Below are 61,507 nucleotides of genomic sequence, written 5' to 3'. Positions count from 1 at the left end.
ACAGCAATTTTGTGGACTGCCCGCACCGCTGGTTATATCAATGCTGGCACAAATTTTAATAAGCGCTTTATTGTATTATAACAACAACAATAAGAACAAGGACAATAAACACACAGCCTGGGAATCATACGGCGAAGTTCGCTGGCAAGCCGAACCGGACACTTGTTGATCCTGCCGTTGCTCCTGTTCGCGCTCTCACACTTGAGCCGCCTGTCCGTTAGCCAGCAAAAGTGTTAATTGTTTAAGGTAAAATTTGTGTAGCATCATTTTTGGGGCGTGCACTTTCAACTTTTGCTTGTCGGTGCGAAAAGTTTTCAGCTTGGAAACCCGCCACCCCCACAGCCGCAACCCGCTCGTTATAATTATACTATTAGATTTTTGGCAGATTTTTGGCGCGTTGAGGTGGCAAATTGTGTGCCGCATCAGCAAAACTGGCAAATTCAAGCGAAAGCTTGTACCTTTTTTTTTATTATACTCTGAATTTAATGAAATCACTAAGAAGGGTATATCGGTTTTGTAAATATTTATGTTACGGCTGATAACATAAATTGTATATATTCGTGATCATCATCATTAACCGACTCTGTCTGCATGGTATCTGGTTGTCTATCTACCTGTCCGTCTGACCGTATGTACGATCACGTCGATCTTAGAGGCTTTGATAACTAGATATTAAAAGAGTGAACGTAGGTTCTTAGATCGAATTTTACATAGCCTCGGTCTTTGGCCATAACGAATAATACAGATGCCATGTTGTTGCCCTAAATATTTTATAATAATTAGATAAGATTATAAGCATTATAGTCATTGAAGAATGCCTTTCCCATAGAGTGGGTATAGCAGTATAAGAACATTAGGTTGTGGCGACCATTTTATCTTAGAACCTTTTTTTTACATATACATAAGCTGAAAATAAGCCCACAACGAATGGGGGACACTTCTTTTGAGCGGACAAAAATTAACCGAAGGTCGGTATCCTCTCAAAAGAGTTTTCACCATATAATGATTGCAACGGCTACTTGGCGCTTTGGACAGAGTATACCCAATTCGGTTTCAATTTAGCCAACATTATTTTGCCGAACATAGCATTTGACATATTTGGCGGACGGGCACTAGTTCAAGTGGTTCTATGATTCTCGTGGTCTCCTAAGCGAGGCACTGGCATTTTGGCCGCATGCTTGGCACACGCTTCATTAGCTTTTATTGCGAGAGCACTTTAATTATTGTGGCTGGGCAACGCATTTACCTGGCCCACATGGTGCTCATAAATCATTCATGCGATGTCTTAAAGCAACAACAACAACCACAACAGTAGCCACAACGCAGAGCTTAATTAAATTGCATTAAGTCGGCTTTAGGGTTTTGGGGCAGCGGCAATTGTTTGTTAATAAAAGTGCCATAATTTATGCAGACGCTGATTTTAATTCATTGCTGTGGCTTTAACATTTTGCAAGCCCACTTTTCATTACACACATGGCTAGCGAGAAGAGACGAGATGATGGTGCTGTAGTCACTGGGAGGCAGGCGCTGTCTGTCATGGTGTGGCAATTATTGACAACGACTTGTTGGCGCCACGCAATTTCCGTTGATGCGTGGCAATGCAATTATGAAAATTATGCGCCTGTATCCTGTGTGACGTTCAGCCACGACCTGCCCGTCCTCTTTTGCCTGTGCAAATCAGTCAGGCGCACAGATAATGTCACCCATAGGGGCTTAGCACACACAAAAAAAAAAATGCATAGCTTGATAATGGAGAAAACCATGCCAGTCTTCAGATGTCAACGGCTGATGATGTGGCTTTTGTGCGTCAAGTTGTAGTTGACTTGAGCCTGCAAGTAGAGTGAGAGAGAGAAAGTGCTATGTGTGTGTGTGAGTGCGCCAGCATTACTTGTCAAGAGAGCTTCAATTTCAATGGCGTTTAAGTGTGTCGTCGTCGTCTGTCGGCTTCGTCTGTCGTCTGTCGTCTGTCGTGTGTCGTCTGCGGTTGTTGCAGTTGACACATAAGTGGCCTTTAATGATATCAAACTTCATGCGTTGCTTTCATTGCTATTACAGTTAGCTACTCTCCTTCCTGCTCTCTCTCAGTCTGCTTAGTTTGCATGTACAACTTTTCCATACAACTGTCATTCGGGTACTTTCATTTGCAGTCTTCATAAACAGATAAAAAGTCCGTAGAAGTTGACGAGACCAAAGGGATTGAAATACATGTAGGCAGCCTAGCATCATAATATTCATCTAAATAGGTTCAAGTAGCACTTACGGTTGATCAAGTGCCTGTGATATAAGTTGGGGTAGCAAAATTATGGTTAATTCAAGTCAAGAGTAAAAGTTTGTTGGTGCAGACCAAAGCCGCATTGAATCATATTCTGTTTTAAACATATTCCCCCAAACATTACATTATCGAATCACAATTTTTTAGCCCAGCTGTTTGCCTCAAATTATTTCAACGTATTTCAGCGGCCACAATCTGAAAGTTTCAGTAAATTATTGTGTTAAAACTTTCCATGCATAATCATAACGCAAGCAGTGAAAAGGTATAACACCTTGAAATACCCTGTTAAGAAAAAAATTAAGCATCAGTTCATTATATAATTAAAGTAATCTAAATGCTTCATATTCTAATTTATTGGCATAAATATGGCGTGTGTTTCTGTACCCATAATTGGACCAAGAAGAGCTAGTTTTTTAATTTAAGGCTAAGAATTATTGTTATTCCCATTGTCGTAGACGTTATGCGGCTTGTGGCCAGTGGAAAACATCTGCTGGCGGCTCGGCCGGCGACCCTTGTGAATTTGAAAAGTGCTTAGCCATGACAAAACCTTTTTTCCACTTACAGGCCACTCGGCTAGAACCGCCGAGGGACGCCGAAAGTGGCGCTGGCGGAAGGACGCAGCAGTTCGCACCCAAGCCGCATTATTTCCAAGCGCCTGGGCAGCAGCTACTTTCAATGGCAGTTTTATGCGTCCAACTCGAATGTTCTTTGCGCGCCTTTTCAATAATGAAAAAATGTACGAGCTTTGAATTTTCAAATGATACAGACGTGGGTGACGTGCGGCAGCGCGGGGATGCTTTTGGCGAGTCGGCAGACAACTACAGTCGCAAAGGAAATAAGGCAAAGCAAAGTTTGGAAAGTGGACGTCGAAGTGGAAAAGGCAAATTAAATTATTTCTCATGGAAATGCGGCAACGGCGACGACAACCAACGACTTTGGCCAAATTGAAAAGCGTTAACGGAAATAAAACTAAAATGCGCTGCGCGTGGAAAATTACAATTAAATTGACTTTACCGGCGATGCGATAAAAGTAAATTAGCATAACTTAAAGACTTGGCAATCCAATTGTCGTAAATGTATATGTATATTTAATATATACAGCTGTATATTCCATCTCTAATCCACTTTTACCTGCCGGGTTATCCTTATAGCCAGCTCAACTGTCTTTTGTTATTAATGCCACTTGGCAGCTTTGCTCGTCCACTTCAGCTCAAGTGGTCGCTGCACCTGCACCGAGCTACTGCAGATGCCCCCGTCCAGTGGCCTGCTACCCTTGCCTGATATCATGCGCTACTTGTCGCTGCAGTGCGTCTTATATTTTTGTGAGCATAATAAAGTGCAGCAGTCAACCAGGCTGGCAGACAAGCAGCTCTCGTCGAGGGTTTCGGGCCAGCAACAAAGCGTAAAATGTGAATAGACTCCATGACTGTAGCTGGACTATGAAAAAGTTCAAGTCGGGGGCGTGTCGGGCATGCAAAAAACAAAAAAACCAAAAACAAAAGCACCAAGCGTGTCCTGACTGGATAATTGAAAGCAACTTTGCGACTTTGCCCGCATGAAATTGGCTACATTCTTTTTTTTTTTCTTCTTTACTTATTTTTTACTTTTGTTCTTGCTGCTCCTTCTGTTGCTGTTGTTGTTGCCATTGTCTGTGGTGCAAGTAGTTGCTCCACACGGAAATTGAAATGTCAAGTGTGCTGCGATGTGTGAGCAAACGGAGCAAGAAAATTCAGGTATGGATCAACATTCGTGCCGAACTGACGCCGCTATTAATGCGCTTAATTGTCAAAAAAAAAATAATAATAATAATAAAATTAACAATTATTCGCGAGAGAAAACCTTTAACCGTTTCCCCTTATGCCCATAATGTGCCCGTAGTGCCATCAGGCAATGATCCAGCCTACTCGTCGCACTTCCTGACGGCTCTCGGTTAACTGCTGTTTGCTTAATGGAAAATACGTGCTTCTCCATAATTGGATTTTTTGATTTCGTTCGCGTTGCGGCTGTTAAAATCGGCGGAGTGTCAATGGATGATGTAAAATGTTTTCCAATGGCTCCACAAATTGCTTTCAATGTCAGTTACCAAAAAGTCACCTGGATAGATCAAATAAAAAAAAAACAAAACTTTTCTGATAATTAAAATCGGTTTTTGCAATTAAAATATTTGGCGATAGTTTATTTTTGCTACTAAATAAATACTAACGATTTTATTTAAAACAAAAAATAGACAGGGAGAGAGAGAGCCCCAAAAAGCTGAAACTGACAAATCCTTGACTTACATTCGTTTGCTTGAATCGTATACCAAAATAAATGGAACATATATAGAACATATAATCAGCAACAAGATATACAAGTTTATTTGAAAGTCTTCGTTCTTTAATATAAAAAGAAGAAACACTAAAACAAAGGATACAATTTCAAGTGTATAAAATATATTTGATGCTGCGATGCGCTCTTTCTTTTCGCACTTATTTCTATTAAATGTCGTTAGAACGCATGTTGGTTGAGTTTATTGCAATTTACTGACTCGGCACGTGACAAACGAGCCGCACGTTTCTCCCATTGTACGCGACAAAGACACTGACACACACAGATCACACATACGCAGCGGTGGCCCCTAAAACAGTCGGACATTTATCGTGGCGTTATTTATAGCACAACAGTAGCTCGATGTAGGAACTTGTTCCCCTCAGCTTAATAACAATACATTCATTTCGTCAACCAGCTTTGAATTTCATGAAACTGAGCTCACTCACATGTAAGCAGCTTCGAATTAATCAGGCCATAGACAAAACAGTACAAATAAATCATGATGATTATTATAATATGACTCAAGATGTTGGCATTGTCTTACATTTATTACAGATTGACAGTATGTTTAAACTATGTACCTATATGCATTTGGCTTGTTTGACAGCATCTCGATTTGTTTTGTCTTGTTTGCAACAGTCCAGAATATTAATTTGCACGCATGAACAGATGCACAAATTCACATATAAATATATATGTATATATATGTATTCATTATTTACACTTATATATATATATATAGACTAAAATCATAGCATATGCATTGTTGGGCATCCTTATTGTAAGGTAAATATGGCAGCTTGTTTGCCTTTCTACCTCTGTTTTCATTTGTTTTCATGGACATTGTTGCTGCTTCGTCCTGGCTGTCCATCTACTGCTTCAACATGTAACTTGGAGATTATGCACAAATATTGTATTATAGATTGCAGTAAATGTAAGCATCTTTCATACTATTAATTCCTTCAACCCAAAAACTTTTGCAAGCCTTGCGAAATCAATGATAAGTGTGCATGCAATAGTCAAAAGCCAGCAGCATAGAAAACACGCTAGGTAGCTTCTATTAAAGTAATATAAATAAATATAAACAAATTTGTAACTTTGCTCTTCGTAATTTTCAATATTTCCATTATGCTGAAAACCATCACATGTATTCATATATGTGTTCCGCATGGCAACTGGTTTTTTCTTATTATTATTTCTTATTTTGAATTATTTTATTTAAATTTGTAGATGGAAGTTAGAAGTTTAAACTAAAAAATAATGATATAAAAACATGTTCATGTTAAGCAACGTTTCGAATTTGAACATCAATTCTAACGTCTTATTAATTATGGTAATAAGGCAATTAGCTCGAAATAAAGGGAAAATTTCACGAGCATTTTCAATTGTAATAGGTAACCGCATTAAAGGTCGTGACTTTCATAAAACACAGAAATCACCCAAATGGCTTATTGCTTAACCGAATGGGAATTGGGAATTCAGTTAAATTAGTGCAATGCTAGGCCAAGGATGTCGTTCTGGCTGGCCAGGTTTGCTGGCAATATGCCTGTTGAATGGAGCATTCTTGCCCACATTTGTGTTAGCCAGAAATCAGGAATATTACAATTTTGGATTTGTTCACAATCTAACGAAACATTTGCATTTGCGCCACAAGCTTGAGTGCTTTATCACTTTTGCCGCAAATCGCAAGCCGATGAACCCATTACCAGGTCAGTTTTTTGCCCGCTCACTGGACCGTATACTGGTAGAGGATCTGAACATACCGCATGTCACCTGGGGTCTGCAAAACAACGTTACCCTGAGCGGCATATTGACCGTCCAGAGTCTGGTCTTTGTTACCATCTACAACTTGCCGCCAGAGCAAGAACCCATGCTGGATGTGGTCGACCAAACGTTGGATGGTCGTCATGAGCTACGCGTTCTCTTCATCCTCAAAACACGAGAAATGTCGGCACCTTTAATAGAGCAGATATATGCATTATTTGTTTGGTGCTGGCAGCGGAACTTTATCAATGTTGCCTTGACCTATCAGCGAATCACATTTATCAATGGAAGCTATAATGTGCATGATGAGCTCTTCAGCTATACGCCCTTCCCCAAACTGAGGGTACTTAATGTGACCGGCCTTGGCGTTACCTTTAACTGGGAAGCCCTTGATGTCAGCAATGTAAAAGGCTATGAGTTTCGGGTGCCCGTCTTTCAGGATGTGGTTCAAGCTTATGTGGTGAGTGGGCCAAGATAAATATATTTAAACATTCTGTCACGGCTTACATTCTTACTTTTATATGGTTACCCCTCAGCTGCCCAATGGACAACTGTACGGAACTCTCGGTTTGATGCTTAGCAACTACATAATTCATATTAATGGGCGATTGCGTGTGGAGGAAACACCTCATGTTAACGAGGGCAACTACCACTCTTACACGCTGATGTTGGCGTCACGTGGCGTTATCGATATTGGTGTGCATGGATATTCGCAGATGACACTCAGTTCGGAGCAGGCAGAGGGCGGTTTACTAACCTCAAACACGAAAACCTGCCTCATGGTGCCCTGGCAGAAGGAGCAGCCTCTTAACAGACTCATACGCTTCAGTTTCCGTTACAATGGAATACTATTTCTGACGTTGGTTGTGTCATTGACGCTTGGCTGGCACCTGTACGCCCGCGTTGCCAGTAAGGGCTTTTATTTAGCATTGGTCATTTTCCATTTACAGCCCGTGAACGAATGTGTTTTCAGGCGTTTTACTAACGCGTACAAAATCATGCATATGGCTTTTTTATTCAGTGCTTTCATACTATGGAATGTGAGGATGGGATATCTATCGGCGGCTCTAAGCGTCAAGCTCCCACCGCCTCAGATAAATAATCTTGAAGATTTCCTGCGATCACCATTGCGGATCATGGTCACTGAAAGTGAAGTTGCAATGTACTTCACACGCGAATTACTGCCGGCAGCTTTGCAGCCGCGTTTGCTAGTGGTCAACGCGTCCACTTTGTTGGAGCACCGGAGTAGCCTTAATACCAGCTACGCCTACTGCATCACTTCTCGACGTTGGGAGCTTGTTCGGTTTCAGCAGGCGAGACTGCGTCATCCGCTATTTCGCCGCCTCGATGCAAATCTCTGCACATCGACTTATTTTAGAAAGATTCCCCTGCAACGGAACTCGCCATTTAGTGAAAATTTGGCGCAGTTTTATATTGCATCCCTTTACACTGGCTTCTACTGGAAATGGGAGCAATTGAGTATTATGGAGGCAGTGAATCTGGGTTTACTTAAGATCTATCAAGATGTGGAGCTGTCATATGCAAGCTTGAATCTGAAAAGTATTGAAGTGCTTCTAAAGATGTATGTACTGTGTGTTGGAGTCTGTCTCGTGTGCCTTATATGTGAAATTATCTGGCATCATCGAGTGAATAAGAGAAATAATATAAATGATAATTATAATAATAAATAATAATTATAATTGTTTATGCTCACAAGCACAAATAAATAAACGCCTATTTAGAGCAAAATAAAATATTGATTATTTGAAAAACGGTATTTTAAGATTTTAACAATGAAAAATAAATACCAGGTGTTTTTTTTACTTTTCTTGAAATACATTCATATCAATTATGAATGTTAACACACATCATGATGACAATAAGAGTCTTTCATCATGATGGGGAAAGTTAATTAATCGATGACCAGTTATCGATAACATGATGAGCGATTCCGTTTCCGGCTCATCATCTATGTGAATAGAGAGAGGACTATAGTCCTAGCAAGATGGCATCTCATACAAAATTGAATACTTTTTTTCGACTTCCGGAGTATTGTTGTGGTACAACCACACACAGATACAAGCATTCATCTGTGTGGGCAAGAGGCATTTTCAACGTTTGCTAGATGACAAATAACTGTTTAGGTTGCTTCAGTGCACTGCACAGTTTTATACACAGACACAAAAGCACTCACACACACGCACACACACGTTTGCCGCGCAGGGTCCTAACAGGGCAACAATGTGTCTTCGTTTCCGTCATGGCTGCCATTTCCGGCTAACGAATTCTGGGGAGCTGCTCACGTGCCCCTTTGTAAAAAGAAACAAGCGAGTATCCTACAGCATGGAGGGATGACTAGAAGATGCCCTGCAGCTATAATTATCTAATATTTATCTAATATTTGTTATATCTAGTTAGCATATTTGTATTTGAGAGTTAGATAAACGAGACATATTAGATTGACTATTAAGGAAACTCTCCTTGACTATGGTTCCTAATGAAGAATAGATATCCCTGTGAAGTTTAAATTTCGCAAATATCAGTCTCTGCTTGTTACCATAGCGCATCTATGTGATGCCCTTTCGTTTAAACAGTTTAATAGGTGTAGGGTATAAAACGAAAATCCAGCAAATACCGCTATGAATGTGTAACTATCTGAATGTGTGTGAGTTTGCTTTTGTCGGTGTGAGTGTGTGAGTGTGTGTGTGTGTGTGTCAGTAAATTGATTGAAATGGCCAGCAGCGAGTGCTCCCAGCATACACTGGGCCCAGCGGAAAAGCAACAATTTTGCTGGCGCTTCGTTTCATTTAGCCCAAAGCTCTCTAGCTCATTTTCAGCCGCTTTTTGTATTTTTTCTTGGTATCACAGTTTATTGCTTGCTTCTTTGTGCTGATTGTCTGTTTGCTTTGTTGGAATTTTCTTACAAAAAAAAAAAAAAAAAAGAAGAAAGCATACATATATTTTGTCCTGCTTTGACTTCCGTTTTGGGCTTAACCGCTGCCCAATTTTCATTATTGCCCTGGCCTCTCGTTGCCGTTGTTGTTACTCAGTTTCCGTCTGGCCAGTAAATGGCATCATTATCATCTCGACAGCTGCCGGACAAAGGCTAAGCCATCAGCTAACCCGCTGGGAGGATTGAACTACGTTCCGTTCGGTATTCAGAATTACTTACATACGACCTACGATTTGACTGCTTAATTTGTTTGATATTTATGAGCTTTGATTGTTTTTGTTGTTGTTGCTGTTGTAGTCTCGGCTTTGTTACAAAAGATTTGGCAAATTAATTGAGTTTGTTTTGTCAAATTTATGTTAACTGCAATACCCAGCAGAAGACTTAATTAGCAAAGGGCCGCCTCAATGGTAGCTGCGACAACGGTCTGAACTGCTCGACTGTATTTTATGGATAAGCAACAAAATAAACAAAAATTATGTTAAAACTTTGCCGACTCCGCCCTCAACATGCAGAGATGGCAGCGGAAAACTCAATTGGAAAGTTTGTTGTTCATTTCCGTTCGCTGGGCGGACTGCAACCGGAAGCGGGAGGTGTCGACCGGCAGGGAAATGCATTTGAATCTAATATGGCGTTCACTGTTCCGTTTTCAGCTCGGCCCTGGACAAAGTTCGTGTTCGAGGCACGCCCGCTGACATTCTCAACTATTGGCCCCAACGCAGCTGCTCGCGTAACTAGGCTACAACTGTGACTGCGACTGCGACTGCGACTTTGACTGCGACTAGAACTGCGACTGCAACTGTATACAATTATAGTTGCAGCAGCAGTTGTTGGTGCTGTGCTGCATAAATTAACTTTGTGTCTTTTTATTCGCATTTAATTCACTTTTTATGCTGTTGCTGGCCGGGCAACGTAGTCGTCGTTGTCTGGGTTGTTGGTTGTTGGCGCATCGTCGACGTCATTTAGCGCCTTGTCGACGCTTTGTTAATTCAAAAAGTTTTAATAATTTTACTTTTCAACAGGCACGGAGCAACAGTGCCTGGCAAGCGGGCATGCAACAAGTGTGCATAGTGCGTCTGTGGATAGGATTTCCCTCTATCATATTTTCCCCATTTCACTGTTTCTAAGTATTTTGCATAGCATTGGCCATTGCATACTTTAAGAGCGAGAAACAGAGCGCTGTGGAGTAACTTTTAAATAATCACTTATGCAGCTTTCAAATTCTATAGCAGCAACTCATGAACATAATTCCTTGTGCTTGAACTTTGTGCTTAAGCGTACTCACAATTAATTACTTAATAAACTGTGTGGGAAACCTAGAAAATTAAAAAATACTATTGTAGCTAAATTTTAGATAGATACCATTGATTGGGTACTAAGTAGTAAGCGGGTCTTGTCAAATTGGAGTTAATGAAATTGCTTGACAAATACTCAAGCTGACAGGCTGATCCATAAATGCCAGGAGCTGACCACAACAACGCCCTCTAGTTGGCCACGTCCCCGGCCACGGCAGCCACTCAAGTTAATTCAATGCGAAGTCTCTCAAGCATGCATACCTACTTACAAACACCTACACACTATGGTGTGGTATAGTGTGGCAGCCTCATAAAAGTGGCAACAGACACGGCACTTGAAAAACTCACACGGTCGAGCTGCAACTGGAGCAGGGGCAGAACAGGCAACAACAGCAGCAGCAGCTGCCCGACAGGACCTGCCACTTGTGTGCTATATGTCGCGCATTGCTGTTGTTGTTGATGATTTTCTTGTTGCTCTTGCCATTTTTTATTTAGCTCATAGTTAGTTGAAGCTAGAGCAACAACAACAACTTGTTTGTAACAGCTGCCCGACCGAGTTCATTGCCGCTACTCGTTATGAGCCCTTTTTATTACCATTATTTGGTTATGTGAATAAAACCATATATATACATGCAAATATATAGGCCTGAATTTTGAAACGGATCAAAACTTGTTCATCAAATGGTCATTGATGAGTTGTTGCTGCCAGCTCTGTTGGTAATTAGTCGCGCAAACACAAAACTCAACTTCATAATTCAAATTTGGCAAACGAACGCACATTCAAACCGGCCTAATGCAAATTTATAGCGTTGTGGTTCAGTGGTTCAATGGTTCAGTGGTTGAGTGCTAGGACTAGCCGACTGGCTGACGACGAGAACAGTTTGGCAGCGTGAAGTTCGTTACCATTGAAAATTGCACAATTTACAACGTCAGCAACGACTAGAGCAACAATTCAGCACATAAAGCACATCATGAGGCAATATATTAGAGTCCAAGTGCACATTTTCCGTCAGCAAACGAGCATTGCAGTACGGTAGGCGTGGCCTTGTGACAGTGCCTTAACAACTCTCCGCCCAGAGGCAATGGGGCGAATGAGTAACAGTAGCTGTAGCTCGGGCCAACGGCTTTTCTAATTATGTGCCACAAAGCGAGCCATGAAAATGTTGCACAATTCTTAAGAGTCCACCAGTCGGGCATACAAACATACTATATGTTAATGCATGGTATATATGTAGCTCATATATCTAATGGCTTATATTGTACACTTTCAAAATATTTGTCAAATTTCTTAATTGCAATGCCAGACTTGATCCAACTTATTGAGGTCAAATAATTAAGTACAAAACTTGCCTTTTAAATGAAATATTAAAATACTTATAAAAAACTAACAGAGTTAATTTTTATTACGCCTTAATCAATGTAAAGTATAGTTAAGATATAGTAAATATGTGATGACATAGATATGAATTGCTAATTTATAAAGAGGCTGACTGTAATAGACGATGTGTTGACCACAACAGTATTTGCTTACTTGCTAGAGAATAGCTTGTAGTATGTTTTTTTCTTAATTATATCTAAAGAAATAGTCTTATTCATAAATATTTAAAAATGTGTATTAGTACAGTTGACTTAGCATTAAAAGCCAGCTATTTATTCACTATCTTTTATTAGATGGGTTAAAAACCGATTTATACCCTTTTTATTACACGCTTCTCAACTTCTTTTTTTTATCACTTTATTTATATCAAAATGTCCCATTTACTACGAAATAAAGCTTTACATTTACAGATATGCATGCAGCTGATGCTAATTTGATTATGCATTGATCAAAACACAAATTCACCTACACATATACACACACATATACACACATGCATTCGTGCTATTGCTGTTTTTGTAAGGCCTTTGCATATTAAGTAGATGTTTTATCGTTTATTGCGCACACAGACAGGCATAAACGTATATTGCTTACATAATTTAACAAACATTTTCATTTGGCGGGCTTGTGTGTCTTGCGAGCATTTACTTGCCCGGCCTGGCCTGGTCAAGTCGTCGGCCCATGGATATATGTACACATGGCTACACACATGCTCCACCAATGAGGCATGTTTAATGATTATTGCATTTCTTATTTTTATTTATATTTATTTATCTTGGAGTTGGCCGTGGGGTGCATAAAAATTTCGCTAACCGCCGTTGGCTGCTTTTCTTCTCATTTTTTCCTATACCCTGAACCAGTTGAAAATGGATATGGGTATAATGTAGCACGCAGAAGTTAGCGTATCCGACCTTGGTCTTCTGAGTTGTTTTCGCAGTTTAAAGCACGACTCAAAAATTATTAGAGCTATGTGCAGCTTGCGGTATAATATAGAAGAGACTAAAATTATAACCCAAAGCTAAGGTATTTATACACATTTGGGTGCTGCATAGAGATCGGACTATAAATACCGATGCTAATCAATGATCACAGTGAAAACGCAGCACATGTGTATAGAAGGAAGCTAGAATGTATAGAAGGTGGCTTAGCACGAGGCTTAGCGTATTTTCTAGTCGTCCACTCTTAACTAGAGCATTCTTTACTTGTTTCTTTTTTGTTTTGGCTACTGTTTTTATGGCCATGAACGTGGCGGAGCCCAGGAGCAGTTATTTTTGGGGCATGTAGTTGTTGTTGTTGGACACAAGGTCCATTTGTTCTTTTGGCATTTAGAAGACAATGGGCATATTTTCACTACTAAGCGGCTTAGCTCGTATCGCGGGAGTTACATACTGTCCTAAGCAGTATCCGTATTTATGGCTGTCTAATGTCTTGTTGCCATTTGTTGTGCACTTAAGCCAACATACGCTTTCATATGTTGGCCGGCTCCGGCTCTGGAATTGATGGGCTCATCAGCTGGGCTCCAGTTTTATGGCACGATGAACTTCGAGAATATAAGCTGCTTGACCCAACTGTACATAGTCAACGCTTGGCAGCTTGAAGTGCATGTCGCCAGCATCAGCAAATGAGCAAAAACTGCACATAAATGGCAAACCTTCCGCTTGAACATCAAAGACAGTGCCGGAAACAGCAAGCACTGGAAACTGGGTCTGTCCAAACATGTCGCCAGCTTGGTGGCACTCAAAATAAATGCCAAGCAAAAAACATGTACACTGACATTGCTTACTCCCTCCAACTTGCTTCATCTATCTCTCACACAGATACACATACACACACACTCTTAATAAAGCCCCTTCTGTTGTGGTTCGTGACCTCCAACGTTTCATCGTTTGTAAGTACACTACAGGTACGCACAAGTATTGTAATTAACCATGCTACACTTAAGTCAGGAGCCTCAAGTATACTTTAAGCTTACCTTAATATTATGTGAACTATATTATTAATCATAATGCTTAACATCCTCTCTTTCTTTAATTTGATATTTATTTATTAATTTTATTATACAGCTGATAGAGTATATGCACTTCGTGGCGTTAATGTTAGCCTCTTGCATGTAATTTTTTTTTTGCTTTAGTTCTTATTTCCCGACAAAATTGGCTTAAACTCTTGCAAGTTCATAAAACAAACAACAAAATTTGAAAAGTTGCAAGTGGCAGCAGCACCAAAAACTTTGCCATTGTCTGCAATGACGTTGCCTGAACTTGAAATTTACGTTAGTTAAATTATCAAGTTTGGCGGGGCGATGACTTGCCCCAAAAGTTTTCAAGCGAAATGCATTTTTTGATTATTATTTTGACCGAACTTCGAATGCGTCCCACTGGACTCCTCCAACCAAGGCCAAAACGTGCTGCACTGTGTGGTTTTAAGAAATCTGCTCAAAGTGGTTTTTGTGTGTTGCCACACGACATAATTTGCCATTAGCTGCTGTGTGTGTTTGTGTGCGTGTGTGTACGTGTGTCTGTGATGACGTCTGGCATGAACGCCGCAAAGTATACTATAATTCACTGAGGCACATTGCCACCTACACAGCCAGCTGCTTCAATACGTTGGAATAAGCTATGTGTGTGTGTGTGTGTTATTTGGCTTAAGTTAACCAACAAAATTGTCCCAGGTTACAAAAACTTGTTAGCCAGTAGATATGCGGGCGATTTAAGCGGGCTAAATGTGAATTACAGGAAACGTTCACAATAAAATATGCACCAGAGTACGCGAACAGCCACAAGTTTCAGCTACATTTTTGAATTGTCAATAGATGCATACATAAATATATGTATATATGTGTAATGTGTTGCTCTTTTTATTAATTTACATATTCCGATTGAATGTATTTATCATTTCATTTATCAACTATAGGCTAGTTTATTATTAATGAATACATAACAAAACAATTTATCAAATAAGTTGAAATTTAAAAATTTTATGCGTTATTGCCAATGTTTTCAGACTAACTTCGATGGAGGTCGGGAACGGCTATCTGGGTAAGCAGTGTCGGCAAATACTTTTCAAGCTGTGCACAATTTTCTTTTGAGCTCTTCGTGGGCGGGACAGAAGGGGGAGGGTAAGTTGGATTCACTCGTTTAAATGTATGGAACACGACAACTGCGAGCAGAGCAAAACGTGTCTAATTTAAAATAAACTATATTAAATATACGTACGCATATACATATCCATATATAAATATAGAGGCTATTTAGTACTGATTGCTTACAATTTAAGTCTATTCCTGATTCAGGTTCTTGATCACGTAATTAACAATGAGTGCAAATATTGCAAAACAGATTATAATCACCAGGTTCGAATAGATCGACTGCCAATTTAAATAGGAATTCCGTGCGCTATTCTTGAGCGCAGCCGCACCACCACTGCCCACATCCGCACTTGCAGCAGTACCTACCGCCAGCCCGTCACTGGGGCTACCATCCGTTGGCAATGGCAGTTGCCCATTGGCACTACTGGCATTTTTGTTACGTTTATCAATGGCAACGGCACTGCCGTTAGCCAAACCATTCGCGCGCGAAGAAGAGCTGGTGCCCGGCTTGGCAGCGTTGGCTGCAGCCTGGGTGCCCTGTAAACGTAACTTAATCTCGTTGACAATGTCCGGAAACAGCTCACAGAAGTTGGCATTGCGCAGGTTAAATGCAAGCGATTTCTGGGCAAACATTTGCTTGTCATAGCTCGAAGACTCTATGGATCCCAGTGTGGGTGTACTCTCTAGCTACAAAGTAAAGAAAACAAAGGTGGACTAAATAGAACGAGTAAATTGTATGCGCAGAAATCTTACCATAAAACTCAGCAGACCTGTGAGTATAGTGCCCACACACCAAGTCGGATTCCATGTGTCAGGATGAAAGTCTACAAAGCAAACGCAATTAAATACTTAGCTATAAATCGAATAAGTTGCCAAAATCCTTTTGAAAACTATAGGGTTGAGGCATTTGTCTATTGCCCATAATGAAGTTAAAAATTACCTGAAATGCTTAAACACAGTCTGGTGTTTGTTTTGAAGCGTCCATTCGGCGTTAGCATATAAATAGATGGTGGCTTAAAAGGAAACTCTCTTGGAAAGAGCAGCGTGCCGTGATAGTATCCGCCATAATATGGTGAGTCCTCGGGCCCTTTGACACAATAGTGCCATTCCAGAATGTTATTTGGCAACGGCTCAGCGGTGATGTACGGCAACGGGTCGCGTTTTAGGCGCATGTAATCCTGTTTCATGCGAGACACGGCCGTGGGCTGTTTGCGGGCGGCCGACCCGGACGCCGTCGACGAGGACATTTTCGTTAAATAATTTTTGACCCGTTTGCTGTTCCTTGAAATGAAACTGATGCAACATAAATAAAAAAAAATATCTTGGCATATATTACACACGCACACTGACTAATATCTTTATAATATCAAATAGTTGTGCTGATAACAATAATGTTAGTTGCCCATAATTGTCAGATTGTATTAATATGTATTGTGTGTTTGTGTTTGTGTGAAACACCCACTGCCAAGAACGGAAGTGCAAAAATTACACGTGGCCTATTGCATTGGGGGTGGGCACTCCTTAAGCTTGGCAGTTGTGTAGATTAGCCCACCACACCAAATGCAATGTTTTATTTCCTGCCCAGCGTGATTTGCGCTCGGTTTGTTAGCTGCTAGGCAAGATTACTTTATGTGCGGAGTGCTTTTTGTTAGTTGTTTGCTTAGCTCACCAATCTCGTGAATTGTGTTTCCTTGTTGTTGCTATCGTAATTGCAATTTACAGCTAGGTCACAGCTGCCCAGCGAAAATGTGTGAAAACAACACAAACACAGCGGATTGATGCAAGTTGCATTCGACTTTTGTCTTTGTTGTCCGAAGCCTTTGATTCGTGTTTCTCCAATGTGCGGTCTTTGCTTTGGCTTAGCCTATTGTTTAATTATGAAATATTTCAATGTAAATTTATTTGAAGTTCGTAAAACTGCAATTTGTATTGTAAAAAATTTCTCTTGACGTCGTTCTAGGTAAATAAAGTTGTAAAGCGAATGAAAATAGTGTTAAGTAACGTTGCTTGGTTGCTTTCCGATAAATCTTTTTCGGTATTCATTTTTTGGTATTTTTTATGAGTGCTGCCAACCTGGCATTGAATTTGAAAATATCCAGTATACATATATATGCAAATTGTTTATAACGTACCTTTGCATACAAAACACTGAGTATTAATTGTGAGTCAAGATCTTAAACTTTAGTCAATGCACAAAATATTACATATGTTGAAATGAACTCGAAAAATCGTAGCCTATCATGGACAATAGAACAAATATTATTGTTGTCGATCAACTGATAAAAGCTAAGCAATATATATACGTACATATGCGTATACAAACTTACAAATGATAACCCGCTATTGCGATTAAGCAATGTAGACTTTATTGTTGGAACATTGAATGGCAAAAGGGTGGGGAGGGTATTACGACGCACCAAAGACTAGATTTTCTTATCAGAACGTTCAGCTTACCGACGGCCAGATGAAAAACAGTTGCTGCTTGAACAACGGAAAGTGCAGTCAGTGGTTGTTTTGCTAGCTATTAAATGGGATCTATAGGAAAAATCGGGTTTCTTGGCGGTGGCAACATGGCCAAAGCCTTGGCAAAGGGTTTTATAGCCGCAGGTAAGCCCGTTTCGATTACATTTATTAACATTATTCAACTCAACAAACTGTTGATCAAGGTCTGACCAAACCCAGCGGCATTATAGCCAGTGTACATCCGGCGGACAAGGTATCACAGCAATCCTTTCAATCTCTGGGCATCGAAACACTAGTCGAGAACGCACCCGTCGTGGAGAAATCTGAAATTGTTTTTGTCTCTGTCAAGCCACAGGTGGTGCCCAAGGTGCTAGCAGAGATTAAGCCGTTAAGCGCAAATAAGCTTTTCCTTTCTGTAGCCATGGGCATCACATTGAAGAGCCTCGAGTCCAGTTTATCAACGCAATCGCGGGTTATACGCGTCATGCCAAATACCCCGGCTTTGGTCTGTTCCGGCTGTTCAGTCTACGTACGCGGCAGCCAGGCGAGCGATGCAGATGCACAAGTCACCCAGCGCCTACTTGAGGCTGTTGGCACGTGCGAAGCCTGTGATGAGTCGCAGCTGGACATAGTCACAGCCCTGAGTGGTAGCGGGCCCGCCTATGTGTTCGTAATGATCGAAGCGCTAGCCGATGGCGCCGTGCATATGGGCATGCCCAGAGATCTAGCCTACCGTTTGGCAGCACAGACAGTGCTAGGTGCCGGTCACATGGTACGTGAATGCGCCACACATCCCGGCCAGCTGAAAGACAACGTAACCAGTCCGGCTGGCTCAACGGCAGCGGCCTTAAGGCATCTCGAGCGATCAGGTACGTACCTAGCCTCGCACTTGTTAAAGACAAAGCGCTTATCACTGGACTTTGCAGGTTTCCGTGCGGCAGTTGCTGGGGCGGTGGAGGCTGCAACGCTGCGCTGCCGGCAGATCTCGGGCGAACAGACGTAGACGCAATAAATAGGTTCTGTTTTTTTTTTGTTTTCATAATAATTAAAGTACTCAACACATTTTGCCTTAAAACTTTTACTATACACGTGAGACTTAGAACTTTTTTCGCTTTTTGGCGCGTGCCAGTTCATTAAGTTCGCCCTGCTGTACGGAGGCTTCCTGGTAGATACGTTTGACCTTTTCATGACGTTCCTTATCACTGCAATGGAAAATTTTAAAATGTTAGCAAAGGTCTTTTATTTAAATTCGCATACACTCACCTTTGCAACTGTTGTTTCAGCTTCAAATCTTGCACAAAGGCCGTGTCTCTACGTATTTCGCGAATAGCGCCCTTTTTCTCGCGCTTGATTTTGTGCAGCAGCTTAGCGCGCTCCTCCTTCTGTTTGGACATTTTGGGTCGTCGCTTATCATCATAGACCACCTCAAACCGAGGCTCCAGCAGACGCAAGGCCTTTGGCTTCTTGTCGGGTGGAGCCAGCGGCTTCATTTTCTTCGCCGCTACACACTCCAGCGTAGACTTTGCCTCGGCAAAGTGCTGCTGCACATGTTTGGGATAGAGCTTAAGCGGGAGAAGTTCCATTAGAGGCAAAAAAGGACTGGCCAAAAAGCAGGCTCCAGTGTGCTCGCCTATCTGCTCCTCAAAGATTTGCTTAACCAGACGCAACGTTATGTCCAGAGCTCGTACTTTAAAGTCCAAGGTTATTGTGTGCGTAACCAGATCCGCAGCCTGAAGCTGCTGTGACTCAAGCGTTTTACTCTCGCTCGTGGCTGGTATTGCCAACAATTTGCTAAAGGGTCCATCGCGTTCAAATGGCGGCACAATCTCTATCTGGTCAACCTGGCGCTTGGGTATGGCCATGTGAACTATGCCCAGCAAAAAGTTAAAAACTGCCGGAAGCAGACGCTTGGAACGCGACCCGAACTCCAGGGCAATGGTGATTATAAACAGACCCATGGCAATGTCCTGGCGTGTTCGTACGCGCGCTCTCGACAATATATGCTGCATGAAAATGTACGTGGGAGTGGCCAATGGATGACGAAAGTCCGAGGTGGAATACAGATTCGAGACAAGCTTAAAGTAGATTAGCGTGTCTAGCGTAGGATACACTTTGTGATTCTTCCGGTACTCAGCATACTTTTCCTTAATCACATCCAGCAATGTATTAGACATGCGGTCCGGATTTAGATGTGTGAGGTCATACAGATGCGGCATAAGCTGCGCAACCAGCTGGAAATGTAAGCGAATGTCCTGCTCGCTGGCATCCTCGAACATATCCTTAATATACTGTAGCAGAAACGCGTAGAGTTTAACCACATTCTCACGATTGACGCCCTCCAGTTTGGGATGATTGCACTTAATGATGCGCTCTACAATGGTGACCTGTTGCGTAGGCGTATACTTGGCCAGAAGCTCGGTGAAGTCCTCATATGTCTTAGGCATTTTGATAGTGTAGGGTATGCTGGTGTCAACCGTTTCAGAAGTTTTCTGCTTTTGAGGTTTGGTTTTATTTTTGGGTTGTGGTGCTTCACCTTGATCAGATTCGCTGTCCGATTCTTTCAGGTCACTTAAGTTATCCACCTCAGAATCGCTATCTTCAGTTTCTTCTTCATCATCATCGTCATTCTCACCATCTTCCTCACTCTCGTTATCTTTTTCATCGCTCTGCCCGGTTGCATCACCCGCTTCCCTTTTGCTATTCAGATGCGTGCCAAGGTTGCCGTCCAAATCGTAGGCTAGAATATCGTCGCCATCATCCTCGTTGCCCGCCGCAAAGTAGCCATCATCCAAATCGTCAGCTGATCGATGTGGGATCTGTACATTTGCTTCCTGCTCTTCACCATCCGCTTTCATGCGCCGCAGTCGTTCATTTTCGAGTTTATCCAGACGTGCAGCCTCCTGTTTGGCCAGCTCCTCGGGATCTATGAGCTTGTCTGTGACACTGCCACGCGGTTCAAATATCATCTCTTTTAGCAACTTGTCATATGCATCGGGAGGAGGCTTTTCGTGCTGCTCATCTTTGGTTGCCTTTGCCACCAGCGGCAACAGCTCCTTGTAGTTTGCATCTAACTTTTCCGTAAGATCATGGACTTCATCCTTGTCCTTCGCTATTTCATTTTTCCGACGTTTCTGCTCACTAATCATTTCTTCTATGGCCGTTTGACGATCTTGCGGCGTGTCGCCGTCACCGCCAAAATGCGCGGTTGAAGTAAACTCAGCTGTAAAATTAAAATAGGTAACCCATTTGCTGACTACTATACTGCAAATACGTACCGTTAAGACCCTCATCGTCGATATCCTCGTCATCTGAACGTTCGTCTCTGTACTGCTCAATCTCCTCAAGCGTTTGACCTCTATGTGTGAGCAACTCGTCGTCATTTAAGTTAAACTTTTCTGCCTTGTTTGAGGCGCGCACTTGAGCCAATTTCTCAGACAGAAATCGTGCATTCATCACAGACTCTGTCAACTGGTCGCCGCTTAGATGTTTGCCAATGCGATGGTCCACAAATTTGTTGGTTTTGTGTTTAACCGCATATTGCCGGCCGAGAGTTTCAGAGCGTTTCTGCAGGGCTTTAGCACGGGAAACACCAGGCAAGCCTCGATCATGCTTGCAAATCCGACCTAGGATCTTAAATTTTTCCTTGTTCACGTGCACGTCAAACGGGTTCAAGCGCTTGGCGGTTTGGGCTATTGCAGTGTCGAAGGGATTACTGCTTTTAACTGATTTCTTAGAATACACTGCATCGGCGTTTGACTTTTTACTCTTTGCACCCATTCTACTAATCTACTTTAAACAATATGAGTGCATGCGGAAAATGAAAACAAATGCAGCACACGTGCGTTATGGCTATCGATATGCTTAATCGATATATTATTAATGTTGATAGGTAAATATAAGCACTAACCAAATATAAGCGAGCTTCTTAGCTGCTTTTTTTTATGTTCTTTAAATTAGCCTAGCAAGTATTGTACAAATAGTTGCTTATTAAACAAAATTCAGTTTGAAGCTAGAGGGTGGCACATCTAAGGTTAATAATATTAAGCCAGATATCGAAAATAAAATATTAGAAGGAGGCGGAACTATAAATGCATGGTGGGCAGCAGGAAAAAACGGCTAGAAAAACTTTATACTAATGCACGATAGTATATCGATAAGAAAATATATCGCATAGTTCATATATGCTATGACTATGTAATCGTCTATGTAATCGATTCATCGCTGAAAATTATACAGCTCTACCAGCAAAAGCATCCCTGTTTGGATATGTACATCTGTGTGTGAGGTTTTCGGCGAAAACCAGCGTTTAAAACTTTGGATATATTTGTAAACGTGCATATAAAATATGAAAATAGTGAAAATACTTGAGTAAAGCAAGTAAAATATCAGATATATATATCTAGAATTAACCTGCAACATATAGTTGCAGCAAATAATTGCCGCTTGCCACGCAATTGTGCTTTGCAATTGTAATTGCATTGGTATTGGTGAGCTGTGTGAGGCCGCCGTGTACGTGCGGCACTTCGGCAGTTGTAAAATATTTCATTTTATGTAAACCGGACATAAGTTTTTGGCAAATCGTCTGAAAAATATAAGTTTTAACAATTATATAATGAGTGCAACGCCACCAGAACTGCTGCAACTGCAGCAGCCCATCGGAGGGGGTAAGGAAAAAGAAGCCAACGGTGGTAATGACAATGACTACCGAAGTCGCGATAAGGAACGTTCGCGTTCCAGAGATCGTGGCAGGGATAAGGAAAAGGATAGAGAGCGCGAGAAAAAACGAAGGTAAGTGTCGGATGCTTACAATTTTTGTAATTACTGATCGAGCATTATCTTTGCAGAGATCGAGAACGTGGCAGCAAGGATCGCGATAGCCGTCGACGTGAGAGCCGTGAACGGGACAGGGACCGTGAACGTGGTCGTGATCGTGATTCCCAATCGCACCGCAGCCGCTCGAACAACCATGATGACTACGACAGACGTAAGAAACGCTCGCGGAGCAAGGATCGCGATCGCAGACGCGAACGGGATCGCGAATCACGCTCAAGACGCAGCGGGTCACGTGGTGGAGGAAACCGCGATGATTACGATCGCAATCGCAGACGACGCTCCAATAGTCGCAGCTATGACCGGCGTCGTAATGAGCGGAGCAATGAATCGCAACGTAATAGCCGAGAGCGGAGCAGTCGGGAGCGCAGCAGTCGTGAGCGCACATATGTGAATCCATTTGACACTTCGAACAGTCGCAACTTATTGCATGACCAGGAGTCTCGAATACCGTCTCTGTTCGAGCGCCACCACCAACAGCCGCAGCTGGAGTCTATTAGAGAGGAACCCAGTTCGCGCTTCGATCTTTCACAGACTATTCAGGATCTTATGAGCAATGTGGGTAACAACAAAAGCTTTGCATCACTATTTAGCAACCAGAATAGCAATGATTCCATGAGCAATGGAATCTCGGAGAACTCAAGTAGGTGTTGCGGAATGATTTTTAAAACATAATTATTGAGTACTTTTTTAAATTCTCAGTGGACAGTGCAGCGGAACGCAAGCGCAAGCGAAAGTCTCGATGGGGCGGAACTGAAAAGGACAAGACATTTATACCGGGCATGCCCACAATTTTGCCCTCAACGTTGGATCCGGCACAGCAAGAAGCCTACTTAGGTAACGTCGCAATATTCATATGATTTGTAGTTAGATAACAACTAAGTTAGTTTGTAAGGTTAGATATAAGCCTAATGACAACTAATGAGAAAAACAAACACAGCCACAAATAGTCGCGGGGAGATCACAGTAAGCGTTACCGTTATCCACCACAGTTAGAAGTCCATTTCAGAGGGCCGGACGTGCGAGCAAACGTAAAACCACAACAAAATTGCATTGAGCACACTATAATAATCTCTCGTTCTCTTTTTGAAGGGATTCCGGCGTGTGACACAAACGACACGAGTTCCAAACGGCTAGATAATAACCTTATCTTATTGCCCAAAGAGAAATACATGAACCAATCCAATCAACCTACAAATCAAATAAATCGATCAATAATCTTATTAATTGTAACGCTCACAAATTTTCAGTTAGCTTAGGCACGCGTCGGCGCTGTCGTCTGTAAAACGGAAACACAAATATCTATCAGGCTCATAGTGAAATAATGTTATCGGTCTCCCCTAGCCAACCACTTATTGATATACAACATATATAAATCTGTTTCTTTCTCTCTCCTACAAAATTAGCATTTAACATTTACTAATGTCGAGGTTGCGCTCGATTTTCTTTCTTCTTCTCTAACGACTTCTAATTACAGTTCAATTTCAAATCGAGGAGATCAGCCGCAAGCTGCGCACTGGCGATTTGGGCATTACGCAGACCCCGGAAGAAAGGTTTGAAACTGTTTATTCTCACACCACACACATTTATCTACCCCCAAAAACGAAAGTGATCTAACCACAGCTATTTTCCGGATATGGATACGGATTTAGGTTTTGGAATTGCAACTCGATCAACGGATGATGCAATTTGTACAGGTTTTACGCAGCATGCTCTGCAATGATAACGTGAAAATTATGATAATTATTTTTTATGTATACATATATTCATTTCATAAAGTTTTCATCAACAGTCTTGCAGAGTGCAACCTTTTGTTGCAACAAATCTTAACAATTACAAAACTTAACCAATATTTAAAGTACACATTTAATTTTCCTGTTGATGATAGCGATTGTGAACGTCTTTAAAATTCTATAAATAACTTAAATAATTTCTGGGTGAAGGCATACGGTCTACGGTTCAAACACAGGTCAAAGGACATTTATACAGTATCCAGTGCTTAAATCGCAAATCCCGGGCAATGGGGGCTCTTTGGAAAGAAATACTAATGCTGCTTTTTAGGCAATCTTCTTAACTGATTTTGTTTTGTTTTTCAACTAATGCTAGCCTTAATTTATAATTTTAAAACTTTCGAAGGGATTTATATTGGTGTCAGACAGCGTTTTAGATTCGACTCCCGAGAAGTGTAAGCGTCTGGCAATCTAATCTAATCAGATTTTACATTATAATAATGCCAATTTCTTCTCTTCCTCAAAGCCGTGAGCGTCCAATACTTAATGCACGTCTTACAGAAATATGAGCCCATTTTACAGAAGCATGCTGCCAAGCAACAACAGACCAGCCACAAAAAAAATGCATATATAAATATGTGTAGACACAAGTGTGCGACAAATCGAATCAAATCCAAGCGAATTAATCAAAATTCTTCTTTTCTCAATTCAGCGAATTTTTCTAATCAAAACTTGCTAATTATGTTGATTAATAAATGATGATTTGCCAATTACAGGATTTATGATATACGATAATCCATATAAAATATATGAAATTCTATAATGTAGTTCAATAAGATCATTAAGTTTAGCCAATTGTATATTGTTAGCCTCGTGAATACGTCCATTTCAAAAAGACCCTCTTTTCGTTTCTTTTGCTCATTCCCAGGTCGCCTTCCCCGGAGCCCATTTACAGTTCTGATGGCAAGCGTTTGAACACGCGCGAGTTTCGCTATCGCAAGCGTTTAGAAGAGCAGCGCCATCAGCTTATAGTCAAGATGCAGGCTGTTAATCCAGAGTTTAAGCCGCCAGCTGATTACAAGTAATTATATAATCAATTATTATTAATTGCTACGCTAAACGGTTTCTCGTTGCAACTTGCAGGCCACCTGTTACACGTGTCAGCGACAAGGTTCTAATTCCGCAAGAGCAGCATCCGGACATAAACTTTGTGGGCCTGCTGATTGGACCTCGCGGCAACACACTAAAAGCCATGGAAAAGGACACCGGCGCTAAGATCATTATACGCGGTAAAGGCTCTGTCAAAGAGGGCAAAGTGGGTCGCAAGGATGGCCAACCTTTGCCGGGCGAAGATGAACCGCTGCATGCGTTTATTACAGCGCCCAATCCGGAGGCTGTACGCAAGGCCGTTGACAAGATTAAGGACGTTATACGGCAAGGCATCGAGGTGCCCGAGGGCCACAATGATCTGCGCCGCATGCAGCTGCGAGAACTAGCCCAGCTGAACGGCACGTTGCGAGAGAACGATATACAGCGCTGCACTTGTGGCTCTACAGATCACAAGTCTTGGCAGTGCCCCGACAAGCCGATCATAACCAACACCATTGTCTGCACATCATGCGGCGGCACTGGTCACTTGACTAAAGATTGTCGTAATAAGCGTCCAGGCTCCGGTGCGCCGGGCATGGCCTGTGAGGATACCCAGGCCAAGATCGATGAGGAGTACATGAGCCTAATGGCGGAGCTGGGCGAGGGACCGCCGCCTTCTGCTGCTAAGGCTGATACGCCTGCCGCGCCACAGCTGCATCGCGCTAGCTACAGCATCTTTGATAAGAAGCCGTCACAGATGCAGGCCATACAATCCCCACCCAACTCGTCACGCGATCATCAGCGCGAAATGAGCGGCGGCTGGGGAGGATCAACGCATGAACATCAAATGAACATGGACCCAAGCATGGGCATGGAGCACGCTATGGGCTTGTCGCCCTATGTGCCAGCACCACCTGTGGCGCAGGCACCACCACCAATGCCGCCACCGTTGATGCCTTGGATGAGTGCCCCGCAGCCACCGCCACCGGCCTCTGAGCCCATGAATCCGCCAATACCGGGCACATTACCGCCGCTAATACCGCCGCCGCCTGGTACTAGTGCACCACCAATGCCACCATGGGCGAGCGGTTATCCTGGCTGGGGTACAGGTTATGTACCGCCACCTCCACCGCCGTGCGCACCGCCACCGCCATCGATAAGCTTGTCGCAACCGCCACCGCCGCCGCCGCCATCTAACTGATCTTTTATGCATGCCCCGCTCATTTATAACTAGTGAACTATCACCCTTCTAATATCTTATAAACTTCACACCTGAAATAACTATTTAATTTGTATTTTATGCTTCATTAAAGGATTGACAAAAGATTAGGTTAGAGCTTTATTAAAGTCTTTTTTGTGATGAATGTTGAGTGTTCAGTGTAGAGATTTACCCATGCTTGCTGAAGTACTGCTTGGACTCCTCCACGTCTGGCTTGATGGTAGCCGGGTTCGTTTTTGGATTCCAATTGGCTGGGCACACTTCGCCATGCTCCTCGACAAACTGGAAAGCTTTGATCAAACGCAATATCTCGTCCACGGAGCGGCCCACTGGCAAGTCGTTGATAGAGTACTGTCGCAAAACACCTTTGGGATCAATGATAAAGGTGCCGCGTAGCGAGATGCCCTCCCTCTCTAGCAGCACACCGTAATCAGCGGATATCTTCTTGGTAAGATCCGAAAGCAATGGATATTGAAGCTTGCCGACGCCACCATTCTTGCGATCCACATTGCACCAAGTCAAATGGCTAAAATGCGAGTCTACAGAGACGCCCACAACTTCGGTGTTGATGTCCTGAAACTCCTTAATGCGTTCACTAAATGCAACAATCTCCGTTGGACAAACAAATGTACTGTAAATAAATTAAGAGTTGAGGAACTGCCTTTGTTTATTGCAGATTACTTGCTTACAAGTCTAACGGATAGAAGAACAGCACCAGATATTTGCCTCTGAAGTCCTCCAGTTTGATCTCCTGGAAGTCATTGCCGACCACCGCCAAGCCTTTAAAATCTGGCGCCGGCTGCTGCACACGCACGGCGCAGAGTGCAGCAGCTAAAAAGGGGAAAATTGTAGGTGTTGAGCTTGTTAATTACATAAAGATGGAATTTTTGCATACTCACTCTGGTGTAGCAGACGCGCTGTTTGTTTATGCTGACCAACAAGGGCTTTGCTCAGCAGCGGCACCTGCAATGCATAATTAGCATGTCACAAATTACGTAATCAAAATGGCATGTTTTTAAAATCAGGCTGCATTTAGAAAGATACTTACATTGCGCAATAGTGTACGTCCGATGAAAGACATGATTTAGTTATTATTTTTTGTAAAAAATTCGACTCGTCCGCAAAATATAACCGTTTAACAGTCCTCAACCGTAGACGAGCAATGAATAAAAACGAACCGGCATATAACAAACTGAAAAATGACAATAAAAAGCAAAACAAACGACAAAAGCTTTTAAGCAGGTTGGCATCCCCGTTAAAGTTATCGGCGCTTAGCCTTATGAAAGCGACTATCGCCAACTCATTTCGCCGCTTTCCGGCGAAAATGTTGGAGCCAAAATTCAAACGGTGTATTTGCAAAGGTTTGCAAATGTACAAAGTACGTATAAAAAAATAATACAAAAGTGCATAAATGAGCAACGCGTTTTTTCTTATCGAGTTCAAAGTGTATGCCGCGTGTCTTAATGCCAAAGATCCGCAGGGAGATAGCTGCTTGAAACTGCATGTTCAAAGTCCTATTCTAGTCGAAAAGATAATGGAAAGTGTAGCAAAATATTTATCACGCACTCCGCACGCCATACAATGGTAATGAGCTATAAAACGTCGGCAGCAGCATAAACCATAAGGCCATTGTATATATCTATATACATCTACACATTCTACTTAATATATATGCATTGATGTTGTTTTGTTTCTTAATCTAGTAATGCCCAAAAGCGGCTCAGGCTCAGCAGCAGCCTCATTCGGCACACACATATGAACACGGCTAACAACAAAGTGAATTGCGGAGCGTAGAAGAATGGCGTTTGTTTGTCTTTGGTTTGTGGTTCTGGCGGTGTCGACGGGCTCGAAAAACAATGCCAACTGCAGCGTCCTCACTCATTCCTGATCTTGATACTTTTGGGTCCACTATGGTAACAATGGCCACCAGCAGCAAGGCGCTTGTTTTGCATATGGTAAATTGTTGGCAAAATATTTTCAGTACTCTTCACTCCTAGGCATTCATAGTCCCTAAGCCATGCCAGATTGATCAGAAACAACACCGAAACTGTCTATATATGTATATTTATTTGTGCGCGTGTGTGTGTGTAATCATTCCTCAGCTACAATTGGAGAGCTCCCAGGCGAATAGTTCTGGCCGCCAAAGCACCCATTGATGGCCCCGCTTCACTGTTTGAACCCTGCCGACTAGTTTTCATCCTTTTTTTTTACACTTTACTTCGCTTTCCATCTGTAATTTAGCTTAAAATACGCACAACGAGCTAACAGCATGAACTGCACACAGTTGGAGCCCTGTTGACCTGAGCATGTGCATCCAATAGCTTTGGCAGGGGCAGGGGCTAAGTGATTTTATTCCACTGTTGATGTTTCACAGTTTCCGCGAAATTTCCAAAACACGCTTGCCAAACTCTGAGCCCTGCACTAATTCTGTCAGTTAAGTCCGGGCTACGTTTACCAATTAAATTGCACGTCGCATTGTCTGTTAGGTTCGCTCGCTGCTCGGCGCGCGCCAAACTATTCTCCTATCGTTTACAATCCTCGGCCCCGCCCGCTGGATTTACGTAGATTTACATAATTAAAACAAACAGCACTTGAAGCTTAATCTCCCATGTGTGTGCGTATGTGTGTACTTTGTTTATCTTACGAATAAGGATCGCGTGCAGAACTCGGGGCTTCTATTGAGGCGTTGTCACCGTTCACACGCACCTCTCGGGCTCAGGTGCCGCTCTGTCTCAGATTCTGCCTGCCTGTGGTCCATTGTAGAACTGATGCCGTCATATTAGCACAAATCTGCTTACCTTTTGTTGCCGGTCGAGTGCCGAGTTTGGCCTAGATTTCGAGTTCCGCGTGCTCTTGATTCGTGACAATTGTCAGAGTACCTTCGTGATCTGAGCTGGAGCTGTTGAGAGTGTCCGCTTAGCACCTACTTCTGCCGCAACGCGTAATCTTGATGCAAATCTGGCTAATGTGATAGGTATCGGACCAGGACATAGCTGTATCTCTGATTTTCTTCTTTTTTTTGCTGCTGTTCTTTTAACACTTTGGGCTGAAACTTGAGCACATCCCAGTTAATTAGGGGAGTGTGCAGCGATCCTCTGTGGATCCTTTACATCCTTGCACAACTATCGCAATGAATACACAAATAGATATATGTACCTTTTCCCTTTGGCGTGAGAATCGGCTTTTGTTACCAATCCCAAAATGGCCCGTCTGCTGTAATTTCTCGCGTCCTGCCAGCCAACAATAAACGTTGAATTGCGCTTTTACTTTTTGATCATTTAATTCTGTTAAGCTTCGTTGCAATTATTGCTTCACAGCAATTTCTGTGTCATTTTCCATGGGCACATGTCCATGTGTGTGGGAGTAAGTTTATGTATGTAAAGCAACTGCAAATACCATTTAAAGGAATTTGCAAATTGCAATTTTATTCCAATGACCATCGGAATATATCAATTTAGTTTCCTTTACTCCACATTTATACCCTCTGTCCATAAAGAACAGGTAAATAGCGTATAAATAGATATTTACAGGAATTAGAGTCTATCAATAAAGTTTGTAGGCTTTGGTAGTGTATATCTACCAAATATATCTACCAATTAGTTTATGGATACCACACCATAATACCCGCAAAATTGTAAAATTATTTTAATTAATTAATTAATTATTTTCTTATTTAAACACATGTGGATGACAAGTTTACGCCCCAAACATTTCATAGCGATCCGACAATAAGCATCGAAGGTCTTCAGAAACGATCTTTGGCTGTCTTCCGTAAGTGGCCGATGACGCTAGAGGAAATACTAATATGAATGACTGCGTTTGTAGAATTAAAAACTGAATTTAAATTATCTTATTATCTTATCATTTGAGATCATTTAGGCTGAGGAAGAAGAAGCAATGCTTTTGGTGTATATCTATAGAAAATGAGTAGAGTATCGGCAATTCAGCCCTGTGGTCAGGGTATCTCCTAGTCGGACATGCCCGACTACATTCTGCTTGCGATTTAGAGTCAAGATTCTATCAGGCACAAGTTAAATATTTACTAAGATATTAAGATTCAGACATATTGGAGCTATATATAAATCCTTTCTTATTGCCTCTGAAAATATATTGTATTTTTTATATATCACAAAAATAAAGTCAAGCTCTGTGCTCCTGGTTGAACATGCTTTACTATAGCACACTTCTTCTTTAAGATAAATTCTGTGAAGTTACCTTTTAAATTTATGCCACTTGTACAAATATTAAATTACGATTTAGATTCGTAGTACCTGATATTATCAGGCACATGTTAAATATTTATCCACATACATATATGCCATACATATTGCAACTGTATTGCCATTTGGCTGTTTGTGAAAATATATTGTATTCTATTTTTACATATTACACAGAGCAGGACCTACATGCATATGTGTTAAATATATACGAGCATTCGAGTATATATGCATATATCTCACGAAGGCAGCAGCGACTTTTGTTGTTGTTGTTGCTGTTGCTGTTGTTGCTGTTGCTGTTGTTGCTGCTGTTGTTGAACATTAAAATGGCGTGAAAATGATTACCATTGATTTATGCTTGCTTTACCAGTTAGCATTGTTGGCTGGAATGGCTTTTGTTGTAATTGTGGCCATCGCACAATTTGCGCAACAATTTGCGTACATTTATAAAAAGCGCTTTCGACCATTAATAATAATTGCTCTGATTTAAATTTTAATGGCAATCGTTGGCAAGCAATTGCAAATGTGTATGTGTGCATGTATGTGGATAGGTGTGTGCGATTGGTACGCAGGCAAATGCATTGGCATTTGTTGTAATGTCTCTTTTGCCTATAACTTATATTTATGTCAATTAAAAATGGCTTACACTCGAATTTCATTTAAATAACAAGCAAATTGTATATTCCGTATACGTGTGTGTGTGTGTGTTTGTTGTTATTGTAATTGTGTAAGTCTCGGAAAACAAGCTGATAATGGCTTACCTACGTATAGCCTGCTCTCATACTGCACGCAACTCCCACTCAACTGCTGGCAATTTTAATTTAATTCAATTCAATTCAAATTGCTTTCAGACATTGCACACTTTTCTGAAAGCAATCGCAACAATTCAATCACTTTGATGTTTTGATGCCCACAAAACAGCGTCGACACCGCCATCAATGCCACCGCCTGCCGCTATGCCACGCCTCCCTATACGCCCAACTCGACAGTTAAGCGCTATAGTCGTCGCTTTTTTTAACATCAATGCGATTGCATTCAGTGCCCCGCACCGTCCTCAACACTCGCAACGGGAGCCAACAGCCAGCAGCCAGGAGCTAGCAGCATGTAATTTCTTTAATGGTTTTCCACACCACGCCCACAACCTGACAAATGCCCCCAAATATGTGGACTAAAAACCAGCACGGAGGCCAAATAAGGTGCAAAATTAATAGATAAAATGAGGCGAGTGGCGACAATGTTTCCATAACGAATTTTACAAAACTACAAATGAGATATTTCTGGCTGTGTTAAATAATAGTAGCTCTCAGTTCGTATATATTAAGTCGGCATATATTACCGACTGAAAAAAAATAAGTTTGTTTTTAGTTATTTATTATAAAAAATATTAAAAAGCTATTTTATTCCAGTCCATCAATAATATTATAATGGTTTCTAGAAACCCCGGCGCATGTTTTCAATGTTGTTTGAAGATCTAATATTCAATTTGAAGATTTAGTTTTCAATTATTTAAGATGATGACATCCTTTATAATCGATTAATAATAATTTAATTATTACACATATGCATGATTGTATATAATCCACACTGAGTTAGAGTTATTTGTGAGATTTCCTATTGCTTAAAAACACCTCCATTTTCTGATTTTGCATTGTTTCACTGAGCAAAGATACATGATAATTTCTCTTATATCATTGCTAGAGTAGTTGCGATTTGGCGTTGGATTCTCGAATTCTCCCTTTTATCTAAGCTGAACCTAAACCGTAACATGTTTACATTTTAATTATATTTAGCTTGAAGGCTTTTTATTGTGCAACTTTCGTAACAACTTCAGCTAACGGTGTGCTTTGTGCTTATATTATTTGTGTGTGTGCGGCCTAAACGCATTAAAACACTTCATTATGCCTAATCCTATGTGATAACAAAAGCCACACACGCACACACACTCATTGCCAGCAGAGCATATGGCAGTGAATACACTTGAACAACTTTATTACCAGACTGAATCCATGGTAAGGGCTGATGAAGCATTGCGAGCCATGTCGGGCGGCTGGCGGCTGGCGGCACTGACAGGGCACGTTTTAATGGAATGGGCGGCATTTGCATTAGGGGAATGGGAACGGGGTTCGCTTAACAAGTTTCATACAAATCACGGCACGTCAGAAACCATAAAGTGTATAAATACCAGACATAAACTATTTACCCTCGCCCAGGCCAGTTAGTTATGCGCTCCGTATCCTTGACATTAGGAGTGCGTGCACGTGACGGAAGGCTTTCAACCACTTTGATTTCGCGTTGTTTGCTGTAAATTTTACGCCTGATTACAACGTGCCCGCCTCTGATTGATAAAAATCTCACGGCTACCTCAAGGGGCGATCTCTGCACTCATATACATACTGTTTTCACTTATTTAATTTTTTTTTTTTTTCATTTGCATTTGCATTTGCTACATTTCCCGTTCCTGCATTTTGGCTAAGTGCACAATTTTCATGTTTGGCCAACAGACCGCACGCCTTCAATTGCACACTTGGCCGGTACGCCGTGGTCTATCAGGATCGGTAGCAATCTTAAGCTAAACTGAGCACATAATTATTGGCCCAGTAGTTGCATAGTTTTGATCGTGATCTTGGCTTAAACCGGCGCCAGGCGACTCAGTCTCAGACTTCGGCAAAAGGTTAGTTTTTTTTTTTTTTCTAATAATAATTTTTGGCTTGTAAGTGAAGGGTAAGCACGGCCTTGCTCTGGCCAGCGCCTTGAACTTTTCTCTAATCTTAAGCTGATCTAATGCGCCCCAGGTAGGTATCAGAGGCATCGCTACCGTTGGCCGTTGGCCGCCGCATGGTTGCTTGCTGTGTGTGTTGGCTACAAATTGGATTACAATTAAATTGCATTTACATACGCCGCTCCGCATGCCGCTTTGTTTGGCAGCGTGGCTGGGCCTCAATTAAAAATCGCCATGTTTTCAGTTTGATAAGACCCGTCCCGATATCCAGCTGTGCACATTTGGCTCGCCAGTTGAGATTCATCAGATAATTGGGATGATGATATGAGATACCAGGCAGATGGAAAGCCTGAAAAATAGTTTCCAACGAAGCTGAATTTTGGAAGATGTATTCCAAGTTTTTAAATTGACACTGTTGCTACAAATATTAAGCTAAAAGAATTTAACTCAAAAAAAAATAAAAAAATGATAAGGATTAGAATATATACAATTTGAGTCTTAGCTAAGTTGAATATTTTCTAGATTCTTATATATGTATATTCTTTTTTTTAATTTTTATTTCCCTACGAGAGAGTTATTTTAGCTCTCTATAAAAATGCATATAAATTTATAATCTTAAATATTTTCATCATTTGATTAAACCTTATCGATACTGTATATAATTCCTAGATTTTTTAAGTAAATGTTTAGTTTGCAATTCCTTAACTCAAATATCTTAAATTGTCTTTGAGTTGCTCTTGCTAATGTTCATAGACAGGGTCAATGTACGTAGTTCCGAATGCGTCTAGAGACCTTGCTGCCAAGGCATTTATTTCATTATAATGCATCATCATTAGCCAAGAGCACTTCAGGTTCTCTTTCTGTGATTTTGTGGCTTTTAACACTCGTATGAAAATAATTGAATTGTTCTTCATTATTTATTTTATTATTTTGCTTGTCTCTTATTATCGCTCAGCTTATGCTGGCATTGCAAAAACTCACTATCATCGGGCCGGCTTCATTGTTTCAATGTGCCTCTCCAACCGGGTGGATATGAAACACTTTTCAGCCATTGCCATTGCCGTTGCCGTTGCCATCGCCATCGCCATTGCCATCAACGTGTCGCGTCATAAAATACGCGAATTGCATTTGCCATTTACGATGTGTATTTCTTTGTTTCGTTTTTGCCAGACCTGCTTTGTTATTGTGCTTCTTGGCCCGGATTTCTGTGGGTGGGCATTGTGAGCGGTGGCGCCGCGAGCAGGACGAGCTGATTCCTTTGGGGATTTTGCGCACAAAGCAGTGCCAAATTGAATGTGGGATTTGACAAAGATATAGACGTTCGCCCCACAGCTGTGCTGGGGGTGTGTGTGGGGATGGGGCGGCGGGTAATTTTATTGCGCTACCTTTTATGATGTGGCGACAAATTGATATTTCCTTCAGCAGGGACTGAGCGCGCCTGGCAAAGGCAATTTAGATACACTCACACACACATAGACGTTAATAGTAAACAGTAACCGCAAATTGGCAGGACGCGCTCACTGGGCGGTCCATATCCCGCCCGCTGCGCTGTTGTTGTTGCCGCTCTCTGGCCGCCTTATAAAATAATTAAGTCTTAGCTACTGTTTGTTGTCTGTCGGCTGTTTGTTTGTTGTCTTTATGCCTGTGCGAATGCGCGCATCCTAGCGGAATTAAGGACTTTAGCACGATTTTTGCAGGGTTGCCTTTGTATGGGCCGCCGTCTCTGATATGCCAAAGGGTCCGCTTGCCGTTGAATTTGAAACTTTTCCTACTTATTTTTGTTTTCATTCAACGTACTTTTCCCTGCGCCCTTTATGCTTAAATCAACTGTAAGTTAATCACATTAATCCGCGATCGTTTTTCAAGTGGATCCTTCAATAGGTAGCCTGAGATCCTTTTGCTGCGACTCATTCAGTTGCAAAATTAGGAAGCACACAAAAGAGCGCACCAATTCGGTCGATGTGGGTTAGGGCAGGACGAGGAGTCGCTCAAATCAAAAATTCAAAAATCACAATGAGACAAAAGACAAGTATGACAAGTCGTATGAGTAATGCCTATTCGCAAATATCGGGCTATATATGGAAAATGTCAGGAGTATTATATTACTTGCGGGTATTTCCCATCCAGTGTCTAGTCTCAGTTTCTTGCTTTAACTTTTAAACAGTTTTTCACCCATTTTCCACACATACAATCGTTTTCAGCTACTTCTCCTTAGTTGCAGATATAATGTCTGTGATCGCAGAAAACGTATTCAAGTCTTAGTATAGAGTTTTAAAAATAAGTTTGAAGCTGATCTGTCAAAACTTAAAACTTCGCCAAAAAAATACTGTATCTCCACAGAAAGGTTCGATGTAGAACTAGATTTTGTATGTGTATTTATGTGTGTATAAGTGTGTCTATATATGTGTGCATATATGGATGTATGTGCATATACATGTGTATATGTTTGTATGTGTGTGTGTGTATGTATGTATAATTGTATCTATGTATGTATAATTGTATCTATGTGTATATGTTTATATAATTGTGTGTATGTATGTATGTATGTATGTATGTATAAATGTATGTATGTATGTATATGAATATGTGTGTATGTTTGTATATATTAATGCAAGTTTGTATGAATGTATGTGTTTGCATAATAATTTATGTCTGTTTGCATTTATATATGCATGTGTGTATACATGCATATATGTATATATTATGAATGCATTTATTTTTTGCATATGTATGCATATATTTTGTATGTTCATATGCAAGAACAAGCTTACATCTAGCCGTGCTGCAAATTAAAAAAAAAACAGAATAGGTTCACTTCAAGTGGAGGAGACGGCAAACTCAACAATGGAGAAGGCGGCAGCTTGGTCAAAGGAGGAGGCAAGGGAAGAGGCGGCAGATTTAGCAATGGAGGAGCCGGCAAATTGAGCAAAGGTGGCGACGGCGGCTTCAATTGTGAACGAGGCGGCTTGAACAATGGAGGAAGCGGCTTTAACTATGGCTTGGGCGGAGGCCATTAAAAAACTGGTATGTAATATAAACAAACTATGCCTTATTATATTTTAGATAAAGGTAAAAACTCCTTGTAAAATGTTATATTTAACTATGTACTTAACAAAAAAACTTAATTAGTGCTCTTCTACGCGATTCTCACTTATTTAAGTAAGATGCCAAGAAAGGTGTGTTTTTAAGCTAATAAACTTTTATTTGCTTTGCTTTTCTGTTCTTTCAGTAATGTGCTTATATAAAAGTTCTTCTACCGCCTAGTAATAGACGACGATAAAATATTTCTGTGTGTGAATTCACAGGTGAGTACATAATTACAAATAAATATTTGTTTCTATGTACAGCTTTTTTGTCCTGACTGACTGACTAGTTGGGGATTAACACTCAGCTAAAACCGTAGATATTAGGGAGCTACGTTACGACAGGGTTTTGGAAAATTCCACCTTGTTTATCCTCCGATTGACCTCCTTGATATTTATTTTCAATGATCTTAATGCAAAAGCTTTTCATTACTTTACATTTTGTAATATAAGTTTATGTAAACAGAAATAATTCGAAATCATAATCTGATCGAATTTCGAATTACTGAACTGTTAATTATATAACGCTGCGCTAGGCACACAGACGTATCGTATTTTATGGGTCCAACTCACTTTTTAAAAAATTTCCACACACTTTATGTTTCAAACTCTCCCATTTTAACAAACAGGATTCAATTCGCTCAACAATCTGTGGCCATTTGGCCATCCCTTCGGTCCGCTTTGCTTGAATTGATTTTCTGATGATGCGACTCTTCGACTCCCGCTGCTGTTGTTGCCCCTCTTCTCTGCCGCTTTTGCTTTGTGGTTATTACAAATTGGTAATTTTATATTGTTGTACCTTTATTGGCGGCCGACTATTGTACTAATATACAATAATTATTTTAAAATGTTCCATTTTATTGCGGTTTGATTTCAAACGTTTACCGACCAAAATTTGCAGTTAACTTCAAACCTATGCAGTTTCACATTGGAATGTCAAAATCGAAGATTGTTAAATAAATTAAAAATATTAAACATTGCTTGAAGAAAAAAATAATCCATATAATTTAAATTTTTGCCTGTGAATATTAATATAAAAGTCATCTTGCCGTCCAATAAATGGGGCCAAAGCTGTGTCTACATTTTCTTTCCACTGTTGCCGAAAAGCCGGTTAACGACTTGCAATATTTATTTGGCATAAAATTTATGCGACAAAAATGGCACTCAATCAGGAAAGATGTCGTTGTGCCGTCCTTAAAAGGGAATCATTGGTAAAACGCGCAAGAAATTCGAATCGAATCGCGGGCCACGCGAAACTGTTGAAATGATAAAATATTAGCGTTCGTAATACAATTTATTTAAATCAAAGTCTAAAGCGTTATTTATGAGCGCCGCGTGAGGGGTTGCCTGTGAGTTGCGTGTGTTCGTAAATGTATGCATATACATATGTATGTATATATACCTTATGCGCTCTTTCTGTTACCTATGCTATGTGTGTGGGAGGGAGGGAGAGTTACGTATATTTTAGTCAGCCATTGTTTGCATTTGAATGAAGACAAAAGCCAAGCCCAGAATGCGCGTCACAAGTTTAGCAGCCTAATATCCAAAATAGACGTAAGCGAAGGATGAAGGGACTACAACTCCATTTGCTTTTAGCCATGCCATTTCCATTCCATGCAGTTTATTGTTTAGCATGGTCTTCGCCTATTATAGAAATGTTAATAGGAAACAAAAGCCGTAGCCATTTGCCTAATGTGTCCGATAACGAAATGGAGCGTCCGATTGGACATGCCACAGAGGAGCCGCAAGAACTTCCGTCCGAAATACTCTTGAATTTATGTTATTATGCCCACTTCTCTTTGTACATATTGAGCAACGTCAATTGCCAAATTAATTGCCGTTAAGTCGAGCAAACTTGGCAAGCCTTCGGCATATGCATGCATGCATGTACGTGTATGTGTCCGTTTAGGCACTGTCAGGATGTGTGCATGGAATGTACTTAGAGACGCATACAAGCGAACGAGCTGATTTCAGGGGGCCGATCAAAAGTGTCTGAACCTGACCGGAGTATCCAGCATAGCCATGCAAATCCTTGCACGCCCCACGCTCTTCCCCTCTGCTAGCAGCCAACCAAGGCCAGTCTCGGCTCTCTGCACTGCGCTGTGGTCGACTTTTAGGCGCCCAACTGCTAGCTAAAGTGGAGTCAATGAAAATTGCAACTCCCACTTTGCTCGTATGTCAATTAAGAGTTGTTTTTCTTGTTTGCCCACACACACACATACTTACATATATACACACATAGAAATACGCAGGCACAGATACATTGAAAAGCTCTGAAGCTCGTCTGCATTGCTTTTGGCTTTGGCTTTGGCTTTGGTTTCACTTGGCGCTTTCGTTCTAACACAGCTTGCGCTGTCTCACTCGCTCGCAGACACACACAAATATACACACAATATATATATATATATATATATATGTATATAATCTTTTATTGCAGTGCAATTTGTTGTAGAATCGTTTTGTCCGACAGTTGAACAGTTTGTTATTTCTTTTAAATGTTCCAAGTAAAAGAGCTTCGGTTGTTGCTTTTGGAATTTTTGTGGCTTGCCTTTGCCCGCTGGTCAGCGGTCAGGGATTGAGCTTAATGTGCTTGGGCAGGCCAGCAGTAAGGGCGTAAGTTAAAATTTGTTGGTTGGCTATTTTAGACTGTTAGTAATAACTATCTTTCGGTTTGCTTAAACAGAGTGTTTTCGTTATCAGCCCCTATTTAGAAGTTGGATATTCATTTTGTTGCCGCTTCCATTGAATTTTGGTTTAGCACCCTTTTGACTTTCCAATGTCAATTTGCCTAATTAATGCTTGGAAATAATGGCAGCCCCAACAAACACTACAATCAAATCGCATCGTCAACACGATTGCAAAATGAAATTGTTTTACAAACACACACGACACACACACACACAAACGTACCCACATGGTACAGGTGGGGTTTGGGTACGCCCAAAAATGTCATTGACAAAACGCCGAGTGACGCCCTCTGCCCAGGCCCAGCCATCCCGTCGCCCTCGAACACAAGTAACGCGATTTCCATTTGTGCATTCAGTTAAAATGAAAGTGGGGCAGCGCCTAAGTGTCAACACCTTTTGAACTAAACGTCGCTGCCGTACTCTCTGGAATCGTTTCGGGCTGGTTCTCCATGGGCTGCTCTCATTGCAAAATCTAACATGAAAACGAATCAAAAACAAGCAAAGCGCAGAGGGAAATTACATAAAAATGTGTTACACTGCAATGCCGGCAGTTGGAATTCTCAGCACCAACACCCCCGCTCGCGCACACACACACACACACACACACACACACACACAGGTCCATGGGTGTGTATGTATGTATTATGTTAATGTCGGAGAGGGGAGCAGGCGCCAAAGTCTGCGGTGGCTGGCAGCACTTTGAGACGCACTTTGGCAAAGCAATCTTCTAAACAGGATAAATGTAATTGCGCATGAATTTCTACGCATTTTTCTGTGCCGCCGTTGCCGTCTCGGTATCAAATGTTTTTAGTTATTTGCCGGCGGTGTCAGCTGAGCGTCAGTGGTGGCCGCCGAATGGTTCCCATTGGTTTGACAGAGACACGCCCACTCTCAGCACGCATATGCTGCCGAATTGAGCATTGCTCTGCACTCTCTCATGCACTGTCTCTATCTTTCTGTTGTTCTGTCTCTCTCGCCGGTTGGCTCTGTGCAATTGCCTCGCATAACGTTTTTTTGTTTTGTTCAAATTGCTTGCAACACTTTTTGAATGCCTGGTGGTCGTCTCAGTCGAAAGCATTTAAAAATTCAATTTGCTGCGCGCTCTCTTTCTCTCTATCTCTCTCGCTTTAGCCTTCTCGCTCTAACCTCCGCTTGCTCGCAATGTCTGCAAAGTTTGCTCAGCTTTTGTTAAAATGGCTGCCTCTGAGTGCGTTGGGGTTGTTCGACTCAGAGGAACGTTGTGGAATGGAACGCGAATGAGCTGTGATTTGATGTATAGTGTCAAAGAGTTGAGCTGACTTTGTGCATAAGAATATAATATATGCCAAATGTAAATCTCACTTTCAGAACGACAAATATTAAAAGAGTTAATCTAAGGAATTTATTAGCTTAAAGCTTCACATGCGATTAAAGGATATTATGTGGGATAATAAGCTGTATCTCATCTTTATTTATTTTTAGATAGCCAATAAATTAAGATTATAGTTGACATATGCACGGGAAAATTTGAAACAATAATGATAGCTTTACTGTGAGGATAACTAACTACATTGATATCATATTATTCACTAAGAGCTATTGTCTCTATATGTGGCCCCAATATCGTTAAGTGTAAGCCTCTTCTAATACGCAGCTCACTTCACCCGAAAGGAACCTTTCAACTGCCATCAATTAAGATGTTTTGCACACTTTGGAGCAATAGCACTGCACACAGAGCAGCACTTGACCCTTGCCGGGTGCCAATTGATTGATTTTATATTGGCATTTCAATGGGAGCCCAACACAAATACAAACTCACATATGCACGCACGAAGGCTAAGCGCGCTCCCACTCTGACGTGTTCCGCTTGCCAAGTGTTTCAGGCTCAGATTCGAGACCTGCTTCTCGGGTTTTTTTTTATAGTTTTATTGTCACAACTTAGTGACGACGACAGACAAAAATAAAACATACACATTGGCGTATGTCGATGCGGTTTCAGCGCAATTGTCGAAATAAACGAACTGAAATTCAACTGCAAATGGAATGGAAATGGGAACAGGCTGGGCAAAAGAGCTGAGCTGCGCTGAGCGAGCCACCCCTGCCAGAAAGAGCGCGCATGATAAAAGAGACTGCAAAAGCAGAGACTCAACTCACACACACTCATGCATACAAACACCCTCCCGTTGTAGAACAGCTATCACTGCATCACCCTCTTGCTGTGCGTCAGTGTGTGTGTATGTGTGGAAAACCATTTAGCGCAAAGACCAAAAGAATTTCACAGCCGAGAACCAACCAACCATCCGAGTTGAGCTCAGTTATGTTTAGCACATTTCATGTTTCAGTTTCAGTCGAGCGCCGCAGCAGGCAGTCGGCGCACACGCTCTCTGACACAACAACCGGGGGTTACAAATCCAAAAGACTTTAACAATAAAATTACTAAACGATCGCTTTTACAAACACACACACACACACACACATACACACACGCACAGCCAGAGAGTGAGTGAGTAAGGGAGAGAGTCAAAGCGAGCACAAGAGAGAGAGAAATAGGCAGGCGGGCTGACAGGCGCGCCGAGGACTTTGCGCCTGTTAACCGAAAACATTTGAATTTAAATGCGAATCGTTGATCAAACGGTGCAGACGTCCCGGTCGCCACCTGAGGAACTTTATTTTCATCGCTAGATGTTCGTCAACAGTTGCATTCAGTGTTTACTGGAAGGCCAGTGAGGCAAGTGCCAAGACGAGTGACAGAAATCGAAATCGTTAACGAAACATTTAAAACATTGTGAATTCATTGAGAATACTTGCAAATAAAGTGAAGCAAAGAGTTTTGTGCGTGTATGAAATGTCTTCGTCCGAGGCTGAAGTTGATATAAGTGTGGTGTCCAGTCCGGAGCCGAGTCCGTTGGGTGCCGCCGGCATGAGCAACGGCCGCGAGAGCCCCATGGCGCGCTCCGTTGATGGAAGCTCGCCACCAGCCACGCCTACGCATCGGTCCACGCCAAATACTGCCGCCGGCACGCCAACATCTACATCAGCTGTGGCCGTACCGCATTATCACCATAGCCCCAATGGAGCTGTGCCACCGGCGGTGTTGCATCATCATCTACAGCATCATCTAAGCTCGCTCAGTGGCCATCCCGTGGCCCTGCATCATGCGCTGCACAGTTTCGGCCATCTGCATCCGGCCCATGCGGCACAGCATCCCGCCCTGTTGCAGCATGCTGTGGCGCCGACACATCTTGGCGATCGTTTAGGCTCGCCGCCCGCTCTGGCTGCCATGGCGCCCAAGTCACCTGAACTGGAGCGCAATGGCAGTGCTAGCGAAGAGCTCGGCCACAGCCTGAACAACAACAACAGCAAAACGGTGAATCACAACAGCACATGTGCCTCAGTGGCAGCAGCCGCGGTGGCGGCAGCAGCTTCCGTTGGGGCCAACAGCAACGATAGCAATGCGAGCAGCAATGGCAACAAAGCCACTACCGGCTCCAACGGCTTCACCAGCTTTTCCATCTCCAGCATACTGAGTCGCAGCGAGCCGGCGAAAAAGAACGGCGCCACAACGTTGATAACGCCCATTCCGCAGTTGCCACAGCACGGCGCAGGCGGACCACAGGATGCGGCCATGCTCTCCAGGTGAGTCTTCTGTTAATATTCTTGCCCACAAACTATAAGCAGGCCGGCAGCTACTTAGGTGCACCTTGCAGAGCTGTTTTTAGATCCGGCTTAAGGTTCAAGAGTCTTGCTCTTTGTTTTGCAACCGAACGTGAAACCAAAAAGTCAAGCGTTCCCTTATTTTTCAATGAGCCTAAGCGGCTACAATTTCAACTGATTTAGTTCAGATTCCTTGCTCCTTCAAATATTGAGCAAATTTTGTGTAATCCTTGAGGTACTCAATGTATAATGGAAAACAATGGCGTCGGGCTCGACATGTTTGAAGGTGACGCAAATCTGTTCGCTGGAAAAACACACGAATCCTGTAGCATCGTCTAACAAGCTGTTTTAGCTGATTGTCAAGATAACAACTTTAATGGAAAGTCTGTAAGAGTGGACGGCAAATGTCATAGGACACCCTTAGTGGGTGCAAGGATGTCTAGCTAGCGATAATGAGGGTATAACTGCATCTTTAGTTATATCTCCAATTTAAAAATTTCAAGTGGTTACTAAAGAGTTTTCTTAAGTGGGCTTTTGTCTGTGCGAAGAGTGAATTAAAGGAATTTAAGGAAATTTTGGATCTGCCCCTATATTTTCTTCAAGCGTGCTTTATATTATTTTTCCAACACTTTCAAGTTTATTTTGATCGCATCATTTGCAGATCAGTTTTTTAAGTGTCCCATTCGTTTAGGGTTATATAATAATATTTATACTTATTATTCTTAGAACTTCGCTATGAAATTTATGGAAAGGAAACTCAAAGCGCAATCCATAGCTGTAAAACAACAACAATTTGCATACGAACGGCCATTATTAATTTGCTTTCGCCAAGTCTTATGGTGACTGGGAGAATATTGATTATACTTTCATTTTAGATTGATAATCCATATGAAATTTCAAATGGATTCCTCAGTCTGACCACTGGTCATATATGCGATATATTAACAAATCGATATCGATTACTTTAACTTGGCCATGTAATTTATGAAATGTATCAAATTTCGCAACATTTGCAAATGTAATTCAATGCTATTTCATAACCGTCTGACAATAGTCCGGCATGCAACATTTATGAATACAATTTTGTTTTGAATGAATGAATGAACCCTCACTGGACTGACTGACCTACATACATGTGTATGTGCTTGTGTGTGTGTTTGTGTGTATTTACATATGTACGGACATGAATAGTCAGTGAGAGCCTCCTACATATTGCAATGCAGCTCATCAATAAGTTCAAAAAACAAGAAAACGGGGTCCTGGTAACCCCACTTAGCCGGCATTTAAATGCGCATAAAAAGGACATGAGCCGAGAGATCGAGTTTCGAATTGCTCGATTAAGGCATGTGTTGAATTAAAAAAATGTTGCACTTTTATTTTATGAGCGGGACTGCTCGACTTACTGTCAGACACATGCAAAGTGGACAGTTCTCCTCATTATTCTCTTCTTATTTTTTTTTTTTTGGTTTTCCTGTGTGTTTTTTAATAATGATCATTTTCATTTCATTTACGCATGCGCTCACCGATCGATCCTGCGATAAGCACGTCGTAGCCGCAGTCCCTTAGCGAGGGTCGCGTGCTGGTTACCCCAATTAAGAGCGAGGATCGCCCTCGCCTTTTGACCAAGTGTTGACTCCTGCTGTTTGGCGCTTACAGCTGACGTGTGGCTGCCTATGTGACGGGCTTATCAGTTGATCATCGAACTCCGAGTTAGTCCGTCGAATGATTAATTCAAGCGCACCCAAAACGCTGAGTGATCGTTTAATACAAATACGCATACGTAAATATGTTGACTGACTTTCACCTGGGCCACGCTTTTACCTTTTTATCCACACACGAGTATTTTGACATTGGTATTGCGTTTTTTAATTAGTGGTCAGCTACTGTTGAAGTTCTGCTGCTGCTGCTGTCTGCTATTCAACTGCGGTTTAATTATAACGCAGCAAAGAACGCAGTTAAGCGCTGTAACTGTAACCTGATATGGTTGTGAGTGCGCCCAACAAAGGACCAACGCGGCTAACGGAAAGGGTGCCGAGTCCAGGAAATGTCTGTGTATGTCTATTGTGCAGCTCTTTTTTTTTTTGTTGTAAGGATAACGCTAAAGGACGTACTGACAATATAATTATATACTACAGTAATTACAATCCAATTTCAGTCCCAACGCAATGCGCCCGGTCCGAACAAATCTTATCTATCACAAAGGGATTATTTTGATGTGGCATTTAGTGGTGAAATGGTCTGCGATTGGTGACATTTATATCTAGATAACGTTGGGCATACATTGTTTCCATTTAATGAAACCATATTTGTAGTGCATCATGCACTGATTCCATATCTAGATTTAAGGCTTGACTTTGGTTTCGCTTTTGGAGGCTGGGCGCGTGTCATTTGTGCGACTTCCTGTGGCGCAATCGAGCAACCAAAAAACTAATTTTGTGCGCGTCACAAATGTCACCATTTTTCAAGTGGACGACTTAGCCTAAGCCGCTCCATGCCAACGAATATTATTGTATATATATAGACCAATATTTTCATGCTAATCCCGTTTAATGACAAAAGCAAGCCAACCGGGTTAGCTACTGCGCCATGAACTCCTGTTTAGTCAACTGTGAGCTGCTGTTCAATATTTTGGTTACTTTGCGGTCGTTTCGAGTGCGTTTCAATGCCCGCACCGTTTCGACACCCGTTCAATATGTCCCATAGTATACCAAATGTAATGTGGTTAGGGAATGCATATTTTCTGATCTCGGGCCTCCATGCAGCCAATTAGCGTGTGCAAATCTTTCATACATGAACGAACTCTAAGCGGTTTAGGCCTGCCAGCCATTTGTGCCCAGGCCGGATTCATTGTTAACATTACATTTAAATTTATTATTTAAATTAATTTTGGTAATTCGTGCGACAATTGTCGCTTTGCATACGATATGATTCTCACTTAAGTGGCTTCTGCGGCCTGGTTGAGGCAGCTGTTGGCTTCATTTCAATAAGCATTATAGTATTGAAATCTGCGGGCACTTCAAGAAGTTAAGCTCATAAAGCAATTGAATAGTTAGTTGCCTTCAGTCGCATTAACTAAGAAAATAATGAACTTATTGTAATACTAGGAGCTCGAGCGCAATTTTAAATTTTTAATATTAAAATGGCTTCAGATTAAGCTTCTCACATATTCGAAAATATATAAAGATTAGCTCTAATAAATTAACAATAGTGTAATGATTATACATAACCTAATTTAATATGTTTGGTAGCTCATAGAAATCCGTTCTGGGTCCTTAACCGCATTTTAATTATTTGATTAATTAATAATTTTTTAATAGAAACAATATAAATTTAGCTTGTGTTTTATCAAAGTATTTCACTTTTAAGACAATAATTGAAGAAAACTTAGAAACTTTTCGAAGTCAACCTTTTTCAACTTCAAGTTTTTAAACTCATTGTATAAAATATGGTTTTTGGCAACCTATCGAAGTCTAGCGAAGCAAAACATCAAAGCTCTTTTAGGCCCAAGCCACTAAGATCAGCTTCCACTGAAAGAGCCAAACGAAGCGTAGAACCCATGTAGAATGCCATGTTGAACAACTCAATTGCATAGCACACTTTTATCCTAGCACAAAAGACCCCCAAGAAGAATTATGACAGCGAAGTGGAAGAAGCCCAAAGCGAGAACCGCAAACAATTCATTAAACGAGAAATAACAGCCATGCATCAAGTTGAGCTGGGAGAGGCATCGGCCTTTGGGGGGGATTTCGGGATGGCTGGACTGCTCCACGTTGACTTCTGACAGCTTCAGGGGCGGCATGCCCACACTGCTGAATTTTAAACATGGTCATCCACTTCCGCCACAAAGTGACACCAATGAAAATGTAGACGGAGCCGCGCGGACTGTGGTAGCCGCCGGCAATGGAAAGTTGTATTTATTTCATTGCCGGGCGGAAAACAAATGCCTCGGACTCGGGCCGAGCCTTTGATTTGGATAATTAGTAAAGCAAATAGCTACAAGCTGTTTGCAATTCATTGCGGCCCCTTCCGTTGACAGCTTTCAGCAACCAAAATTAGCGCAGTAATTGAGGTAATTTCTTTTCTTTTTTTTTGCGTATTTCGTTTTTGCTGTCTGGCTGTAATTTGAGGAGATACTAGGGCGTCATCTTTTGGCCGTAAGCAAAAGCGGCTTTCTCTCAATTGACGTTGTAAACATGAAGCCCATTAGAAGTGATTTGAGCCGCCAGTTTGCCAAGCAGCCAAGTAGCCAGTTAGCCAGTTAGCCAGTTTGGGAAGCCTTTGAAGCGTTTCTTGTAGAAGGAGTGGTTCATAATTTAGAAGCGGGCGCAGGCAAAAGGTAAATTTAATTGAAAATACATTACTTACAAAGCGTAACAGGGAGAAAGAAGACAGCAGGAGAGAGACAGAGATAGGTAGAAAGAGAGTGCGAGAGGACGGGGAAGAAAACGAGTGAGATAGAAAGAGGTTGAGTAAGTGAAAGAGCTTGGCAACTATTGATTTCCACACCTGCACCTTGGCCGCTGTGAAAGAGGTCAGCTAAATGTTAATGTCACACACAACTTGGCCAGCTCATTGTCTGTCTGGGGGTGGCTGGGCGGCTTTTGGGGGCTGGTTGGGGTCGAAAAGAAATCACAGTCTGCTGCTTGCACACGGGTCACTTGCAAAACGGTCAAAGGGTTTAACAAGTATAAAAACAATACGAAAAGCAAAGAAGCAAAATCAGCAACAAAAGCAACAAAAGCATCGGAGCTAGCTAAAGGGGTTGCCCATGGGCTCGATGTGGCCGCCATTGGTATTTTAGACTGGTGGGAATGCACTGGCTCTGGCTGCGGCTTGTCCCGGGCGCATTGTTAAACAGCAAAGTTCATTGAGTGCGTGGGAAGCTTAAGAACACCGAAGAGACTTTTAAACATATCAATAAATCAATCAAATTGCCGAGTCGGACTACTTGAGTGGTGGCTGGCTGTGCAGTGGTTACGAAAAGCTTTTAAGTGCCACAAACAGGCAATAACCCCCCAATCCCCCAATACCTCCTTATCGACCGCTACCCGCGCTGTGCTACCCTCACAAAACAAAAGCTGCTTTCCTCCAATTACCTCTCGCATTAGCTTCTGCCTAAATGATTTGACTTGAAAACTTTGATTTAGCACAATAAACCCCACGGCAGCGCCACCAAAACCACCCCACACACACACACACACACACAAACTCACACACGCGCACGCATATGCAGCACATTATAACGTAAATGCCAAAAAAGTGTTTCGTCTTGCAAACTTTGCCGCGTCTAACATAAATAAATAAATGTATTTATAAAGATGCTTTTAAGCAAGCAACCTAATAAGGTTACATGGACGCCGGCATTTATATATATACATCTTTATATATGTATTTAATATATATATGTGTGATGTGTGTGTTTATATGTTTTCTGGGGGAGCAAAATTCGTAGCAGCTGTTGTCAGTTATGGCCATCTTCTGGTGTGGGGTTGCTTAGCATTTAAGGGTCGCTCTTGCTAAGAGTTTTTTCTAGCGTTGATTTTTCTTGTTATGTCGAGCAATGTTTGCCCGCCGGCATTGGACTGACTACATTTATCTGGTTGTATAGATTAAATGTTCCAGTTAATGGTTTATGTTCTCTCATCTTGAAACCAAAAAGCTACAATTTCAGCAATTATAAAACTGCATCGTTTATGGAAATTTACTAAATGTTGCTCTTCATTTGCTGCTTTCCAGATTGGGTTTCATCTCGCAATGGGGCGCTCTGGCTGGACGCTATGCAGCTTTGTGTCCACCTGGCTGGCCCTGGGCACCACAGCGAATGCCCTTCCATAGTCCAACTCACGGTAAGTTCAGTTTAAGTACATATAATCAATCGTTTTCAATAACTTGCCCATAATAAATATATACGCCACTAGATATACAAGAGTTTATCCTGATTGCCTGTCTGAGTGATCATTAACGCACTTCCTGTATGATATACAAAGTTAAAATTTTACTTAAAGCTTCCTGTAGGGTCGAGGGCGAGCGGTAAAATGGGGTTTTAAGAAAGTTTGACCTAATAAAAACATCAACAACAGTAACGTAATTGCGCTTTGCTAACTTGACGTTATAAGCCTGCTTAGCTTAGGTGTTTAAGCCTCGAGCTAACAAGCGAGAGGCGGCAAAACTTCGTTAGTAATTCTCAATATTTCTATTTATTTAATGATTTTTCTAGGATGAAGGATTAAATCACCGCCAAGACAGAAGAAATAATTTTTAATTCAATTTAAAGTTAAACCCAGGCGAAACCGATAGCGAGATATATTTATACCTGTACATACAGAAGAAATATTTTATCCCGGTACAAATTAAAAATTCAATGTCAATAAATCAGGCCGTCTCAGGTTCAGCAAGCGAGATACAATCAGCTTAAAAATTATGGTTAATCTAAATCAATTAAATGATGGTATGCCAGCTAGATGTTAGATATTAGCATTAGCATTTGATAAACATTAATATTGAAAAATTACCTGTACATATCTAATTAGCTGTGTATATCTGCTTTAAATGGTTCCCTTCTCAATTGCTTTTACTGCCTGCATTCGCAGCTTAACGCCTAAGATACCGCTTATTAGCTTAGGTCTAAAGAAAAAAAAGCGAATATCTGAAATTCTTTGGTAAAGAATGTGCAGCGCCAGACATTCTTAAAAGCATTCCATTTAATTTGCATAGTTGGAGGCTCAAACTTGCCTAATGCCCGCAAGAATTTGTACAATGCAGCCAAAGTGCGCCCTGAAGCAGGCAACACACTGTTTAAACACACACGCGGAGAGGCTTTAATAGTGCCCCCATGGCGTGGACAGGCAAGTACACATGTACCGTTCGCTGTCCGCCGTTCACAAATACAACTGCAGTAATCGCCATTTTCAATTAATTGCAATTTGTAATCGAGTATCGAGTTACGACTGAGGGGAAATTACAAAGTGTTTGACATGTTCGCCTTTGTCGAGTATTAAGTGCGAGAGCTCTCCCAACAGCGGCTACCTCTCTGGTCAGCTAGTATTAAGACCCATTTGATTGCGCCTCTGGTATTAGATGGCGTTGCAATTGTATTTGCTCATGTAAATTGGCCTTAAGTTTTGCGCCACGCACGGCTTCTGGAATTTAACCGATTCAGCGCATAGTTCTATAGCCCAAGCTGCAAGCGGCCTGATGTTGAAGCCTCGGAGAGGGAGCAGCTCAATGTGCAGCACGTAAAGTCCATATGAAGCAAATTACAGCAATTTAAACTTTTCAAATAGGACCCAAACTAAAAGCTCAATAAAAGTGGAATCGCTCAGCTGACTGACAGCCATTTTAAATGGTAATTTAACGCACGCAGACACATACACAGAAATATATATTCTGTTTACAGGCTGGGGGGGATGGTGCAGGGCAATTACTCTCCGCGTCTGCGCTTTAACTTGGTTGTGGGTATAAAAGCAACACAAAAAAGGAAGAGACAAGACCAAGGCAAGTGTGAGGTTAAGTGTTGCAGCTTAAATCTGTGCAGCAGCACATACAGGGCTACAATAAGATCTTAAACAACCCTTAGCGCGACCACCTCCCCCGGACGCAGGCACTTATACACGCACATACGCTAGCACCGCACACACATACACACACATACACACAGGCAGTTAAATCAAATAATAAAAACTTGTTCTGCTCACGCTCTCTCGCTCTCTCTCTGCCAAGCATTGTCACTCATGCGCTCTCTGTCTCTCTCTCGCTATCTTTCTCTCTTTGCAGACAGTTCCTCCACAAACACTACGGAAAATCCACCATCGCCCACTTCCCTGAGCCCCAGCAGCGGAAACAACAACAACAATAATAACGACAACAACAATACTACCAACGCCAGTAGCAACAACTCGGGCAATGGCCACGCCAACAAATCACCACCGCCCGGTGTGGCTGGATCGCTCCACGGTTCACATCACCCGCTCTATCAGCAGCAGCAACAGCATCCACATGCTGCCCAGCAGCATTTACAGCATCCACATCAGCCCAGCACGCCCACCAGCAGCGCCGGCGGTCTCTCGCATCATGGTCATCATATGTCGGGCTCTCATGGGAGCGGCGGTTATATGCTGCCCACCAGCTCGAACGAGTCGGATGATGAGGGCGAAGAAATCATTGAGGAAGACGACGGCACCGATGGCCCATCTGACAGTTCCTCGCCGCATGGTGATGGCAATAATTCCAAGCGTAAAAAGAAGACGCGCACAGTCTTCTCGCGTGCCCAGGTATTTCAGCTGGAGTCAACATTCGATCTGAAGCGGTATCTCAGCTCGTCGGAGCGCGCCGGACTGGCTGCCTCGCTACGCCTGACCGAGACGCAAGTTAAGATATGGTTTCAAAATCGTCGCAACAAGTGGAAACGCCAGCTGGCCGCTGAGCTAGAAGCCGCTAACATGGCCAACATGGCGCATGCAGCACAGCGCTTGGTGCGTGTGCCTGTGCTCTACCATGATGGAACCACAGCCGGCTTTGTCCCTCCACCGCCACCGCATCATCATCCCATGCAATATTATGCTGCGGCCGCTGCCCGCAACACCAGCCCACCACGGCCGCCGCTTTCGTCGCTGGTATAGAACGTGGGCTGCCTGGCGGCGCCCATGACGCTACTAAAGCCGCCGCCGCCAATGCCGCCGCGAATACCTGCGCTGCAGCTGAGACGCTGTTCCATTGAAGCGGACTCCGAAAGTGAGCAGGAACACGTGCCGTATACAGACGAGGACGATGCTGCCATCGATGTCGAGGCCGATGAGGAGCTCGACGCCGAGCAGCAGACCGCAAATGTCTATGTCCGTTCAACGCCATCTGCTGCGCCCCCGCCGCCTTCCAGTACTTTTGAGCTGCGCACAAAAAACAACAATTGCCTGGAACGCAACGAAGGTGCAAGTCAGGGCTCGTCAATGCAGGCTACTGCTGTGGAGAAATCGATAATCCACAAGGCACAATCCTACTGAGCAGTTGTCGGTGCCGCCCACACCGCCCACGTCGCCCACTCCCAGTTGCATTGTAAATTTCTATTGAAAAGTTTGCCTAAAGGATCAGTGGCTAAGTGCACATCAATTGGTTTCAATGCTAACCACAAAGGCCAAAAATTGAGAACGGCTCGCCGCGCCTCATCAACATAATCGATAAAAGCTGTAAAGTTTTGAATAGTTTGTTCCTAAAGCTTTTGTATATATACTTACTTATGTAGGTGCTCGCTTAGCTTAGTTTAAGGATGCGTATGCGGATGCGGGCACCTCAATCTCTGGGGCTTGGCATTAACTATACAGCCAAGTCATAGCTCCTATCTATCTCTCTTCCCTTTTCGTCCCTCTCTGTTCTCATTGTAAATGCCTCTTGCTCAATAGTTTTTAAGCCGTATCTTGTAAATGTATCGCTTCCGTTTATCGCTTTATTTGCTCGCACTTTAGACTGTATATAAAATAATGTATATTTAATATGTTTTTGCAGCTTAAAATAATGCGGTTTTATTTTGCTTTAACTTTTGATTGCTGGTCAAATGTAGGTTAATCTCGCATAGTTATGTCTGATAATCGTAACAATAATTGTCAGTTGGTTTCCATAAACAGGCTAACAAAAAAATAAAAATTTTAAAAATAAACAATGATATTAAAAACAAATTACATAATATCTCAATGTACGCTGTATAAGCCAAAGCTACAAAGAAACTGGCATATGCACATTTGTAAGTATTACAATATATCAAGCAATTACCAAATAACTAGTTAAATTATTACTTCAATGTACTAAACACATCGCAACCTACATTTAAAGTAAGTAAAAATCTAAAATACACAAAAACATGCTTATATACATAAAAAGAAAATTAATAAAAACCCAATAAAAGATAATGTAATTACACATAAACGTGTTCTTTGTTATTTAAAGGCTTAGCAATTGGTGCTGAGAATTGCAGTTTCCTTCTAAAATTGTTATTTGAAAATTTGTTTAACACAACAGAAAATACTGGTAAACTTTAGCCTACTACACTAACCCTCTATTCAATAGGTTGTGATCTGTTTTACTTAAGGAATTATCCAGAGTATAAGTTTATTTTGTTGTTCAATAGCCAACATTAAGAGTAAAAAGGTATTTAAACGAAGTCAAATTCATATCATTTAAAAAACATAATTAAGCATATATGTAAGTATAGATCATATTCAACTCATTTTCAATAAGCCCTATAATATTCATGGCTTTGAACTGTTGTATGAGGCTCGTAAAAAATGAAGCTTGCCATTGGAATACCACTAATTGTGATATAACTGCAGTCGTGAATTCGATTCCCGCGAGGCAATATTTGAAATAGGCATTTCTGTATTTTGCTCTTATTTTTTTTTTGCATTTTTCTAATGGGCTTTGGTAGTAGGATGCCGCGTTGGCGGCTGGCAGCAACACAAATGTGTCTGAAACGTTTATTTACGTTTAATTGCCAACGCAAATATGTGTGCAACATTGTATTTATAGTGGATATATAAATATGAATGTAATTGTATATGCAGTGGTATGTGTGCAACAATTGCTGCAGTTGTTGCCGAGCTGCTGATGCTGTTGTTGTTGTTGCGCGTTTTAAGTTACAATTTATTGTGCACTTTTGTTGTTGTTAACTCGCACCGAGCGCGTTAAATGTTGTCGTTGTTGTTGTTGTTGTTGTTGTTGATGTTGCTGTTGGTTTTTTGCCTATGCAACAGCCCGCTGGCCCTATCCGGCTGCATTGCGCGGCGTGTTAAATTGCAAAAATAAATTGCAAATTGTGCGCTGTGAATAAATGGCAATAAAAATGCATAAAATGCTTTTGGTTATGCGAAACAAACGATTTCAACCAGATAGATACAAGCGGTACTTGTGCAATCGTATCTATATGCAGAACGTATAGTTGTATTTGTGCGTATAAATATAGTCTATGTGTGTGTTTCATAAAATGTATCACTGCATATTTCGTAAAATGGTTAATTATTTGAGCCGTGTCAGGCTTTTAGGATATTAAATTTGAATGCATATTTTCAGATATGATTTATTAAAATCAACAATTGCAAACAGTTTAAAGTTCTTACGCATTCTAAATCAGCTCATAAGGACTTTAATTGTTAGCCATTAAGCCACTTGGATTTGCCATCCAAAAAGTTAATTTGTTAGCCAAGAATGCAAGCAAATGCCAACAATAGCTGGCTCTCATTTGTTATGCGAATAAAGGCTACTCTCTCTATTTGCTATTTGGTATATATAGAAGCCATCAGAACAAATTATACTACCTTTTATGTGGGATACTCTTCCCATAGCTACTTGAGTTGTACTTGCATATTTTTTTTATTTCATTTAATTTTTTCGACTATGCCCAACAGATTTTTCTATGGGTGCAGTCAAGTGCTTGAGCATTTTATTTAAGCGCATGAATGGATTTGATGGCTTTTCTTATTTTCTTTTTTTTTTTTGACTTTTTTATACCCAGAACTCATTGAAAATGGGTAAATAGAGTTTAATGGTTTTGTGCAAGTGTATGTAACAGGCAGAAGGACTCGACCTTAAGATATATACATATGTATATTTATATTCACTATATCACAATCGTGTGTTTTGAGTATATTTATCAGATATGCATGCATAAGTATTCCTCAAATATTAATTTTTTAGATATCGTCAAAATCTAGGCAGCTCGTTCTGGTAATAGAAGGCGGGTTCAAACTTCGGAGAAGGAATTATTATTGTGTTTTTATTTAAATTTCAGTTTTAACGTTATATCCATTATATAGATAAGGCGTTTAATTACTTCTTATCTTGTCTGAGCATGCTTGAATCAATGAACATTAAAAAGTTTGAATTTTTTAATTAAATCAATCAAATATGATCTTATGGGAAACAACTGTTGATCAATGTTGATCTTAATTATAATGTTACTATGGTGGATAACGGTCCAGGGTAATTCCTATTCGAGCATCCCCGACTAGAGCGCTCTTTGTTGTTCCTTGTATTTTTTTTGTTTGTCGAAGGAAATGCGGTCCCAAAAAACGAACAAAAATTTCAATTCATTTTATAAAATGGCTGAAAATTGTAGAGAAATTATGGAAATTGCCTGCTGAGTTGGAGGGCACTTTGAATGCTTGCTTTTTGACTGCTTTTCATAATTTCAGTTTTTGTTTTTTTCCCATGTTTTTTTTTTTTTGGTTGTTTTGGATCACATTTGCTCATATGTAAAGTGAATTGTCTGAGTGAGAGTCGACGTGTGTCTGGGACTGGATTATGTGAGCTTCCTTTTTGTAGGGCGACTTCCTTACAGAACAGCATATAGGTTTAAATAGGGATTTTGATATGAATATATCAAAAATCTTGTTGATTTCAAACAAAAAATAAAAATAGTCAACGCTCGATTATTGTCTTCTATCAAAATTCAAAAGATCACAAAATAATATCGGAAGAGTTGTACGAATTTATGGATTTAAAGTAACTGAAACTAAGTCAATAGCTGTTCAAGCATTTATTTAAAAGAATAAAATTTAATCAATTAACATTTTCGTGTATTTCCCGCTTGCTGATTCCTTGCAGTGCAGCTAACTGAGACTTCGGCTTATCCCTAAGCGTTTCGGATTGGCCTTGCTTTTTTGTTAATATCATTTTTCGTTCTCATGCATACTTATATTGAATGGCTTTTCGGCAATGGCGGAGGCGGCAACGCGGTTTGAGTGGGGCCAGGGAACTGGAGCCTGCACAGGCTATATGGCTATATGGGCGCTGTTTTGCCTGCAGTAATTTCTTAATTAGCTTGCGAACACAATGTGCTTATATACCATATACACATATTTATATCCAAGTAGCTGTGTGCATGTGTAAGAACTTTTTGTTACTTTTTTGGGTGTTGCTGTTTCTATATACATATATATATACATATACATTCATATTCCCGCAGCGCCAAACCAACGACGATGGCAGCCAAACGGCGAGGTACTTATTTTAATTGCAGCCTTTTTGGGCATGAAGTGCAGCAGCTTAGCGCAAAGTTGGCTATTGTTTTATTTGTATGTACATACATTTATTTATGTATATATGTATATATACGTTTATATATATTTGGAAATAGAGCCAGACGGCAACAACGTTGACCCGGACAGAGTAACTCGCTACAAAGCGACTGAAAATCTCTGCCAAACTCACAGTGGGCGATTTAGCTGGTTAGCGGAACGAAATGGATTAGTCATATATAATATGAAAGTTTGCTTTTTATTTTTAAAACGTATTTATTTTGGGAAATTATGATTTAGCTATTCAGTTTTGTTAGATATCAAAGGTCAACAAGTACAGCTTCGTTCGGCTAAATCGCACACTGTGCAACTGGCTGAGCTTGCCAAAATGTCACATGCAATAAAAAATAGTGAGTGTCCATTGCTGTTTTTCTTCTACATTATTTTTCTTCTTTTTTTTTATGCCATTTTGCAGTGGACTATTATGTTTATCTATTTTGGCTGACAGTTCAATTAAGTACAATGGCCATACCAGTTAAATTACGCTGTTTTTTAAGCGTAGAGGACAATACGCAGCGCTTGTTTCTTTTTTTATTCGTGTGCAATTTTATTTGGTCGGTTGTCGAGTGTCTGAGTGGCCATTATGACTGTCGCTCTTTGTATTTTATTATCCATTTAGCACATTTATTTTTATTTCCCAACTCGCATCTGACTGCTCACACATTATCCTTGTCATTATGTGTGCATGTGTGTATGTGTGTAAGTGTGCGTGTTTGGTCAGCCTGATAATGTTGCCAATTTTTAGCCGTGCTCCCTTTTATGAGGGCCTCTTTGTGTACTTTATTTTTTAGCCACTGCGGTTGGCGCTTCATTTATGGACCATATTTTGGTGCGTAGAGCGCGTGGCTTTTTGGGTGTGCAGGATTGTTTGGAGGGTTGGTTATCTCTATGCTACACAGTCTGTATGTGAGCGTGTGTATGGGTGCATGGGCAATTGCAATTGCGTCAGTTGTTGTTATTGTCTATAATAGACTCATCAGTGCTGCGCTGTGGCTTGTTCATTTCGCTTTTTATTGTTGTTTTGTTGCTGTGTTTGAGGTGCATTAATCAACTTGCATTTGTTGTCCGTGTCTGTCTGCCAGCCGTCCACTGCGGTCCATTTTTTATGGCTCTAGCAGCAGTTTATTTCAACCTTATGGCTTGTTCTTTTTTATGTTTGATGCAACTATTCTGTGAATTTTATACACGCATATAGATGCATGCACTTAAACGAGCGGAAAGTTCGTAAGCTTGGCGAATTTCCTATTAACACAAAATACTTGCAAGCAAATCCTTAAATTATGCCCCACAGCTTATTTGTCAGGTTAAAGGTTTTACAATTTTGATATACCAGTCTTATAGATGTCCGACTTAATATAGATTTAAGTTGGGTTAGAAGAATAGTTAAACTCGTTAGAAGAAGATATTCCAAAAACAGACAAATATTCTATAAAGGAACTTAATTACAATAAACAAAAATATATATATTATATGCGTTCGGAGACGTCTCCTTCCCTGCGGTTCACATTTCGTATCAAGATTATAATATCTTCCTTAAGTCTTTTTTGAGAGCACCTAACATTACTTTTAAATTATCTTTAGTAATATGCATAAAACGGTATCTACAACACTTTTTAAAAATAAATAAAATTTAATTCTATGTTCATAATTTGTTTCTCCCTAACAGCTTTTGTCACTTAGGCCTTATATACAACTAGTTAAAGCAGTTAGCAAATAAATACATGTCGTTTTAATTTGCTCTCAAATTATAAGTTATATGACTCCTTTTAAAGCGCAATATGAGTGTAAGCTGTTAAACATGTTCGTATAATTACAATTCTAGGCACAAAGAGGCACTCAGACAAGGCGGAGTACTGCCCAGAAAACTGGAGTAGAATGTCGTAATCAAATTCCGGCTCATTACGCACCATATTGTCGTAAATTAATGCAATAACACAAACAATGCACAAACAGCGAACTCAAATTACACAATGAGCACAAAAACACATACACTTGCAGGGCTGAATACACAATGGCAATTAACATCAATCGAATTCGCGCAAATTGAGGCTAAGAGCTGTGAGCTGAAGATCAAGTCGCCGGCTAATCAAATCCGAGCAGGGCTCAAATTGCGCTGGCGATCAGCGCCTGGCCAGGAGCAAGGAGCAGGAGCATTTCCTGTTTGCGAGGCGTCAATTGTCACACGGACTGCCGCTGCCTGTGCCGTTGTAAATTCGAATCCAATTGAATGACAATAAAAATGCACTCGGCTGTTGGCAGTTGGGCGTCAAGGATCGTGAATCGGGAGTCCTTGCTGCAAATGTTATTTGATGCGCGTCATTGTTTGCCGTCGCGTTGAGTGTACCTACAAATTACGCAGCCAGCGGGTTCGAATAGGCTGTGACATAACTCGGCTGCGAGTAAAACAGGAAGTCAACAATGTTGAGCAACGAGTTACGCTGCCGCTGCCAGGACGTGTACAGGATACACTGTGCAAGCTGTTGTAAAACGCTTTGCCCGCGACTACTGCGAAACATTTTCAAAATCACAGAGCTGCGCACGGTGCGTTGATTGTTTGCCAGTCTCTGCCCCCTGCTCACCTCTCACTGTTGTTGTTATAGTCGTTGTGTAATTTAATGTCATTTAGCCTGCGGCCAAATAAACCAACGATAGACCCCTTTGTGTCCTGCTGCAATGCTGCGGAAAGTCCTCGCAACGAACTTAGCTCAGCATGCAATATGATGTTGTTATTGTCTCGCTGCTTCTTGTTGTTGTTGCTGCAGTTGTTACTCCTGGCTGCTGTCATAAAGACCGGATAAGAGAGCACCAACCAGATATATGGGTGTGCACTTTGATTTGTCACTGAGCTTGCATTAAAGTTAATTTGTGGAAATTTGTTTTCCCCGAGGCGAAGCTTGAAATTACAACAAGCAAAAATCTAAGTTCCAAGCCGGATTCTTTACTTATTTTTAGAAAATCATTCGAGCTTTGATAACAAGATTAACAACTCATAATAACTCATAGTCGAATTTAGAATATGTGTTATAAGTTATCATCATGTACGTTCTTCTTTTTTATAGAATTTACGAAAAAAGAAAACAAATTAATAAAATTATGCATGAAATTTATAGTCATCTATCAAAGGTGAATGATAGATTGAGATTCCTCAAGTATTCTTACAAAGAGTTTTTAAAAAATTTTTTTCCTAATTCGACACAACTAAAAATTATGACTCCTTTCAATTCCAATACCTGCAACCATAGATCTACAATAAATTCATTATCCTATAACCATTAACCCATGTTGCTTGACAATGATGCCTTGACAACCGCTGAAAGGGCTTCATTAAAATGCCAGCCAACGTTCAAAAATTTCAGATGCTGTGCTGGCTGCATATCCCCATTCCCATACAAGTACTGGCCAGCAGCTGAGACCCAGTTGGGTGTCATGTGAACGAAATCATTTTAATTGCAAAAAATTGAACAAAGTTTTGGACCGCAGCAGTCGTCTGATTGAAACATCATTTGTTGCCGCATGTTGCAAGTACTTTGTTGTTGTTTGTTTGTTAACCCTGTCAGCGCTGGTGCGCTGGTTAACAGCAAGTGGGTATCATAGCAGCACGTTAGCAGCACCCCATGGCGAAGAAACAAACCTTATTTATATAAAACTGCCGCAAGCGCACATTTCATTAAACGCCTAGCGAAAACATTGAATGGCATTGCAAATGAATAAATGACACACAAAAGTTCAATCGGATACGGGGTGGAGTTAGGGGCAGGTATGGTGTGAAAATTACAGGTTATGCGACATGCCGAACAATTTTCGAAAATTGACTTTTGTAAGGGTTAGTCAGACAAGGGTTAAGCGGCAAGTTAAATGGGTTGCATGCGGTGTGTAATTTGCTTTGTCAAAAAAGGAATGAAAGCTCGGACTCTGGCTCAGAGCTTCATTTAGCAGTCGCCTATCTTAAAAAAAAAAAAACAGATCGTTAAGGCAAACAAACGCGTCCAACTGCGAAATTGAAATGCAAAATTATCTGAAATATGCTGCTGCTTTCTTTTCAGTTGACACGTTTTGCCAGTTTTTTGGCTGGCCGTCAAATTATCATGGCATACTAAATAACGAAATATGATTGCATAATTCCCAGGTGCATATTTTGCCATTTAAGACTAACATAATTTATTATAAAAAGTATTCAAAACACTTGAGCCTTGTGTCATGAATAATGCTCAACAAGAAACAAAGATGCCAATACTTTTTTTTTGCACAAAACAGCATTTATCAGGACATGAAAATCTTTGCGGTTTAAAATTACCAATTTTCCAACGCATAAATTGGCATTTAACCGATTGCTGCGTTGATTCCCCAAGCGCCGCCAGAACCCAAACCCAAACCCAAACCCAAGCCCAATCCCAAACCCAAAGCCGAGCCCAAAGAGCAACCCACTTATCATATTAAACTATGTACACCAAACCCACTTCGACCATTTAGCAAATCTTTACTTCAACAACGACAACAGCAAACAGCAACCCCTCTCAACCAGCAAGTGGGTCTTCAGGATGGTCGCGGTTTGGGTGGATTTTGCGCTGGCACATACAACCCAATTACGACTACTACCGGAGCAGCAACAACAGCAGCAGCCAAGTCAGTCAAAACAAAATCAAGATAAAAGCGAAATTCAATCTGTCAAAAATAGATTACAGACCAATTATGTGCTCTTTAAGAGAACCCCACATAGTACACAGGTCTAGAGCAGGGTTGGTTTTTATATTCTTTTTTTTTTTTCGATCCACCCATCCATCTCTGTACTGCCATCAGGCACAATTTTGTGTGCTGTGCTTCTAGTTATTTGCTGTTGCTGCAATGTTTTAGGGTCTGTGGCGTGTAATTGTGCCCGCTGTGCGCGGGGCGAGGTCGATGCGGCCTCTGCTTTTTGGGGTCGGGAATTGTCTGATTGGGCTGGGTTGTGCAGCCGGAGAGTTCATTTAATCGACACCAGACAGGATACGCGCCAGTTAGCTGACATTTAATGGCAACACAAGTTTGTCATACTTCGGTTAATGCGAAATGACAGGCTGTTGAGAAGCTGGCTTATAGACTAACCAGGAAATATACCTCATACTCTCTTTTAAGGGAACAAGGTCAAATCAAAGTTTGATCAAGACAACTCATATATTCACTTTATTAGTGGCTTAATACATGTACATACTTTTTTGTTTCCTATGCCTTCATCAGTTAAATGAAGGTAAGACTAGTAATATGGTTCTAGTATAAAGTGCACGACTTGGAAGTACCCTGGGCCCCGCGGTGAGCTACCTTTAGACACATTTTGGGTTACAACTTTCCAACTTTTGCACTTTTTGAAATCGCTTTGCGATTTTCTCACCTAGTTGTCCTGATCCAGAATATATATACAGGGTCGGAAATGCTTGCTTCTGTCTGTTACATGCATTTGCAGAACAACATTATACCCTTTTTACTTACTTTCACTGAATTCAGGGTATAAGAAATCAATGCTAAAAGTTAAGCAAATATGTACAAAGCAAACTAATCTACGTGATGTTCTATTGTCGTACTTACATATCCCTGACCACGTTTTAAATGATATCAGCATGACTAAAAAAACAGCTCACACACAAAAGCACACATACATTGACACCAGCCAGGTCCATCCGGTATCGCTGCGAGTGCGGATTGCAGCTAGGACTACCTTTCAAACAGTTCAGGTTGTTGGGTCGGGTCGCGG

General features: G+C 41.3%; 8 protein-coding genes across 15 annotated transcripts; 5 read left to right on the top strand and 3 right to left on the bottom strand.

Annotated features, from left to right (window-relative positions):
* The first annotated feature begins 6,275 nt into the window (after positions 1-6,275).
* Positions 6,276-10,034, top strand: LOC6630542 (uncharacterized). Its single transcript, XM_002054377.1, has 4 exons — positions 6,276-6,806; positions 6,883-7,205; positions 7,368-7,928; positions 9,950-10,034. Exons 1-4 carry the CDS (start codon positions 6,276-6,278, stop codon positions 10,032-10,034), a joined length of 1,500 nt encoding a protein of 499 aa, XP_002054413.1.
* Positions 10,035-14,799: 4,765 nt separating this feature from the next.
* On the bottom strand, positions 14,800-17,033 carry LOC6630543 (ubiquitin-conjugating enzyme E2 J2). 6 transcript variants are annotated; one of them, XR_001450091.3, is made up of 5 exons: positions 16,724-17,032; positions 15,995-16,347; positions 15,808-15,878; positions 15,182-15,741; positions 14,800-15,125 (listed from the first exon to the last, which is right to left on the bottom strand). XR_001450091.3 is itself a non-coding variant. In XM_015171447.3 (5 exons), the coding sequence occupies exons 2-4, from the start codon at positions 16,299-16,301 to the stop codon at positions 15,244-15,246; spliced, it is 876 nt and encodes a 291-aa protein (XP_015026933.1). In that variant the 5' UTR covers positions 16,302-16,347; positions 16,724-17,032; the 3' UTR covers positions 14,800-15,147; positions 15,235-15,243. The 6 variants fall into 6 exon arrangements, 5 of the variants coding, with proteins under 5 accessions (XP_015026933.1, XP_015026936.1, XP_070063773.1 ...); XM_015171447.3 differs by having other exon boundaries at positions 14,800-15,147; positions 15,235-15,741; XM_015171450.3 differs by having other exon boundaries at positions 15,235-15,741.
* Positions 17,034-17,502: 469 nt separating this feature from the next.
* P5cr-2 (Pyrroline-5-carboxylate reductase-like 2) lies at positions 17,503-18,603 on the top strand. The gene is made up of 3 exons (XM_002054379.4): positions 17,503-17,661; positions 17,721-18,386; positions 18,444-18,603. The coding sequence occupies exons 1-3, from the start codon at positions 17,583-17,585 to the stop codon at positions 18,518-18,520; spliced, it is 822 nt and encodes a 273-aa protein (XP_002054415.1). The 5' UTR covers positions 17,503-17,582; the 3' UTR covers positions 18,521-18,603.
* On the bottom strand, positions 18,531-21,370 carry l(3)07882 (Nucleolar protein 14 homolog l(3)07882). Its single transcript, XM_002054380.4, has 3 exons — positions 20,793-21,370; positions 18,781-20,737; positions 18,531-18,719 (listed from the first exon to the last, which is right to left on the bottom strand). Exons 1-3 carry the CDS (start codon positions 21,292-21,294, stop codon positions 18,614-18,616), a joined length of 2,565 nt encoding a protein of 854 aa, XP_002054416.1. The 5' UTR covers positions 21,295-21,370; the 3' UTR covers positions 18,531-18,613.
* A 406-nt stretch (positions 21,371-21,776) lies between these two features.
* On the top strand, positions 21,777-26,495 carry SF1 (splicing factor 1). 3 transcript variants are annotated; one of them, XM_015172474.3, is made up of 6 exons: positions 21,777-22,305; positions 22,362-22,990; positions 23,050-23,184; positions 23,825-23,900; positions 25,006-25,158; positions 25,221-26,495. In XM_015172474.3, exons 1-6 carry the CDS (start codon positions 22,130-22,132, stop codon positions 26,365-26,367), a joined length of 2,316 nt encoding a protein of 771 aa, XP_015027960.1. In that variant the 5' UTR covers positions 21,777-22,129; the 3' UTR covers positions 26,368-26,495. The 3 variants fall into 3 exon arrangements, 2 of the variants coding, with proteins under 2 accessions (XP_015027960.1, XP_015027959.1); XR_001450092.3 differs by lacking the exon at positions 23,825-23,900 and having other exon boundaries at positions 21,778-22,305; positions 25,221-25,820; XM_015172473.3 differs by lacking the exons at positions 21,777-22,305; positions 22,362-22,990; positions 23,825-23,900.
* Positions 26,493-27,591, bottom strand: Prx3 (Peroxiredoxin 3). The gene is made up of 4 exons (XM_002054381.4): positions 27,434-27,591; positions 27,285-27,348; positions 27,075-27,216; positions 26,493-27,016 (listed from the first exon to the last, which is right to left on the bottom strand). Exons 1-4 carry the CDS (start codon positions 27,464-27,466, stop codon positions 26,554-26,556), a joined length of 702 nt encoding a protein of 233 aa, XP_002054417.1. The 5' UTR covers positions 27,467-27,591; the 3' UTR covers positions 26,493-26,553.
* Positions 27,592-41,434: 13,843 nt separating this feature from the next.
* LOC6630547 (H6 family homeobox) lies at positions 41,435-51,342 on the top strand. The gene is made up of 3 exons (XM_002054382.4): positions 41,435-42,706; positions 48,461-48,570; positions 50,498-51,342. The coding sequence occupies exons 1-3, from the start codon at positions 41,916-41,918 to the stop codon at positions 51,340-51,342; spliced, it is 1,746 nt and encodes a 581-aa protein (XP_002054418.3). The 5' UTR covers positions 41,435-41,915.
* Positions 51,343-51,366: 24 nt separating this feature from the next.
* LOC138910951 (uncharacterized) lies at positions 51,367-51,720 on the top strand. The gene has a single exon (XM_070207353.1). It carries the CDS (start codon positions 51,367-51,369, stop codon positions 51,718-51,720), a length of 354 nt encoding a protein of 117 aa, XP_070063454.1.
* Positions 51,721-61,507: the final 9,787 nt, after the last annotated feature.

This window comes from Drosophila virilis, chromosome 2 (assembly GCF_030788295.1).
Source record: "Drosophila virilis strain 15010-1051.87 chromosome 2, Dvir_AGI_RSII-ME, whole genome shotgun sequence".
NCBI lineage: Eukaryota > Metazoa > Arthropoda > Insecta > Diptera > Drosophilidae > Drosophila > Drosophila virilis.
Note: the sequence above shows the minus strand (reverse complement) of the source record. Positions and strands in the feature narration are given on the sequence as shown.

Excerpts from the sequence above, each read along its gene's own strand:
- LOC6630543 (XM_070207672.1), bottom strand. The coding sequence starts at position 16,301 with ATGTCCTCGTCGACGGCGTCCGGGTCGGCCGCCCGCAAACAGCCCACG. Across the intron at positions 15,879-15,994 it reads ACTGTGTTTAAGCATTTCAG|ACTTTCATCCTGACACATGG; the intron begins GTAATTTTTAAC and ends TTTGCTTTGTAG. Across the intron at positions 15,742-15,807 it reads CAGGTCTGCTGAGTTTTATG|CTAGAGAGTACACCCACACT; the intron begins GTAAGATTTCTG and ends TTTACTTTGTAG.
- LOC138910951 (XM_070207353.1), top strand. The coding sequence starts at position 51,367 with ATGACGCTACTAAAGCCGCCGCCGCCAATGCCGCCGCGAATACCTGCG.
- P5cr-2 (XM_002054379.4), top strand. The coding sequence starts at position 17,583 with ATGGGATCTATAGGAAAAATCGGGTTTCTTGGCGGTGGCAACATGGCC. Across the intron at positions 17,662-17,720 it reads AAAGGGTTTTATAGCCGCAG|GTCTGACCAAACCCAGCGGC; the intron begins GTAAGCCCGTTT and ends CTGTTGATCAAG. Across the intron at positions 18,387-18,443 it reads AAGGCATCTCGAGCGATCAG|GTTTCCGTGCGGCAGTTGCT; the intron begins GTACGTACCTAG and ends TGGACTTTGCAG.
- LOC6630542 (XM_002054377.1), top strand. The coding sequence starts at position 6,276 with ATGAACCCATTACCAGGTCAGTTTTTTGCCCGCTCACTGGACCGTATA. Across the intron at positions 6,807-6,882 it reads ATGTGGTTCAAGCTTATGTG|CTGCCCAATGGACAACTGTA; the intron begins GTGAGTGGGCCA and ends GTTACCCCTCAG. Across the intron at positions 7,929-9,949 it reads ATTGAAGTGCTTCTAAAGAT|CTCGGCCCTGGACAAAGTTC; the intron begins GTATGTACTGTG and ends TTCCGTTTTCAG.
- SF1 (XM_015172474.3), top strand. The coding sequence starts at position 22,130 with ATGAGTGCAACGCCACCAGAACTGCTGCAACTGCAGCAGCCCATCGGA. Across the intron at positions 22,306-22,361 it reads GAGCGCGAGAAAAAACGAAG|AGATCGAGAACGTGGCAGCA; the intron begins GTAAGTGTCGGA and ends TTATCTTTGCAG. Across the intron at positions 23,901-25,005 it reads ACGCAGACCCCGGAAGAAAG|GTCGCCTTCCCCGGAGCCCA; the intron begins GTTTGAAACTGT and ends GCTCATTCCCAG.
- LOC6630547 (XM_002054382.4), top strand. The coding sequence starts at position 41,916 with ATGTCTTCGTCCGAGGCTGAAGTTGATATAAGTGTGGTGTCCAGTCCG. Across the intron at positions 42,707-48,460 it reads GATGCGGCCATGCTCTCCAG|ATTGGGTTTCATCTCGCAAT; the intron begins GTGAGTCTTCTG and ends GCTGCTTTCCAG. Across the intron at positions 48,571-50,497 it reads CTTCCATAGTCCAACTCACG|ACAGTTCCTCCACAAACACT; the intron begins GTAAGTTCAGTT and ends CTCTCTTTGCAG.
- Prx3 (XM_002054381.4), bottom strand. The coding sequence starts at position 27,466 with ATGTCTTTCATCGGACGTACACTATTGCGCAAT. Across the intron at positions 27,217-27,284 it reads AGCGCGTCTGCTACACCAGA|CTGCTGCACTCTGCGCCGTG; the intron begins GTGAGTATGCAA and ends TCCCCTTTTTAG. Across the intron at positions 27,017-27,074 it reads TTCTTCTATCCGTTAGACTT|TACATTTGTTTGTCCAACGG; the intron begins GTAAGCAAGTAA and ends ATTTATTTACAG.